The 71,103-nt window shown below is 49.2% G+C and overlaps 3 protein-coding genes and 1 pseudogene across 7 annotated transcripts; 1 reads left to right on the forward strand and 3 right to left on the reverse strand.

The window, feature by feature from the left end:
* Window positions 1–23,943: 23,943 nt before the first annotated feature.
* LOC136511579 (pyrophosphate-energized vacuolar membrane proton pump 1-like) lies at window positions 23,944–26,978 on the reverse strand (annotated as a pseudogene).
* Window positions 26,979–30,727: 3,749 nt separating this feature from the next.
* Window positions 30,728–33,233, forward strand: LOC136511580 (DNA-directed RNA polymerase V subunit 7-like). 5 transcript variants are annotated; one of them, XM_066505625.1, is made up of 3 exons: window positions 30,728–30,907; window positions 31,020–31,207; window positions 32,448–33,233. In XM_066505625.1, exon 3 carries the CDS (start codon window positions 32,458–32,460, stop codon window positions 32,983–32,985), a length of 528 nt encoding a protein of 175 aa, XP_066361722.1. In that variant the 5' UTR covers window positions 30,728–30,907; window positions 31,020–31,207; window positions 32,448–32,457; the 3' UTR covers window positions 32,986–33,233. The 5 variants fall into 5 exon arrangements, with proteins under 5 accessions (XP_066361722.1, XP_066361723.1, XP_066361724.1 ...); XM_066505626.1 differs by having other exon boundaries at window positions 31,020–31,168; XM_066505627.1 differs by having other exon boundaries at window positions 31,092–31,207.
* Window positions 33,234–33,479: 246 nt separating this feature from the next.
* On the reverse strand, window positions 33,480–35,896 carry LOC136511582 (universal stress protein PHOS32-like). The gene is made up of 4 exons (XM_066505629.1): window positions 35,634–35,896; window positions 34,108–34,217; window positions 33,901–34,019; window positions 33,480–33,817 (listed from the first exon to the last, which is right to left on the reverse strand). The coding sequence occupies exons 1-4, from the start codon at window positions 35,818–35,820 to the stop codon at window positions 33,730–33,732; spliced, it is 504 nt and encodes a 167-aa protein (XP_066361726.1). The 5' UTR covers window positions 35,821–35,896; the 3' UTR covers window positions 33,480–33,729.
* Window positions 35,897–54,540: 18,644 nt separating this feature from the next.
* Window positions 54,541–56,043, reverse strand: LOC136510511 (uncharacterized). The gene is made up of 3 exons (XM_066504931.1): window positions 55,877–56,043; window positions 55,334–55,796; window positions 54,541–54,873 (listed from the first exon to the last, which is right to left on the reverse strand). Exons 1-3 carry the CDS (start codon window positions 56,041–56,043, stop codon window positions 54,541–54,543), a joined length of 963 nt encoding a protein of 320 aa, XP_066361028.1.
* Between the last annotated feature and the right edge of the window lie 15,060 nt (window positions 56,044–71,103).

The raw sequence follows: 71,103 nt of genomic DNA on the forward strand, positions 1-71,103 counted from the left end.
TTAGATCATGTAGAACAAGCTTTGTTTACGGGTCAAGAGCTGAATCAGTGCCTAGCTTAGCCAAACAAGGCTCACAAAATTCAACTTCCTGTTGTTTTAGAACTCCAAAATTTTCCTGTCTTAAACTGCTTTACAATTTCAATGTACCCGCCTTTGGTGATTTTTAGTTTGCAAACCAGTTCGAATTAGACAAAACTTCCTTAAGCAATCTTGGAGTACTCCTGTAGCTCTACCAAGTGGTGAAGTTGGTTTGCCAAAATTCATCACGGATTAGGAGTTCTAGTGGTTCAAAAATTGAGTTCGTTGTTTTCAAGCCTAAAACCAGCCTCGCCGTGTGCTGTGTTTGCCGACTAGGCGCAGGCCGCTCACCCTGCGTGGTCGCCATACGCCGGCAACGGCATGCCCTATCAAGCCAGATGGGAGAGCACTTGGTCACCCACACTCCCACGAGCTCACTCACTCTCTCGCTCTCCCTTTCTCTCACCCGAGCTCGCCAAAGCGGAGATAAGCGCGGCTCACCGCCGTCGCGCCATTGTCGGCCGCGCTAGCAACCTACGCCGCACCGCCACTCGATTCATCTTGCCCATAGCTCTGTTGTGTCATGCACTACCTCATCGACCCACTAGCAGCCCCATTTGAGCATAGGTAAGGTGCCAATGTGCCCTCACTGTAGTCGCCATGGCCGCAGTGCACCGCCGAGCTTGAGCTCGCCGTGGCCAAGCCACCTCGCGCATGCACCGCTCTCTCTCTCTCTACTGTCCTATGGTCGCTAGGTCTAGTGGATGCTGTAGCCGTTGGATTTTAGCCAATGTTGGCCATGCCGGAGGAAGAACGCCGCATCCACCGCTGTGAGCCGGCCATGCCGCCGCCATGTGCGCCACCGTGGCCATGCTCGCTTCATCTTCTTCCTCTCTCTCTTTTAGGTGCTAGGGCATCGCCTAGGGACGGTGAAGCTCACGGGGAAGATGGATGCATGATACCATCACCCGGCTCACCGGAACGTCGTAGCGCCGCCGTCGCGCTCGCGCCGCCATGCACGTGGTCGTGCTTCACCGGCGCCTCCTAGAGCCTAAATCCTAACCCTATATCTCCGCTAGGTCACCCTCAAGTTATAGCCATGCTCGTCCAAGCTCACCGTGGCTAGAGATAGCAGGAGGGGCCACCGCGCACCGCCGCCGAGCCACCATTAACGCCGTCGACATGCCTAGCCACTGGTAGAGCTTCCACCATCTAGCTCGTTGGGTGCGGAATGAAGAGGGGAAGCTAGTGGTGAAGACCGCGTCGCTGGAGATCTCGCCGTCGACGAGTTCTTCGTCGGTCAAACGCTGCCCCTGCGCTGTGCTTCTAACGAGTGGGGACGGGTTGACTGTAGGACCCGAGTGTCAGTCGTAGTGGGGTGTACGACGCCGGGTGTTCTTAGCAGTTTAACAAAGTTCTCATCAAGATGAAGTTAACAAAATTTGAGTGAACCAAATTTTGTTAACTTCATCTTGATGAGTACTATCTGTTAAAAATATGAAACTTGGTATGTGCTATAGTTTTATACATTGTTTAAATTATCTTATTTTATTACATATTTAATCTTGTAAAATGCATAACCTAAGTTTGGAAGATGCTAAAAATGTGATTCCAATTTTGTTGATCTTGTTTTAACATGTTGTAGCTAGGAAAAATATTAAACCTATAGTAAGTATGCTTGGAATATGATTTCTCGCTTTAGCTTGATTAAATGCTAGTTTCTTATGAAATTAATTGTGGTAGATTTATATAACTTATGGGCATGAATCAATTCCCATAGTATTCTTGTGTTACGAGGAATGTAGGAAAAATAGTAAATCTGTTGCTTGACACTTTTCACCATGCTAAACATATTTAAATTGCTATAAACCATGTAAATTGCCATTTTTGTAGAGGTTGTTTTACTTGTCCAAATGACATGAAATTTTAACAGTAGTCTCTTGGAAGTATGTGTAGGCTGCTGTAATTTTTCTAGAATTTATTGAACACTGGAAGTAGCAGTTCCAATTTTCATCTAAATTAATTAATAAATTAATAAAGGCTTATATAAAATTGATTTGGGTCCAACTATCATACTTTTTAACATGTTGGTGATATATATAACCTGCTGGTATAGTTGGTTATGCCTAGTTTTGATTGGTTGTATGCACTTAGTTATTTATTGCTCTATAATTCACTTGCATCTAGTTTCTTGACTTGGTTGCTTTGTGTGAGCTTGATGCTTGTTATTTAGATGCTTAGGCTAATTAAGATAAGTTGTAAGTTGTAGGTTTTAGGCCTCTTATTGATGATAAACAACTTTATCTTAGGTTACTAGAACATAGTGAGTGTATGTTTGCTTTGCTAGAGAAGAGATATGCCCCTACTTAGTAAACAAAAATTAATCTACTAGAAAACAAAAATTAATCTACTAGAGAGGAGATATGCACCTACTGCATAAAGCAAAGTAATCCCGTCATCATCTTGTTATCTTGTTGCTAAGGATGTGTATGTATATGCATTTAGTCGTACCATACTTGCACTTCATCCCTTGTGCATTCTCTGTATTTATCTATATCTTCATGCATATAGGATCGCTGGAGGGAATAACACTTCTAGAGTTCGAGGCCGTGAGAGAGGAGGACCAGCAGGAGACCTAGCCATGGGAAGTTCTAGAAGGCAAAGAACATGCCTAGGAAGAACTACCTGAGTGCCTGGACCATAAGCCCTTAGCCTACTTGAAAGGCAAGTCCCAGAGCATTTTAAGCCTCCTATGTTTTACAAATACCAATTTGAGTTCCGTATATTTGATGCATTAAGTTGTAGGAGTTGTTTGGGAAACACTTGATGCATATAATCTCCTTGTCTAGAAATATCTACCTTGAACCCTGTATAGGTCCAGGATCGAATAAATGCTTAGCCATGCTTAGTTCAGTAGAAGTTAGGTGATTTCCTATCTCCTGCGAGCTATAGGGAATACCTGGTCACGGTTGGCTATATCTGCTATCGTGGAAAAGAACCATGTGATGATGTAATTAGAGGTCGGACAGAGTCTATGTTGTAGGTTGACTCATGTGATTCCGTCTGTGCCGCTTAAGGATCGCATCATTGTTGGTCCTCAGTCATTTTGAACACAACCTCTCACTTAGCTGGCTAGATAACTCGTTCTGACCATGAAGCCAAGTAGCTCAACTCAGGTCAGGTCTCATTCTATTTGAGTGCACACACTAGAGGTATTAAGGATGTGCGGGGAGCCAGATGTGAGTCTAAGGGTAGGCCGAGCCTGATCGTCCTGGTAGCCGGCCAGTCCCTGAGTGTGCGACGCTGATTGAACCCATGACATACAACCTGAGTTGTACCAAAGGTGACCTAAGGCTGCCTTGGCTCAGGTATGTATGGGTTTGTGTTAGGATTTCTACCCAGATGGTTGCAATCGATTCGAATCATCGTCTCTCCCAGATAGCGAGAAACTTGACGGAGCTTCCTTCTATTGTAGTGAGAACATGAAAGTGAAATGGCTATGATGATAATATAATAAAGGGATAATTGTCTGTTGGACATCCAAAGTGATGGTCGTTTGCTGGTGGACACCCTGTTTTGAGCAGTTTGCCAGAAGATACTCTAGTTTGGTGAAATTAGGCCACAGGACACCGCGGACCGGTTGCAGCCGGTTGAGGAGAGAGAAATTTTTTGTTTTGGACATCTGATGCCCCTGAGCCATAGTTGGGTCCACCTTTTTTTCTCTCCCTCTCACTAATGCATGGGCCCCACCTACCATCTTCTTCCTCCTCCTTTTCTCCTCTTCTCTTCTTCCATTACTGAGCAGCAGCCACCGCCGTCGACTAGCCCTAGCCACGTAGGCGCACGAACGAGCTAGCAAAGCTGGTGGCGTGGGAGGCGACGGTGCTGCTGGAGGTGGGTGACGACATGCACCTCCTCTGTGACAAGCTTGAGTGGCTCCACACCTTCATCCATGATGCCGACTGCCGCCGCTACCTCCGTGACGACGAGTTCGTCACCGCGTGGGTGCACCAGACCCGTGATGTCGCCTTCGAGGCTAAGGACACACTCGACGACTTCCTTTACCATGCCGGGCGGAGGCAGAGGAAGGTTGCGCTAGGTTCCAGGTGTGCTATCGATGGGTGGTGGTGGTGACCTTGCCGATGCGCTAGCTAGGTCGCGCTCCACCATGACCACTCGGGGCGTATCCGCTAGATCAGGAATCGGCTCAATGAGATCTCCGAGAACCGTGCCATCTACAACATCGAGCAAACGCTCATGCTAGCCTAGGTCGCCTCCTCCTCTGCCACCACCGTCGCCGCCTGGTATGAAGCAGTGTTTGCGGTCAATTTGAGTAGATTTCCACCTACAAATCTATCCATGCGGTGCCGCTATCCTTCTCGTTTCATTCTCCGACCAAGATTCATCTGAATTTTCAAGATGTTGTGCTAGCGAAGTGATCAATTTGACCGGATTTATTTCTGTGCAGGGATGATCTGGAGGAGGACACGGTTGGGCTGGACAAGTACAATGACATGCCAGGATCCTTCGGTCCAAGGAGCTAGCCCCGTCGGCGTGTGAGTAGCAGCACAGGGGTGGCAGCGGCAATAGCTGGCCCCACATCATGTCGTGGGCCTTCGATGACTTGCTGCACCACCTCAAGTCATGCTTCCTCTACATGGTAGCAATGCGGGAGAGCATCTAGGTGGACGCGCAGCACCTGGTGCACCTGTGGGTGGCTGAGGGGTTCATGCGGCCGCACCATGGGAGCACCATGGAGGAGGTCGGGCAGGGGTACCTCAAGGAGCTCATCTCCTACTGCATGGTGTAGCTGGTGGACAAGGACGACTTCAGTGCCATGCAGACGGTGGTGGTGCACGACCGCCTGCACGCCTTCGTGTAGGACGAGGCGCAGGAGGCCAGCTTCATCAAGAGCCACGATAGCACTAACGTGCTCGCGCCGGCCACCATGCGTCGCCTCGTCGTCCTCAACTCCACCATGGACAGGTACGTGCAGCTCCACCACAGACAGAAAAAAGAGAAAGGAAGAGTGGAAGAAGAAAGCGGCAGGGGCAAGAATGTCATTTCACCGCTGTTCTCTCTCCTCAACCGGCTGCAACTGGTCCGCAGTGTCCTGTGGTCTAATTTCACCGAACCAGAGTGTCTTTTGGTAAAATGCACCAAAGTGGGTGTCTGCCAGCAAAGGACCATCACTTTGGATGTTCGCTAGACAATTTTCCCTATAATAAATGGATGTGGTTACTATTGTTATGCTACATAATTGTATAACACATGTTTGGCACAAGATAGTTGCTAATCTAGAGTTGAATAGCTATAATTAGCTTGAAGACCGAATTATAAAATGTGTAGTTCAACTAGTGGTTTTTTATGCAAAATGTTGTCAAGCTAGCTCCACTTATAAAGCCTTGCATGATCCTTAGTATCACTTTATTCTTGGTTTATGATGGGTAGGTCTAGCTGAGTACCTTCTTGTACTCAGGGTTTATTTCTCACTTGTTGCAGATGGTACGGTGTACCATGATTATTGTAAGAACTGCTTCTCTCCAGCTGTGGACGAGGAGTGAGGCCGTGGGCACGGCCCTTCTATGTTGTCTTACCTATGAAGTTTTTGTTAGAATCATGAACTGGCATGTATTTGAACTGTGTGTGTGATGATGGTTTCAAAACTATATTGCTTCCACTATTGCAGTTGAACTTGGTGTTGTAATATTTATATTTGAACTCCGATGTATGATGAACTATTTATGAACCTTATGTAACATGTGACGTGTATGTTGAATCATGTACGATCTTAGTTGTATGTTGGCGATTATTCGAGATCCTTCATGATACTCGATGGACTACCGGGTTTATATGGGCTCAAGTACGATAATGTTATCGCTCCAGTGGTTGCCGTTGTACTTGTGCTTTTATAAATTGGTCGGTTCTGCTACAGGCACCACCATATCCTAATCGACAAGGAAGTTACTACACAAGAAAGGTGGACAAAAAATGGTTTCCTTCATTTTTTCTACTGCTAAACTTACATGTTGACAATTAGTCATCCTATGCAGAAATGCACATGCTCACGACCATGAGAGGTGGAGATGCTCCTCTTGCACTATCTCTCGACCACGAGAGGTGCAGTGGGAAGGTAAAGCACCTCATTGAGGTGCTCCTCTTCTTGCTCTCTCTCTCTCAACCATGAGAGGTGTAGATGCTAGTGGAAGCTTTGTGAGGTTTTGCCTCGTCCTTAGCTTGCACTGCCAGTCTCCAGCCTCGACTATGGAATGTACCAGTACTCAACAGGTCTTTATTATTGTACACCTAGTACTCTTTGATAGGTCTTTGTTATTGTACAACTATGGAATGTAACTAAAGTTATGAATGAAGTTGCTGTGATGATTGTTACTATGTCGTTTATATATAGTTTTGACTTAAAAATAATTAATAATTGAATGACGACGCTTGTTACTCTATTTTTTAAGTGTCATAGTATTTGCCTTGGCTACATAGACATGAGATAAAGTACCTCACTGAGATGATGCTGGGGTGGAAGTATTTGCCTTGGTTAATTTGCAAATTGGTTTGCTGTGTTTGCAAATTGTCATTATTACAGCTCCCATCGCCGTTTCATACGGTGATTCAACGTTAGTGTTAGATCGCAAAGTGCAAGGAATCAAATGGTCCATGTCGTCATCCCTACTTCATCATCCGTGACTCGCGTGGGTGGTCATGGATGTCACAGACCTTGACTGTTGCCTTCCCCGTTCGTGTTTATTAGTGGAGATGATTTGAATAACTTGTATTAAGAAATTGAAAACACGTGCAAGGGAATCTGAACCGCATCATATGAGAAGGAAGGTAACTATAATGAGTTTAGAAAGGAATCGTTCTTGTGTATCATTGTATTAAGGAGAATGAAGAGTTTATCATGCAAATCCCCGTCATCCAGATATATACATATCAATATTGATCTACATAGAATCTACCACATTGATCTGAAGAACCTATCACACTCATTGCAGATCCAACACTCCTCGCTGCAGAACATAGCCTACTCCTCCCAACCTTCCCATCCTACGTGGACGCCATAGCCTCTGCCTCCGCACTGATGTCTATCCTGGCGACACACCGGCATGGCCAAAGGAGGCAGAGGACTAGACTCACCCGGCATCGGCTGCCCAACCAAGTCCTACAACACGAACATGGCCTATTGGAGGCACCATGTACATATCTCGTTCTTCCATGTCACATTAGCTATCGGGCCTGCTTTATCACCTTTGACCTTCCTCAACTACCACCGGGCAATGTTGTCATTGCCGGCACCGCTATTAGACCTATGGAGCACAAGGGAGATAACAAATGCAACAACATAATGGCTTGCCATGGTGGAGCTCTCAAGAATGTCGAGCCACGACATGAGCGCGATACGATCTTCCATGAAGACGGCGCGCGTCCTAGCGTAGAAGCAGGCCGTCGGGTTGCTGATGCTAGCAAGCATGGCAATGAGCTTGGTGCAGTACTTGTGGTCGTAGAACCAATTCCAGCTCCCAAGGTGTATCCCACGTAGCAACACCCGCCGTAGTGGTATGCTAAGTCTCACTACGGCGTCACTGCACACCCTAAGCATCTGCAAACAGGTTGCCCGTAGGCTGCCAAGATCTTCCATGGGATTTGTTACAGCCGTAGTGACGCGGCTAGCAATCTCAATAACCACATCCGTCGAGAGCTTCTCCATGGAATAAGGACACGTGCGGCGGCTACAAAAGATGGATCCTCGGGTCGGGGAGCCACGTCACGGTAGAGTGGCGCACTGGGGAGGGGGATCGGAGCGGAGCAAGGTGAGTTCCAAAAAACCCTCTTGGGATTTTATGATCGCTCCATTCTTAAAGGTTCCACGGCGCGGGGATGTCGAACGTCTCAGGGAAGTCAATCATCATCCTCCATGTGAATCACATAAATCATGTGTAAAAATACGAAAAAAATTCAGAATGAAAGAATCTTTTATCTTACTATCTTACGATTACTAATTAGAGGCCCCAACGGTGTAAACCATGTGAACCGTGTAAATCGTGTGAACCCCCTAATTTTGCATGTAAATTACCCACCTCTGCCATTACAAAAGATAATTCAAAGCAATTGATAAGAATAAAATAGGCTAGCGGTACATCACTTCGTCTCCCCTAAGATCATGGTTAGCGCTAGAGGGGCCGAGCCGAGTGGTTGAGTCAATTTGCCCCGTCCAACTTCCAACACCATTCCATCACCATTAGTTCTGCCGAGAGAAGTGTGCTCCACTAAGATCATGCGAGACATGGCCTCACCTTAACTCCTGCTCTTGCTCAGTGCAATCGAAGGGAACTCCAATGGACACATATCTTGTCCATCCTTCTATAAAAGCAGAAACTAAGGCAGGGAAGCAAGTACATGATTCCTTTTCTCTCAAACTCGTTACACTTACCTATCTTCTCGTTCTATCTTCTTCATCTGGCGCTCCACCTCTACACCCCATCTTTCATATCTCATCCAATGGCGGATCGGGCAATGAAGCGCCCAATGGAAGAATTGTCAAAGGTTGTCCCTACTCGTCCCCGCTTTCGTGCGATGCTGCGATGGGACAGGGAGGGTAGCATGGTGGTGCCACCACCGGAGAGCCGATCCTCACTTCCAGCTATCTCCAACAATGATGACAGGGGGCAGATGATGTCCTCATGTTGGTGGAGCAGCTAGACGTGGCCACCTTCACGAGGAGAGTCAGGAGGTGGACCGGCTACGTCTCTCTGTTGCCACCGCGAAGCGGGAAATGGCCGCGGCAGAGCTTGCCGCCGCTGAGACCCTGGCGTGCCTCGCTGGTAAGGCATTCGGCATGATATGATCTTGCTCATTCACTACATGCGACGTCGTGTCTTCAGTTGTAGCGTTTTCTTGTCTCCTTTTCAGCCGTCTAGGAGCAACTGATCACCGCATAGGGCAAGGCGACGGAGATGATCTACCTTTCCCAAGTAGCCAAGGACAATGTTGGGGTCTCCTCCTGGATGGCAGCCAAGAGCAACATGCACTACCAGGACCTCCATGCGGTAGCAGGCAACGTCGTCCATGTGCTTTTGCCTCCTACGCTTACGGGGATGACCCTGGCGGACCGCCATCACACCGTGCCACCACGGGTCGTGGAGGTGGCCATGTACTGCATTCACCTAGGGGCCGCTTCGGCCATGGCCGCTGCCCAACTTCAGCTAGGTGAGGACCTAACCATGGTGGAGCCGGGGTTCCTGGGAGAGACGAGCTATCGGCAGCGCCAGAACCTGATCGACGAGTTCTCCACCATGGGCGATGGCGTCCTAGACACGATGGATGTAGAGGACATCTTTCGTAATGCTCCCCATGAGTAGTTCAATTGTAACATGCCTCTTCATTCTGAATAAAAATGTTCATAATATTTAGTAGTTATTACTTTGAGTCCATCTCTGTTTGTTGTGACTTGAACGTTCCATTTGTGCACCTTAGAGTTCATAGACCGTATAACATGTCCATCGTTAGTAGGTGCTAACATCTCCCAATCACCGCCACAGGTTGCCTTCACCGCCGCTTTCGTCAATTTCCAAGACCGCGCGTGAATCCTAAGCGTCACTCCCGCACGTATTTACAAAGTTTTATAGAAATTTGCATTCCTGCGTCTGATATAGGTGCTTACAAAGGATGCTCCCCACCGTGTCTTTGTCCTCCTTAGTGCTGCTATTCCGCATCACTGGCCCTGCTCTCCAGTGTCGAACTACGCGATTGCTCCTACTCAGCGGTGTGCAAGCCGCCAGTCACCGCCGACAAGCTAGTGCTCCACGCTGGTACGCCTCACTGACAGTTAGACAACACAAATTCACCGGTGATCAGGCTAGTACTCATCACCGCCGTCGTCGCTCGAGCTCAATGCCGCAAGATCCAAAGTCAATGGTAATGCTTTCGCACTTCCCTTATGCATTGTTCTTGGATTTTTATTCCCTTCTTCACTCATCTGAGTACGAATGAAGCTTCCATCTGCTTATTAACGAGCTCACTAACACATCCCCATAGTCGCTCCTTCTCTGATTTAGGCAATAGTGCTGCCGCTTCCATCGCCATCCCTGCTCCACCAGATCCTCATCAAGATGAAGGAGGAGGCCCCCAACAAGAGGAACAAAGTGGCCATCCTCACAGAAGATGTCTTGGTCCTCATCCTCAGTCGCCTCACCGCTCGCTCTTTGTGCAGCTGCAAGTGTTTCTGTTGCTCCTGGAATAGCCTCATCTCGGGATCCGAGTACCATAAGGAGCTGTCCCAGATTATCACCGGATTCTTCTACCACAGCTGAAAATGCAAACACAACTTCACTAGCATCAATGGTGAATACCCCTCCTTGTCCTTCTTGCCCTTCCCCATTTAGGATGTCATGATCTCATATTACTCCCGGGGCCTCATCCTCTTTTGGTACTCTAGGTTTCGCTATGTTGTCTACAATCCGTTGACTAAGAAATGGTTGCTACTGCTAGGTATCAACCATTCTTGTGGTTCAGCTCGCTTGGGGTTTGATTCGACAGTCTCCTCACACTTTCATGTGTTTGAATATGGGATCAACGATTATGACTCCTTAGGTGTCAACATCTACTCATCTAAAATTGGAGCATGGATCTTTAAAGAATCTAAATGGGGCAAGGATATTGTAATATCCACATATGAGAAATGCGTGTTTGTTAATGGTTTTATGCACATGCTGAAGTTCACCCAGATAGTTGTTGTTGATATAGAGGGAAAGACATGGAGGAAAATTCATAGGCCAACTGGTGATGCAATCTCCATCCATGAAGCTCAGGGTCAGTTGTGTTCATGTACTGCTGATACTTTGAATAGGTATGAGCTTTCAATCTGGATCCTTGAAGACTATGGTACTAATAAATAGACATTGAAGCATAAGGTGACCATGCTGGAGCTATTTGGAAAGAAGAATATTGAAATTGGTACTGAGGTTTGTGATGCGGTCTACAGAGTGATTGCAGTTCATCTAGAATGGAATTTATTTTTTCTTGTTGGGGAGGATAAATCACTGCTTGCATATGACATGAACCGCAGTAAAGTTCATGTCCTCCCTGCTCGGGCCATTAGAGAAGTACCTAGAAACTATTATGTATGAGCGGCGGACCTCACTATCTTCCTTATGTTTCCTTGTTCATGGAGTCATTAGCAGAGCAATAAAGGTGCATATGTTGTATTTTGTTGTAATTACGTTATGCCTTTGTTCAGGTAGGTAGTTATTTTGATTCTATATATAGGCCAATTTGGGCTCCGTAACTAAAGAAATGGAGTGTTGAATATTATTAATTATGTTGCTTTGTGCAGGTGGAGTCTAAGTGCTTTTGAACAATTTTTCTGCATTGGCTAGGAGGAAGAAGAGGGGTTCCATGGTGCATTGCCTACCAAATCGAAGGATGCACTAATTATATTCATTTTTTGTCTAGCAAGCAGGAGTGCCACATAGGATGAGCATAGCTACGTTGTTTTATTATGTAAGCCTGTAGAGATCAGTACCTTTAGTTTGCAATCTATGTACCGCTTGTGTTAGGACATCAGTTAAGAAAGATATTATGGTAAGCGTCCATTGTTATTATAAGAACATAGTTTATGGATGAAATGATTATATCTGTATGCTTTGTGTTTAGTAAGCTATTAAGGGCCGTTTATTGTTTTATTATCACCATCGCTGTTGGTGGTGCAAACGTCCAACACCGTCGCTATACGTATTATGTGGCAGGGATAAAAGTGTATGGCCGCCGAATCGCTTAGTAACCTGACACCGACTAAACGATCATCAAAGGCGGATCGTGGTGTAAGGCGACGATGACCGGGATCTTTATACTGGTGGATCATACGCTGAAGCGACGGTGACCATGACCTTTGTACCAGCAGATCATACACTGAAGTGACGGTGGTGTTAACCTCTACACAGGCATCTCGGCTGTCGAACCGACAGTGAACCCGCACCATTGACAATCGGGTTGAAGTACAAGGCGATGGTGCTGGTGACCACTACACAGGCTGTTGATGTGCCCACACGACGGTTTTGATAGCCTCAACACAGTTAGATCATTTGCCAATGCACGGTGTAAGTGTAAATCCACAGCCAGGTCATGCTCCAATGTGACTGAAGTAAGGACCTAATCGTGGATGGATCAAAAGTCAATCAGCGGTGTTAGTGTACACTGCAGTTGGTCCCAGATGCCGATGGTAAAGGCTATGACCATCACTGTCAACAACTTACTGCTGAGACCAAAATTGGACTGTGATGTGGGTTACGAAGCGGCTGTGAAAGGTATGAGTGTAATAGTGTTTAGCCATTTTTCTATGAGCCTTTATACGTGAACTATAGGTTTACGCCCTTGCGTTGTCACAGATTTCAAAATCTGCACCTAATTTTTGGAGACACGAAGGTGGATGGGGATTGGGTCAACAGTGGTGGTCTTGAACTCTCAATCGTAGGGGAGGGGGGAGGCAGAGGCGTGCATGGGAAGGGTGTATATCAGACCTAGGGGCCACCTATCGGCGTGAAAAAATCGCTAGAGGAAATAGATCGCACAATGCTTTTCATGCTACCGGGTTAACGAGGACTTTTCATGGTTTTTAGTTGTAGAGATTTATAATAATAACATCACTATACATACATTTGCTATTTTGATATTCTAAAAGCCACATCCTATAATAACTATACATGACAAATATCGATCCTATATTCTTATTTTGTACTCCTTCCGTTCTAAATTATAAGTTATTTTGGCTTTTCTAGATACATAATAAAAGTTACGTATCTAAATATAGTGTATCTAGATGCATAGAAAAAACTATGAACTTAGAATTTGGAATGGAATGAGTAGACTTTAGCGAAACTACAAATTCTTATTTTCTTTGAAAAAGAAAGAACATCTCTATCTCTCTTTTTCTCGCAACTTGCCCTTGCTACAGTAGAAAATGGCTTGAGGTTGTGCACATTTCCAACTTTGATCTTGGCAGTCCCCTCTCTCACATCTAGCGATCTCTTTGTCACCAAATGGTGGATATAGCCTTTTTTATAGTCGGTGTATAAGATATGCTATGAAGCTACAAGAATAAAGGGGATATTCAAAGGGGATATTCAAAGTTGTACTAATTACCAGGGAATTAAGTTGATGAGCCATACTATGAAGCTATGGGAGAGAATTATCGAGCATCGCTTGAGAGCAATAATGCGGATCTCTATGAACCAATTTGGTTTCATGCCCGGAAGGTCAACCATGGAAGCCATTTTCTTAATAAGACAAGTTATGGAATGGTATAGGGAGAAGAAGAAGGACCTACACATGGTTTTTATTGACTTGGAGAAGACTTATGATAAAATACCAAGGAATATTATGTGGTGGGCTTTGGACAAACATAAAGTCCCAACGAATACGTCGAGCTCATTAAGGACATGTACAACAATGTTGTGACTAGTGTTCGAACAAGTGATGGAGATACGGATGACTTTTCTATTAGGATAGGACTACATCAAGGGCCAGCTTTGAGCCCTTATCTGTTTGCCTTAGTGATGGATGAGGTCACAAGGAACATACAAGGGGACATCCCTTGGTGTATGCTTTTCACGGACGATGTAGTGCTAGTTGTTGAAAGCCGGATAGGAGTGAATCAGAAACTGGAGTTATGGCGGGAGACTTTGGAGTCCAAAGGTTTTAGACTCAGTAGAACTAAAACTGAGTATATGAGAGTGACTTCGGCACTACTACTCGGGAGGAGGAAGATATTAGTTTAGAAGGTCAAGTAGTGCCTAGGAAGGATACCTTTTGATATTTAGGATCAATGCTATAGAGAGACGAGGATATTGATGAAGATGTTAGCCATAGAATCAAAGCAGGGTGGATGAAGTGGCGCTAAGCATTTGGTGTCCTATGTGACAAAAGGGCACCACAGAAGCTAAAAGGCAAGTTTTATAGGACGACGATTAGACCTGCTATGTTGTATGGTGCAGAATGTTGGTCTACGAAAAGACGACATGTTCAACAGATAAGTGTCGCAGAAATGCGTATGTTGCGTTGGATTTGCGGTAATACAAGAAGGGATCGAGTTCAAAACGATGATATACGTGATAGATTAGGGGTAGCACCAATTGAAGAAAAGCTTGTCCAACACCGGTTGAGATGGTTTGGACATGTCTAACGGAGACCTCCAGAGGCACCGGTGCATAGTAGAATCCTAAGCCAGGATAGTAATGTGAAGAGAGGCAGAGGAAGACCAAAGTTAACTTAGGTAGAGGTAATAAAAGGAGACTTGAAAGGATGGAATATACCCAAAGACTTAGTCTTAGATAGGAGTGCTTGGAAAACAGCTATTCACGTGTCTGAACCTTGATTGCTTCTACTAGGTTTCAACTCTAGCCTTCCCCAACTTGTTTGGGACTTAAAGGCTTTGTTGTTATTGTTGTTGATGAAGAGAATGACCTAGAAGGAAATTCTCTTCTTCTGGTAAGTTTGCACCCTTTATTTTGAAGTAATTGTACAACGCTTTTAGTCCAAGTAGAGAATTGTATTTCTAGAATCATCTATTCCTATGTGTATTTCTTCTTGTTTTCTCGAACACTTCTTATGTAGAGTTGTACTTTCTTTTAGGAGAATTGCACTATCCTTTGGTCATTACATTTTTGCTGTCTGAGCTTTTGTTGGTCCCTGTTGAGCTTGAGCATGAATAGCTTGCCCCTTCTCCTTTTGTCCTTCAACTTTATGTGAATTCTTCTTCTATTGATGTTTGTAGCCATTGCCAATAACTGCATGATTTGACAGTTGGCACTGTGATGTACATCTGCTTCAAATTATGATAGACTCATGTAATAGTTTCTTTAATTGGTAACCATGAATAGAAGCTTATGTTTACCTTGTGTTCCTTTTGTTATGTGCCTTGGTAGTTGAACTATCAACTTAAGTAACCGATGGCCGAGTTGTTTTTTCTCTACTGCAGGCATTGCTTACTGTTCTCAAAATAATGTTTAGTAGCATTGAGCATTTGTCATTCTGATTAAATTACATGGATATCTGTCATCATCACTGCCTCATCTAGCAATATATATTTATGGTTTTCTAAAATTCGGGTTCAAGGGATGGTAATTGACTCTGCTGAGGAAATGCTCTGTCAGTCTTGTCTAAAGATACTGTTGGGTTCTTCCGATACAACTACAAATCATGTAAGATGCATTATCGAATATGATTTACTTCTTCTGTTACTTGTTAGAATAAACTACTGCTTTTCCTTGTGTGAACACAGCAAGGGAAGGTGGCGCCGAAAGGCCCCCTGCTGTGGTACTGTAGCCGCTGCAGGTGCAGGCGCCGCATGACTCACCTGCAGCAGTATAGCCATGCAGTGGCCGGCGCAGAGTCAGCCCTGTATGTTATCTAGTTACTGTTACAGCATGTGGGTTGTACTAGGACTAGATAGTTGTATAAATAGACTACCACGACAACTCAGTAAAGAGAGTTCAGATTTGCCATCTCATAGACAGGGCTTCAGCCAATGCTGGTGTCTTGTATTATGCGTGCATGCTCTATTCTCCCTTCTTCTTCTAGCTCCAGCCATAGTGTGTGGGACGGACAATGCTTGTTTGTGGTCAGCACGACTAGTGGGTGCTCGGCAACACTAGCGGGTGCTCGGCAAGACTGCTGAGTGGTTCACTCAGCTGAGCCAGTGATCCTGTGGGCCAACAAGTGGTATCGGAGCCGTACAAGCGCCGTCGCTAGACTAACCGCTGGCGATGATAGGCAGTTCGAAGTTGGGCGATAGCAGTGGCACTGTTGTGGCTGCCCAGCCACAATCGGAGGTCATTGTTCGCACGGTGCGGGAGGTCAGCGGCACCAGTTGGCCGACGCTGACTCGCACCAACTATGGAGAGTGGTCGGTGACCATGAAGGTCAAGCTCAGAGCCCAACGGCTCTGGAATGCTATTGACAAGGGCACCGAAAATGAGGAAGATGACATGTCAGCGCTGGAGGCTATCCTCGTTGCTGTATTGGCGGAGTACAGGGAGTCGTTGGGGGCGAAGAGCTCAGCTAAGGAGGCATGGGAGGCTATCACGGCGATGTATGTCGGTTCTGACCGCGCAAAGAAGGCAATGGCCCAGCTTCTGAAGCAGGAGTACACCCTCCTCAAGTTCAAGGATGGTGAAATGGTGGAGGACTTCTCCCTCTGCCTGCAGATGCTCATCAGCAAGCTGAAGAGCCATGGCATCATCATCGACGAAGAGGAGGCGGTCTCCAAGTACCTCCACTCCGTGCCGACAAAGTACATCCAGATCGCTCCCTCCATAGAGATAATGCTGGACTTGTCCACCCTCACAATTGAGGATGTGATAGGCCGTTTGCGGGTGGTGGATGAGCACCTAGAGCAGGTGACAGCAACGAAGGAGAGCGGGAAACTCTTGCTGACGGAAGAGGAGTGGGCTGCTCGGAGGAACTTCAGGAAGGTAGCCTCCTCCAGCCACAGTGGCAATGGCAAGCGTCGTGGTAAGACTTCTTCGGAGAAGAAGCAGGTTGACCCCAACGCCTGCTGGCGTTGTGGGAAGATGGGCCATTAGGCACAGGAGTGCCCAAATCGCAAGTAGGAGAAGAAGGCTTAGGCTCATCTAGCGTAAGCCGATGATGAGGATGAGGCCACTATCCTGATGGTGACGTTCTGTGCACTGCACGACGTCGAGGTCGAGGAGAGGGAAGAGGCAAAGACGGTGGAAGGACCTGGGAAGGCTCTAAAGACCGTCAACCTCGACGAACCATGCACCCAAGTTCACCTCGAACGTGTGGGTGCCGACCAAGAGCAGCGGTGGTATCTGGACTCTGGTGCTAGTAACCACATGACAGGCTCCAAGGCTTCCTTCTCCAAGCTCGATGACGATGTTACCGGTATGGTGAAGTTTGGTGACGGCTCAAGGGTGGCTATCCAAGGGCGCGACACCATCATCTTTAGGTGCCAGAATGGGGAGCACCGCGCGCTAACGGATGTATATTACATCCCGCAGCTGCGTTCAAGCATCATCAGCATTGGTCAGCTGGATGAGCGCGGTAGCAAGGTACTGATCAAGGATGGAGTCCTTAGGATCAGGGACCAGGAACAACGACTTCTTGCCAAGGTGAAGAGGTCCCTGAACCGGTTGTACCTGCTCGACCTAAAGGTAGAGCAACCAGTGTGCCTAGCGACAAGGCACTCCGAGGAACCATGTATGTGGCATACCCGGTTCGGACATCTCAGCTTCGACGTGCTTGGTCAGCTAGAGAGGATGGTTCGAGGGCTACCCTACATCAAGCACGAAGGCGAGCTGTGTGACAGCTGCCTCGCCGGAAAGCAGAGGAGGCTACCTTTCCCAAAGGCGGCCAAGTATCGCGTGAAGGACGCTCTCGAGCTTGTTCATGGCGACCTCTGCTTGCCAATCATGCCTGCTACAAACGATGGTCAGTGGTACTTCCTCTTGCTCATGGATGATTACATTCGCTACATGTGGCTGCAACTCCTGATGAGCAAGGACAAAGCAGCGACGACGATCAAGAAGTTCAAGACACGCGCGGAGGCCGAGAGCGGCAAGAAGCTCCACATGTTGAGGACTGATCGCGGCGGCGAATTCACTTCGGTGGAGTTTGCTGCGTACCGTGTGGATCAGGGTGTGGGGCAACACCACACCACGCCGTACTCGCCACAATAGAATGGCGTGGTGGAGAGACAGAACCAGACGGTGGTCAGCATGGCCCGATCCATGATGAAGGCCAAAGGCATGCCGACAGGTTCTGGGGAGAGGCGGTGACCACGGCGGTGTTCATCCTCAACTGCGCTCTGACCAAGGCCCTGACGGGCAAGACGTCGTTCGAAGCTTGGTATGGACGCAAGCCGAGCGTGTCCTTCCTCCGGACATTCGGCTGCATCGGCCATGTCAGGAAGACGAAGCCGAACCTCACCAAGCTGGAGGACAGGAGCACACCGATGATGTTCCTGGGCTACGTGGAGGGTACCAAGGCGTACCGGCTCTACGACCCATGCGGAGACAAGGTGCTTGTCTCACGCGATGTTGTGTTCGACGAGGAGGCGGCTTGGGACTGGAGCAGTCCGAGCAAGGGGGAAGCTGGCGACTTCAACAACACCTTCATCATCGAGCACTTGGTCATCCACGGTGGTGGAGATGCTGGGTAAGAGGTGTCGAGCACTCTGGGAGGAGTGCCGAGCACTCCGGCGGTAGAACCGAGCACTCTTAGGGCAGTGTCGAACACTTCGGGAGGGATGCCGAGCACTCCGGGAGGAGGGCTGAGCACTCTTGGAGGGATGCCGAGCACTCCAGGAGTGGTGCCGGGAGGTTCTGTAGTGGTGCCGACCACTCCAGGACGGGTGCCGAGCACTCCTGTGGCGGAGCCAAGACATCTTGTAGTGGTGCCGACCACTCCAAGACTAAGGCTAGACACTCTTACAGTGTGGCCGAACACTGCAGGAGTTATGACGAGTAGTCCAGAAGTAGTGCCAAGCACTCTAGCGGAACAGGGAACTCCATCGACGCCGATCGAGTTCGCCTCACCTCCAAGTGTCATCACTGAGTTCGTGGATGCCTTCCACGAAGGTGAGGAGGTGCGGTTCCGTAGGCTGGACGACATCGTCGGCGGCATAGGTCCCTCAGGTCTGGTGGGCAGGCTGCTCAACGACACAGAGCTACTACTTGTCAGTGCAGAGGAACCACCCACGTTCGCGCTAGATGAGCGCGATGGAAACTGGCGACGGGCGATGCTAGAGGAGATGAAGGCGATCAAGGAAAACAAGACATGGCAGCTCGTCGATCCACCTCCATGATGCCATCCGATCAGCCTGATGTGGGTATACAAAGTCAAGCAGGACGAGCTCGGCGCCATTGTCAAACACAAGGCACGCCTCGTCGCCCGGGGCTTTGTTCAGCGCGAGGGCATAGACTTCGAGGAGGTCTTTGCGCCAGTAGCGCGCATGGAGTCAATCCGTTTGCTACTTGCCTTGGCAGCAGCAAAGGACTGGCGTGTCCATCACTTGGACGTTAAATCGGCCTTCCTCAACGGCGAACTGGCGAAAACGGTCTTCGTCAGGCAACCCCCAGGTTTCGCTATCAAGGGAGAGGAGCACAGGGTGCTCCGACTATGCAAGGCGCTCTACGGGCTACGGCAGGCCCCCCGAGCATGGAACGCCAAGCTTGACGCCACGCTGGGCGAGCTTGGGTTTCAACGGTGCGCAACCGAGCACGCGCTCTACATGTGGCGACAGGGGAAGGAGGAGCTCATCGTCGGCGTGTATGTGGACGACTTGATTGTCACCGGCGCGCGCACGGAGGACATCAACAGCTTCAAGCGCGAGATGGCGGCTTGTTTTTGAATGAGCGATCTCGGCGCACTCTCCTACTACCTCGGCATCGAGGTGAGACAGGGGAAGAAGGAACTCACGCTCGGTCAGAGCGCGTATGCCTCCAAGCTGTTGGAGCGAAGTGGCATGGCTGAGTGCAAGTCATGCGTGACTCCAATGGAGGAGCGATTGAAGCTGACGAAGGCCCGCGGCGAAGGTGGATGCAACACTCTACCAGAGCATCGTCGGTGGTCTGCGCTACCTACTCCACATGAGGCCGGACATTGCGTTCACCGTGGGCTACGTCAGTCGCTTCATGGAGAATCCCAGAGAGGATCACTAGGCTGCGGTGAAGCGGCTACTACGCTACGTCAAAGGGACGGTGGATCTAGGGATCATCTTTCCCAAGACCGGTGGGAGTAGGCTACAGCTCACTGTGTTCAGCGATGCAGACATGGCGGGGGACATCGACGGACGACGGAGCACCTCTGGCGTGCTCGTCTTCCTCGGGTCGACCCCAATTTCATGGTTGTCGCTGAAACAGAAGGTGGTGGCGCTATCTATGTGCTAAGCAGAGTACGTAGCGGTGGCTACAACGGCGTGCTAAGTTGTGTGGCTACGCCGGCTGCTGGGCGAGCTGACCGGCGTAGAAACTCACCCACCAGCACTGATGGTGGACAACCAGCCCGCCATCGCCCTCGCGAAGAATCCGGTTCTGCACGACCGGAGCAAACACATCGACGTGAAGTTCTACTTCCTCAGGGACTGTGTCGATGGAGGGCAGATCGTCATCGAGTTCGTCAAAACTGGTCGGCAACTCACGGACATCCCCACCAAGCCGCTCAGACGTCTTCGACTCACGGAGCTGAAGGAGATGATCGGCATGGAGGAGGTACAAGAGATAGCAGTAGGTTTAGGGGAAGATTGTTATAATAAACTACTGCTTTTCTTTGTGTGAACACAGCAAGAGAAGGCGGTGCCGAAAGGCCCCCTACTGTGATACTGTAGCCGCTGCAAGTGTAGGTGCCGCACGACTCACCTGCAGCAGTGTAGCCATGCAGTGGCCGGCGCAGAGTCAGCGTTGTATGTTATTTAGTTCCTGTTACAGCATGTGGGCTGTACTAGGAATAGATAGATAGAGTTGTATAAATAGACTACCACGACAACTCAGTAAAGAGAGTTCAGATTTGCCATCTCACATACAGGGCTTCGGCCAACACTGGTGTCTTGTATTGTGCGTGCATGCTCTGTTCTCTCTTCTTCTTCTAGCTCCAGCCATAGTGTGTGGGACGAACAACGCTTGTTCGTGGTCGGCACGGCTAGTGGGTTCTCGGCAACACTAGCGGGTGCTCGGCAAGACTGCTGAGTGGTTCACTCAGCTGAGCCGGTGATCCTGTGGGCCAACATTACTTTGATGTAAAATGCGATCACTGGATAGTAAGTCTTTTTGGACTAAGAATGTTAGGCACCTATAGGATAGTGAAACTATTTTTAGAATAGGAAAATAGTGTATTTACCATATTATTGCTAGTTTTCTATCCTCATTTTGATTTGATTTTGGATGCATATGAGTAGCTTTATGATAAATTCAAACATTGAAGTTTGGATTGCTGGTATTCAATGAGATTGCATTGGTGTGAAGGTCTTCTTTTTCTTCTGTTGCAGCAAGATGTTGTTCTTCAGGTTTTCTTTGACAAGCATGTTCAAAAATTGATTCACGTAATAGCTTCGTCCTGCGCTCCAAAGGGCATTGCCAGATCAACGTCAGGTTCAGCTGGTGTTCGCACAATGGTTGAACAGCATTCTGCTATGCCTGAAACATTATTGAAAATTTGTGAGCTTTTATCCTTGTGTGCACTTCATCTTACAAACAGGATGAAGTAATCCTCTATCCAAAAGCTTCTCTTTTCCCTGTTTTCTCATTCAGTCGTGCTGTTGCTTTTCTGTGTTGCCGTTTTTTTTTTGTTTCTTTGCTAAAACAAAGCTCTCGATGTTCCAGGATATTTTTTGCAACCAATGCAATGGAGAAAGTTCTTAGTTTAACCCATCGGAGAGAGAAGGTTTTGGTTGTGGCAGCTGTCCAGTTCATTCGGACTGTAATTGGCAGAAAGGTAAGAAATTTACTTTGTTCCATGAAGTAGGTCACGTTGCAGCATTGAAGGCTCATTTTGCATTATGACAGGAATAATCAAAATTCAAAATAAAAAACTTCGTTCTTCAGTTGCACTATTAAGCTGATTGGTGCTTGACCACATTTTCCGGGGACCAGCAAGCATATTCTAATTGCCATGTTATTAAAATTTACCATATCGTCTTATGTTTGGTCTTGAGTTGACAAAATTGTCTGTGTTCTGTAGGATGACTTTCTTGTTGACCGTGTTATCAAGCTGAACTTGTTGAAGCCAGTTATTAAGGCATTTGATGAAAATGGTGATAGAGACAACATGCTACTTGTTGAAGCCAGTTATTAAGGCATTTGATGAAAATGGTGATAGAGACAACATGCTACAATCTGTGGTCCTTGAACTGTTGGAGTACATAAGAAAGGTATGTACTGGAGCTGTTTGCTTATTTGCAAATCACGATTCAGCATGCTATGTCATAATTGTCATTTGATGTTTTTTTGTGTACAGGAAAATCTTGAGCCCCTTATTGAATATGTTGCTGAGTCTTTTTGGGGCCAACTTGTGAAGTTTGAACGATTGAAGAGTATTCAGGCCTTCAAACTTAAGTACCACCTCATGTCAATAAAATCTGATGTTCCAGAAAAGGCATGTAACTCATTTGCTCCTTATTTTGCAACTTATTTGCTCCTTATTTTGCATGTATGCAACAACAACTTTTGCCGACTAGAGGTAGTATGCTAGTATGCTTGATAAATGAAACTCGAATATATCACATTGTCATTATCAATCAACCTTATGAATATTTAGCTATTTGATTGAAGGATGATTGTACTTCTGTACTTAGCTAAATGAAACCATTATATTTAATTGTGGCTTAGGGTGCCATGTACTACTTTAGAGTCAGGCAATGATCGGTTGGCCTGTGTTCTTGTTAGATTGTGGAGAGTGCAGAAACAAAGCAAAGTACTGGTGTGGTTGGCATGAGAAAGAAAGCAGACGAAAGAGGTGCTGATAAGGAACAGGAAGGTTATTTTAATAAGGACAGGTTTGTTTGTTTCATTTTCCTTGTCTGCTGCCTATTTTATGTTGGTGGGCCCAATGAAGTTTGGGATTCCATTGTTTACTTAACCAACATGAAATTCCTTTTCTTTTCCCTTTTAGTGACAGAGTAGATTCTTCTACACCAACAATGCATTCACAGGAGCAATCTATCCCTGCAAGGTATCTCAATCTTCTGCAAGTGCAGATGGATGTCCAGTTCACTTTGTATCTAACATTTATTTACTAGCTTTTGCTGGTTAGATTGATGATAATTTGTCGAGTGTCGTTTTCACTGCACTATCTGTAGTTTCTGAACTTTGAACCATACTTTGTATCTTGTATCTCACTGATATTTTGTTATTTCTTCTGGCATGAATCTGGTGGGCTTGCGGATTGTGATGTTGATGATAAATATTCGATCCACCTCCCAGAAAGCCTGTTAATGCTGATGAGGCCCAAGTGGTCGGGAACAATCCAGATGGTGGCAGACATTCATCTCACAAAAAGCTAAAGAGTGTTGCTTCAGCCTCGCCTTCTAGAAGCACGAAAAGTTCTGAAGGCAGTGGCGAAGGGGATGGAAGCCAAGGCTCTTAGAAGGAATAAAGAGTGTTGCTTCAGCCTCGCCTTCCAGATGTACAGTTAATCCCGGAGAGAAGGTTTGGAAGTTGAGTATGAACTCCTTTTTGTGCAGCATTATAGAAGGAAAGCTCATCCTCGTTTTATTGAATTAACGTAGTAAGACTAACAAGCAATAGGGACGAAAAATGCACGCCCCCTGCTCGAAATTGTTTCCTCTGGGACCATTGGCTAAGCTGTTACTCTTGTAGAAGTGGAAGGACAGGTTAGTTTGGCGTCAGTAGCATTGTAATCTCATAGAACTGTGATTTGTTGATTCGTGGATATGGCATGATGAAAAATCCAACTGAGGCATTGTTTGGCTGGATCTAATACACCTCAATCCATATGTATTGAGTTGGATCGGGGATGGAAAACTAGTCCATTTTTCATGGATTGTGGTGGATTGAATTGCAGCCTGAGGGCACAGGAATGTTAGCCACCTTCTATGGTCAGAAAGCAAACCCTACATCTCAGGGTATCTGTTTCATATACTTGCTCAATGTGGGGTGATACCGCACCAGTCTGGTGATTGACGGATGACGATTTTCAGTGTTGTTTGTGTTTCTATCTTTCGTGACCAGGTTAAGGTCATGTTTATAGAAAACTAAAATTTTCTCCAAATGTTGTAGGAATTGAAATGTTCCATGGCGAAATGTTGGAATTTCTTTAGGAACCAGTCTCAGGTTAGGCTTGTCACTTCTCTAGCAGGCAGTAGGTCAGCATGTTCGCTTCGCAGCATACCGAGCATATTCAAGGGTAAGATAAGAGGGCCAGACATGAATAAGCCTCCAACTCTGGTGATCTGGCATCACTGGAACTAGGCACCGATCGACACCATTACTTGTTACATTGTTGCAAGCTAACATACACGACGATTATTCTTACTGACTGATGATCACCGCAAGTTCAAGAGGCGGCAAGCTACATACACGACGATTATCGATTATTCTTACTGACTGATCACCGCAAGTTCAAGAGGCGGCAAGCTACATACACGACGATTATTCTTACTGACTGATGACCGCAAGTTCAAGAGGCGGCTCGCCGCGACAGCCGGCGCCTTTGCCATGGAACGGCAGCAGCATGCTAGCATGCATTGATCATCAAATGATCAGAGGTGGTCGAAGATGATGCCACCGTGCGCGGCGAAGAAGGGCGCGAAGACGAGCGACTCCACGGCCATGAGCTTGATGAGGATGTTGAGGGACGGGCCGGAGGTGTCCTTTAGCGGGTCTCTGATGGTGTCTCCGATCACCGCCGCCTTGTGCGCCTCCGATCCCTGGGGCCCCAGCGACCTCGCCTCCTCCGACATGCCGGCCTGCAGTAGAGACAATGATTGCTTGGTCACTCCAATGGAGCACAATGCCAGCCGCATCATAAATTCATAACAGGTCAACTTGCATTGAGATGAGAGGGGTATAAGATATTCATTCTAGCTATGACCTCGATGTACTTCTTGGCGTTGTCCCATGCACCCCCGCTGTTGGAGGCAGAGATGGCGACTGGACGCCGGAGACGAGTGCACCGGCGAGGAGCCCCGCGAGCGTCTCGACCCCGAAGAGCGTGCCGGCGACGAGCGGGCTGAGCATGACGAGCGCGCCGGGCGCCATCATCTTCTTGAGCGAGGCGTTGGTGGAGATCCTGACGCAGGTGGCGTAGTCCGGCACGGCGAGGCCCTCGGCACGGCGAGGCCCGGGATCGTATCGAACTAGCGGCGCACCTCCTCCACCATCCGCAGCGCGGCGCTGCCGACGCTCCGCATCGTCATGGCCGAGAACCAGTAGGGGAGCATGGCGCCGACGAGGAGCCCCACGAACACGCGCGGGCTCAGCACGTCCACCTCCGTGATCCCGGCCCGGCTGACATACGCGCCGAAGAGGGCCAGCGACACCAGCGCCGCGGAGACGATGGCGGCCGTGGTGTTGCCCGCGGCGTCGAGCGCGTCCGTCCGCTCCCGGACCCGTCGCGGCATGCCGGCCATCTCCGCGATGCCCCCCGCGTTGTCGCTGATGGGCCCGTAGACGTCGATGGCCAGCCCCTTGGCGATGGTGCTCAGCATCCCCAGCGCCTCCAGCGCGATGCCGTACATGGCCGCCAGCCGGAAGCTGGCGTAGATCGCCGCCGCGATGGCCAGGATGGGCACGATCACCGACTTGTACCCCACCGCCAGCCCGAAGATGACGTTCGTCGCCGCGCCCGTCCTGCACGACCGCGCCACCGCCTGCACCGGCCCGTACGCGTTGCTCGTGAAGTACTCGGTGACGTAGCCGATCACCAGCCCCGCCCACAGACCGGCCGACACGCAGATGAACAGGTGCCTGTGCATACATTTTCATGCAGGATTTCATCAGATAGATAGCAGCAAATCTCAAATCAAATAGACTCAACACACAAAACATACAAACGTACCAGTTCTTGACGTGCTTGTCGTTGCCGAAGTCGAAGAGGGTGAAGCTGGGCGGCAGGGCGAGGAAGGTGACGGTGGCGACGCCGGCGGTCATGAGCACGGTGGAGATGAGGATCTGCCGCTTGAGCGCCGGCCCGACCTCGTCGGACTCTTTCACCTCGGTGACGTCGGTGGCGACGACGGTGGTGATCGCGCACACGAGCAGGCCGACGGCGCTGATGAGCAGCGGGTACATCATCGCCGTGAGGTCGTGCTCCGCCCCGAAGGAGCAGATGGAGGCCACGAAGAGCGCGGCGCAGGACGACTCCGCGTACGACCCGAACAGGTCCGACCCCATCCCGGCGATGTCGCCGACGTTGTCCCCCACGTTGTCGGCGATCACCTGCAATTCATCACACATGCGGCACGGCATCACGTACATTGTGGGCGACCATCATGCTGCTCACACATACTACGTGTACGAAAAGCATGTGCAAACACACCGACCCTCATTTGTAACTGACGTCATATATATCTCTAGCAGAAAAAAAAGGAAACACGAGTAGTCGGTGCATGCAACTAACGGTGATCGATTTTGCTTTGAGATACGTGTAGGACATGATGAAGCAAAGCAAAGCAAGCAGCCACCAGCCAGCAGGACGTTGCATGCGTACCGCGGGGTTGCGAGGGTCGTCCTCGGGGATGTTGCGCTCGACCTTGCCGACGTCAGCGGCCTTGGTGTAGATGCCGCCGCCGACGCGGCCGAACAGGGCGACGGAACCCGTGATGGACTCGTAGAGCCCGCGCCAGTCGTCGCCGTAGTAGAGGCCGAAGAGGTTGACGGTGGTGTAGAGCACGAGCAGCGCGCTGGATGCGAGGAGGAAGCCCATGGCGGTGCCCGACCGGAACACGGCGGCGAAGGCGCGCCCCACGCCGTGGCGGGCCTCCAGCGCCGTGCGCGCGTTCGCGAACGTGGCCACGCGCATGCCCAGGTAACCCGACAGCACGGACGTCGCGGCGCCCAGCAGGAACGCCACCGCGCTGAACGCCGCGTTCACCAGCGCCGGCCGGCACTCCCGCTGAACCGCTCCGCCGACCCCAGGAACAAGAAGATCACCGCCGCGAACGCCGCCGTGAACGCGGCCAGGTACTTGTACTCGGTGAGCAGGAACGACGTGGCGCCGATGGAGATGGCGCGCTGGATCTCGGCGCACCGGGCCTCCACGAGCAGGTAGTCCATGCCGTCCTCCTCCCCTTCCTCTTCCTCCCCCCGCACGTCGCGGCCCTGCTTACTGCCTTCGCCGCCGCCGCCGCTGCCCTCGTCGGCGTGCGAAGGCACGGGGACTCTGGCCACCACGTACCACTGCAGCATCGCGAAGGCGATGCCAATCAACGCCGCCACCGGGATGAGCGCTTCAACCGCCGCGGTGCCGAGGATAGCCATGGCTGCACACGCCCTCAAGCTCACCAAAGCCTTTTTGCTCTTTGAGCTCCGATGTAGGGAGTGTTCTTGGGATGATGTTGTGGAGAGTGGTGATGACCCAACAGGGGGTTTAAAAAGAAGGGAAACGGCTGTATAACAACTTACGGCCGCACACCTTGGTTTCAACGTGTATCACAAATATCAGTCCTCTGATGAGACATTCTGAAGATGAGCAACTACTGAGCATGATAATATCCTACATTCTGAAGGGCTTAAATGAAATAACCAGTCATGCTTCGGCCCCGATCGTTTGTCTGAAACTTGGCTAAAACCGATTGAAAAACACTGTTCCGGCTGAATTGTTGTGAGAGAAAAACACTGTTACAACTGAAAAAAGAAGCTGAACAAACTGAATATGGGGTAAGCCGAATAGGGCCGACTGCGTAGTGTGACCACCGAGTGGCAATGGCAACCTTTCAAGGCGACTGTTTGTTGTAGATACAGTAACAGTAGTGACTGTACGGTGTATGCTTCGTGCTGTCCTCACAATTTTGTTGCTTATGCAGCAATTTTTGTCACTGCCTCGTGCTTTCTGGAGAAAAGTAGCCTAACGTGTCTGTAAGATGATACCGGGCCTAGATTTCTCTACGGTGATATACAAGTCCGAACCTATCTCTATATATGGTTCATGAAGGAGTTAAGGTATGTTCATGTCAAGTTACTGCAACCACATATATACATGGTAGATGCATGAACAATAACTGTCTCATGTATAACACTTGTAGGATGAAGCCATAGTTTAAAGGGTGAGCATCCGAAGAAACACATCGGATGCGACAAAAGTCTCGTCTACTCTCTTCTTAGTGTTTCTCTCCTAGACAGGTCATTATAGCTATCCTTATGCATGCATTCACATCTTCTTTGGGTCAGAGAAGTTCCGTGGACTGCCTTCTTTCTAGCCATCCCTTTCGAATAATAGAGAGTTCTACGCGACATGTGGTCTAGCTACTGTCCGCTTAAACGGTCATGTAGCCTGTTTACACATCGTTAAACACTACATAGTGATACGTCACACTTCCGTTTAACCAGCTGTTTATCTCATTTAAACGTCCATTTTGCCAGTTTGAGTGTCCATTTAGGCTGACTAATGACTAGACGTAAATTACCAACTATTTACAGCTTAGCGTTTAAGATAACACTGGGTCTGGCTAACGAATCACTATATAATCATTCTTGTAACTTCTATTGATAGGATCGCATTGCAAATTCGTAGCTCAGTTGGTTGGGTTTCTTGTGGTAGGACATATCCACTTGGGTTCATAGAAGTAAAATCTGTATGTGTGCAATCACATTTTCTTCGGGTCATAGAAGTTTCATAGACCACCTTGTTTCTAGCCATCCGTTTCAAATACTAGAGAGTTCTTCGTGACAGTATTCTAGTTTATTCAGGGACTCACATGTTGCCACATCCTATTATGACATTTTCACCTTTTTAGTTGGTCACATAAAGTTGGAGTGATATATACCTTGGAGGACCATGGAATGCCTATTCTTGTACGGTCATACTTCTTTTTTTTGAAACTTGTACAATCATACTTCTAGAACACTTTTATGGGTTCTCTGTAGAGTTCTTTTTCACCATTTCCAAACAATTGAAAATATGGAACTTTTAGCCTCTTTATATCTATGACTCTTTCAGCCACTCCGGTGTCTCCTACTCTATACTTAGTCTCCCAAAGCATATCCAGAGAGCAACAAAAGCAAATAGAATTTGTTTCACCTAAATAGTATTTTGTTTGAATTTGGAGGACCACAAAACACATTTGAGTTAGTAATAGAAATTAATGGTACGTATGCATGTGAATGCTGCCTTTTTTAAATTGTTGGAGGGTTAGCTCACCTAGAATCCCTTATAATTTACGATAAATTTTGAACGCTTATATACCTTATATTGCAAGACGAAGAGAACAATTTATAAGTTTGGAAACCTTTGAAATAAAATAACCTTGTCATATGTATTGAGATATGCCAAGTCATGCCAACGATTCAAATTTGTTAAAAAAACTAAAAACTAAAAGTTTTCTTTTTTTTTCGAAAATTAAGTAAGAGTAGAATTTGAGCTCCTACTTGAATTCAACATAAGTCTATTTTTTCTTAAGTAACAAATGGTGCATCTCATGCAAACTTTTATGCATGATGAAGCGTTTAGGCATGATTTGGATTTCTCCTGTATTGATTGACTGTGTGACCAAACGAATTCCAACCATAGTTCGAATTTCCTTGAAAATTACCTTGGAAACACTTTTAAATAAAAGGAAAAGGTTTTCCCAGCTTCCCTGGTCACCGAGACGAATCTAGCCCGTGTCCCCTTTTCACATTTTCTTCCGCTGGCCCTTCCTTCTCCTTCTAGTCCGGTCCGACCCAAATGGCCCTTCCTTTTCATGGCCCGAACCGCTTCGCCTATGGGCCTTGGCCCGCAGGAGCACCAGCGGAAGCTGACACCCCTCCTCTTCTCTTTCTCCTCCAGCTGGACCCCGCCCCAGGCCCCGCTAATCAGCCACCCAAGCACCCACGCGGCACTTCCACAAGGTGGATAGCGAGTCCTCTAAAGTCGACCGAAACGACTTCCCTCTCCAGTCGAACATCTGAACCATCCAATATGCATCCAACCGTGAGACCAGCAAACACTGCAAACAAAGCAGGCCTGTAAGGCTGTAACCGGCCCATATGAGCCCAATTGCTCCTGCGGTAATTTTTCTGGCGCGAATCCACCTCGCTGGTTTGGCGCCGGCCTCACGTTTTTGGCGCGAGCGGTGAAGGTCGTGCGGCGGCGGCGATCGATGAAGGTCGTGCGCTGGGCTCAGGTTTCTGCTTGTGCTCTCCATCAGCAAACTGGTGGCAAAATCTCTACACTAGTGTCATGTCATCTATTGCTCTCCATCGGCAAACTGCTTGTTCTAATTTGATTATTTTTTTGTCCTCTCTTACTGGATTGTGCTTGGATTGATCATTGAAGGAAGACTGATATGGAAGCTCTAAATCCTACATGGTCATCAATAGCTTCTCTGAACTCTTGATGGTAATATTTCAAAGTAAAATAATACACTTCTTCTCTGAATCATACTTGCCCATTATGTTGAATTATTGTTTTTTCTATTTTTCAGGGAGCAAATGACAGATGTTGTTATTGGTGAATTCTAGTAGTACAGATACAGATTATATCCCATCTGCAATCAGGAGTATGGCTCAACAGCCTCCTTGGCCATCATGTTCAGATAGTTTTGGTTTTCTAGTTCTGTGCAATAAGCCATACGAAACTAGTCTTTTATAGTCCACCGACGACCATGGGGCGACAGAGCCTGCAGCCACGAAGCCGGAGCTTCGCGGTGGTACAGATGTGAGCACCGGCGAGGCGAGGAATGCTGTCGCCATAACCAGCCACGGGCCGGCAGCGTCTGCGGCGACGGTGCCGTATTGACTGCGATGGCGGGGGCGGGGAAGGGGAGCGCTGGCGAGGTAGGAGTCTGCTGACGTGCCACGCCGCCGGATCAGAGAGGAGAGGGGAGGGGAGCGCCGGCGAGGTAGGGAGCTCGGAGCGTCGCGGTGGCGGATGGCTGGGAAGAGGAACGCCGACCCGGCCATCGGCGGCGGCGACAGAGTCGACCAGGGATACGTGCGTCGTGATGTTGGGCCGGCCCAGCAAGCCAAGTGCAGCGGCGCATATTTCTGGCTCCACTGTCGGATAGAAGTGAACGGCTATATGCACAGCGACTGCAGAAGTGCAGAGACAAGTCGCTTCGGTCGACTTCAGAGCATCTTGTTCGTCTCACTCTCTCTCTCTCTCTGCGACGACTGGGTGGACGACTGCCGCCGCCGCTGCCGCCGTCGCCGCCCTACGCCAGGTGCCGAGGCCTTCGTCGGTGTCTTCGCCGGCGACGGGCACTCACCAGGTATTCCCATCCCTTCTCTTCACTTCCTGCTATGCGAAAGCCAGCGCCAAACCCTAACTATGTGGCTATTCAATGCCTACTAACTTCGAACATTTCGCAAAAATAATATCAGATTTGTCCCTTTTCTGGATCCGCCTCTGCTCTGCGACACTGAATGATCTGTTGTTGGGTTGGCGTCATACAGGCAGGTCCAGTGAGTAATTGAGACTAGCACGAGGGTCTGCGTTGGTCTATCTGAAATTATTACTTTGGGTTCATCAGGTAGTAATGGAAAGGAAAATTTCGTACACAAGAAATCAGGTCTAGCTTCATTCTGCTTGTGCATCTACAATTAGAAACTAGAAATGATAATGTACCCATGCTGTTTTCCGTATTAATTTGTTCGGTTGTTTCATTGCTTCCGTAGGTTGCTGCTGCCATAACTGTCTAGGAAGTAGGAACGATTCGTCTCATGTATTGCGCTAGGATAGCTCAATTATAGTACCCTAGTAGAATTCAACTGTTTGTACTCCAGGTATTGCTGCAATGGGCATGTCCTCAGAGCTGGTTGATGGGGCCTTTAGGTGTCAGGGCAACCATCTCGTATCCATAGTCTTCCCTGCTGGCTGCTGCCACCGCATTCGGCATACTTTGTTATGTGCTCACAACTCTGTAGCACTACATGTCTGAAATGCCGAAAGTGTAAAATATGAACCTTACATTATTATAACCCCAATTAAAAGAAACTAACTGTACATGTCTTATTTTATTTTGAAGTCATCTTTGTGCGAACTTCTCTGGGACACAGTATAGGGTGGGCTGTGAGGAAACAATTGTAAGTAGATAATTGCTGTTAGATTATATGATGGCTAGGTTCCAGCATTGTTTTGATTCCAGTAGTTTCTGTAAGCTGTTAATAGGTGGAGTCCTCTACGTAAGCCTATAGAGGAGAATTGTTTCAGACTATAAGCCTAGGTTCCAGCATTGTTTTGATTCTAGTAGTTTCTGTAAGCTTTTAGTAAGAGAAGTCCTCCATATTAGAAAAGAGAACTGTATTATCAGACTAAAAGCTATACTTTCCCTATCTCTGCCATTAAATTCTTGTGATGATGATGGAGGATGATCCTCTATATAAGCCTAGAAAAGAGAACTGTATCAGACTAAAAGCTATCCTTTCCCTATCTTTGCCATTAAATTCTTGTGATGATGTGGAAGCATCCTCACAGTACATGTGCGGCTGTGCCAGCATCCTCGAACCTTTTGATATTTCCTATAATCCATAACAGAAGCCATGCTACATAACTATGTCTTCTACGAAAATTTTGATATTTCCTATAACCCCAAGCAAATTTTAGTTAGCGTTGCCTCCCAACATAGTTTTGTTTTATATCATTCTAATCTACTGCATGACAATGCTGCATTCACAATTGTATGTCTTCTATGAAAGAATATTTTACCCCAATTTTACCTGAAATGATCTAATACTGCATTCACAATTGCATGTCCTTTGTTCCAGCTGAGTTTTACCAAGCCCCTAAAAGGTCTTGTATCTTTTTGGCAGGTACTCAGCCATGGTTTTTCTTGAGGCAGAGATGTCATGGAATGTGTTGATCTCACCTAGCCAGCTGGACCGCAAGGGCCTCCTGCTCCGCAAGGCTATCATCGTGCGTCTTCTGGAGGATGTCACAAACAGGAGGGCCTCCAAAGAGCATGGCTACTACGTTGCCGTTAGTCAGCTGAAGGCAATATCTGAAGGGAAAGTGCGTGAGCTAACTGGAGATGTTCTATTCCCAGTTTCATTTACCTGCATCACGCAGAAGCCTATGAAGGGTGAGGTCATGGTTGGCCACGTGGACAGGATCCTCAAGCATGGTGTGTTCCTGAAATCTGGACCTGTGGAGAGCATCTTCCTGGCTGAGAAGTCGATGAGCGACTACAAGTACATAGGTGGGGAGAATGCGATGTTCATGAATGACCACTCGAAGCTGGAGAAGGACACTGCTGTGCGCTTCAAGGTCCTGGGGTTCCGCTGGATGGAGGCTGACCGCCAGTTCCAGCTCCTTGCTACGATCGCTGGTGACTTCCTCGGGCCACTGTGAACTGCTTCCACAGATTAAATGGGTTCCAATGTACATTGCTCGTTCGATGGTGGATGGATGGGTGGATCTGATGTGTAGAATTAAACTTTGCTACCAGTAGTTTGCTCTGTAGCGCCCGAGACATGGTAGGTCTTCTAGATGCTGATGCTGTTGGCATTTGGCTCTGGTTTGAATGTATCAGTGTACTGTGATGAACAAGCGTTGTACATGGATGTTCCCTTTCTATGCTTGCTTGGAAGCTCATGCTACATGGTGCTCCCTGATCTGGTCAGTGGTTGAATTTGCATCTGTAGTGCTGCTTGACTTGCATTGCATATTGATACACCCATAGTTACATGTACCCATAACATCTGTCATCATATACTCACCGCCGGAAAGCTTCTTCCTCTGAGCATGTTCATCTATCGTCTGAAATATACAGTCCTTCGATTTTCATAGTCAAAATTGAAAGGGATTTTTTAAGTACCAGCATAGACATCACATAGAACAGCAGAAGAATAATAGGATCCACTTCTTCAAACCCTCAAAGATATAAACATCACTCGTACAGCAACAAAAGCATAGTACATCTACTCTGGTAAACAGTCCTATTACATAACCATGTCCTTCATAAGGTAGTTTGTCTATTATTACAATAGAACTGCCTGGTTCAATATGTTTCAGATAGCTAGAAACTAGTTCATGTTCTTCATCAGGCCAACCATCTTTAGTATAACTACACATTCAGGCATTTCGGTGATGAGATCAACCTTCTGTGCTTGATGACTTGACAACGGTGACAGGGCAAGTTGCGTTGTTCACGACATAATCGCTGACGCTTCCCAAGAGCACCCTGCAGGAAGATATCAGAAGATCAGCACTGCTATTTGCAAAGACAGTATGCCCAATTGCCCAGAAGTCACAAGATGGTACAACCTCTTGAGCTTGCCAAGGCCCCTGCTTCCTATAACCAAGCAGCTCAACGGGGTGTCATGGATAACTTGACAGAGCTTCTCACGCGGATCTCCCCACAGGACTTTCACAACCACCATAATCTGTTTGTCAAAAGAAACTCAAAACCTCAATAAAGCAACACTGAGAAGGAAATAGCAGATAACACAATCAAAGGCTTGCCGTGCTCACCTCCTTCTGGGTAGCTGTAGTGTTCAGGAGGTCCAAGGTTTCTATGTCGGGTTTTGCTCCATATTTCTTCGCGATAATAGGGTCAGAGAATTCCGAGAGGGGAATCAACGCTATTATATTTAACAAAAAAGAAAGTGCAGTGAGGTTATTGAGCATTCAGACCATCACAAAATAACGACATTGATGATGTTAAATCATGTTAGGTTGAAAGTAACATCAACATTGAAAATATTTTGCCCTACATTGATGCTATGAAATGGCAAAAGCACAGATAGTAAGCTGAACCATATGGATTACTGGAATTGATCACTCAATCTTAAAGCGGCAGAATAGGATGAATGGAACAGATAAAAATAAAATCTGAATTTCACTTTATGTATCCGAAATCCGAAATATATACTGTCTGTGTAAGAATACCAGGTCCTGTTCCTTACTCTAGCATCATCATCTCTAATGAAATTTTGATGTCACAGGCTAGCCAGGTTAATACTTAGAGAAGATGAAAGTGAACGGCCCCTGAGTAGTTTGCGATGTTTACTAGCAGCAAATTTACCGACTAGCAGGCTAAAAATCAGTTGAAAGCAGTGGCCTCTTTATGAAGAAAATGGAAAACAGCTTTGACCTCTGAGCTGAACAAAAGCTTATAGTCAAAGTGACTGCATCAAGGCAGCATATGGTAGTTAGCAAGTCTTCCATATAGGAAATGGTACTAAACTAGCAGTAGCGTCGACTGACGGCCGGCCATTAGAAAATCAAGTAAACTGATGATGAAGTCGACACAGATTTAATTTGAGGCATGATTAGTAGCAGGCACACACCTCACACCAATTTCCCCTGTGTCATTCTATTTCAACCCCCAAATCTTTAGGTTAAAGGTAGGCCGTGATCCAGCTTTAGGAAAGCATGGTAAACCGAATAAAGGAAATGAATCAGTCCAGACTAGAATATAGCAAAGATACTGCCAGCTTCTAACAACACACATAAGATCAACGACTGTTACTCCGAATCCCAAATCTAGAAGATTAGATGAGCTCCCTACTTTCTCCAAACACAGGAGAGGAGCACCAGTAGGACAAGGTCATTTCTTTTCTGAAAATTGTTGCCGACAAGAGTAAGCTCTGCAACCTTTTTTTTCCCAGCAGAAACAGGAACTCCCAACATCGGCAAGCAGGTTGTCTCTTAAAAAAAACATCCGCAAGCAGGTAAGGCAAGAAGGCCAAGAATCACAACCACCGCGCGCAGATTGACGGGCAAAATCAGGCGTTATAGTCAATCAGTCGCCTCGTACATGGCACGCACGGTATGGATCATGGAGCAGCAAGTAATCCGAGGCTTCGCGGATCTTTAATGGCCGCGAAATCGTCGTAGTGCTTGCGTTTGTGGGGGTGGGGGGGGGGGGGGGGGGGGGGGGGGGGGGGGGGGACTGAACGGCTAGGTAGCAGTAGCACTAGCACCTAGGAATTGCAATTGCAAGCACCAAGCAAAGGGTAGTAGGAGGAGGTAGAGATTGGAGAAAGGGTGCGTACGGGAGCCTGTGGATTCCCAGAGGATGGCCTCACTCTGCTCGTAGTCGGGCTCCTTGATGACGTGCAGCAGCAGCAGGTGGTCGCCGGCGCGCAGCAGGTTGGCCGCCGCCCACCGCAGCGCCGCCCGGCTCCCCTCCGAGAAGTCCGTCGCCAGCCCCACCCACCTCTCGCCCTCCGCGCCGGCCATCTCCTCCTCAATAACCTCTCCTCCTCTTACAGGTTCTTGACCTCGTGGAGTCGTGGCGGTGGTGGCGGCGTCGTGGGGTCACTGTAGCTCGTGCTGTTCGCTTCGTGAACGGTTTATTTGATTTATTAGGAAAGAAAAATACTATTTATAAATTAAACCGTGGCCTCCGATCTATATATATATATATATATATATATATATATATATATATATATATATATATATATATATATGTGTGTGCAGTCTTTTCGGTTGGTTAATTCGTATAGTTGTTGGTTTGTGAAGAAGTACCGCTAGCTGGTCTATGTGAGAGAAAAATACTATTCTGGTTGAAAATTTACGATCGTTTATGACAAGCCACAGTCAAACGAACATGCTAATAATTCATTCGAGCTTATTGGTCAGTATCAATCATATTTTTTAAGTTATAAAATAATATTTTTTCCTTACAACAAATTCTATAAATCAGTCGTACCCACGATAGATCCTGCCGAACAACCCTGGTCCCCGCATGCTGCAACTTTGCTTCCTTCACCTCTGGATTCTACGGTTTCTGTCTGGTGTGTTTCTCGCTCCTTTCCTCGCCTCGTCTCTTCTGGTGACCTTGTTTTTCTTTTAATACGTACTTTTTAGTTTGTTTTTAATTAAAATAGTATTTTTTTCACATCAAATTAATCAAAATAATATTTTTAATTTGTTTTTTCAACAAAATGAGCTGGCCATAAAAGGCGAGAGGCATTACGCTACGCTACAGAACACGTCGTCTGAAAACGACGGCTGCTGCTCAAATTTGTCAAAGGTCATCTGCCTGCATAATGATATGATCAGGCTGGTCGGCCAATTGGAAAGGCAGACACCAAGCAACTTGCTCCATATGTAGCACATTTTTTTTCTTTGTTAGTGCTCGTTTAGTTTCTAAAAAGTTTTTCAAAAAATGCTACAGTAGCCATCACATCGAATCTTACGATACGTGTATAGAACATTAAATGTAGATAAAAAAAAAACTAATTACACAGTTTGGTTGGAAATCGCGAGACGAACGTTTTGAGTCTAAGAGCAAGGCTAATAATACAGCCGGCTTACTGGCTGTAAGGTTCCTTGCAGCCTTCTCTCAACCCACTCATATAGTAGTTGGCTCTTTACAGTTAATACATGGTCCACTTGTCTCTCTCACAGACTTTCTTGGTTCTTGTGCCCAAGTTGGCTGTAAGCTTACAGCCCGCTTCTCCTCTCTCTCATCCCCTCTCTCCTCCACCTCAGCATTTAGTCGGCTTACAGCCTACTATTATACTTACTCTAATTAGTCTATGATTGAACACTAATTACTAAATAAAAAAAAATACTACAATAACTAAATTCCTAAATTTCACGAACTAAACATAGCTTTACAGAAAATTCAACTGCTACGTCTACGAAGACAGAAGGAAACGTGAGATGTTTGCAGCACCACGGCACTACAGATTCCACAGCCCTTGATCCATCTGGAACGAACGAGCGATGGACCAACAGCTAGCATTAGATTCCTCATCCAATGATCACTACATTCGCCCTGTTCGCTTGTTGGTTTCAGCCAGCCCAAACCAGCCAGCCAACAATGTTTTTCTCTCACAATAAACCAGCACCAGCCAGTCCAAACCAGCTCAGAAACTAACCAGCGAACAGGCCGATTGACCTCACTTGCTGAAAGATTTAACTTTTTACCATTACAATAAATGTCACATCCTCAAATAGCATTTTAACGGATACCAATACATTTTTACCAGCACAGAGAGAAAATAGCTACAAATTTATCACTTTTGCTTGCGTGACACACCAGCTCCTCATGCCAGCGTGGATTCGAGTCAGCAGGACATGTGAAATGTCCTTCCTGCCATTTTCCTCTCCACCCACGCAACTAGCATTTTCGCCCCGTGCTCTTGGCGGCCGTGGCAACTCACGCGTCCAACGTTGGCCACGCTGGTAGCCCCAGGCACCTGCAGCTCAGCACCTCATGCCTGACGGCGGCGGTGCTCCGGCCAGACGGTGCGTGCGCTTGCACCGTGCCTCGGCAGCTCGCGCCCTAGCGATGCCCACGCTCGCAGCACAGAACGCGGCAGCTCGTGCCCGGCGGCGGCGGCGCTCCGGCCAGGCGGCGGTGCCCACGCCCTGGCCCGACGACGGCGACGACACCCGCACCTGGCACGACGCCTGCAACAACCAGCTCTCTGGGCGGGTGCCCGACGCCATGCGCGCCACGTTCGGCCTTGCCTCCTTCGCCGACAACGCTAGCCTTCGGAGGTCGGCGAGGTCTACGAGAGTGCGACCAAGCGCCAGAGCGCATACTCGTGCGCGTAGAAGGAGCCACGAGTGACGCGCACGCCGCCAACGGGCCCAGGGTGCGTGGCCACGCAGCACGCGAGCGCGCGCACTACAGGGACGTTAGAGGTCCCGTCGGCGCCGTAAATCAACCTGCTGTCGGCGGACACGGCCCGGCCGTCCACGGCGGCCAACCCGCACACGGCGCACGCGTCGGCGGCCGCCGACACGCGCAGCAGCAGCCGCGTCACCACGGCGACGCCCGTTCGCGCATAGCTCCATGGCCAGCTCCGTCACCCTCCTGATGCCGACCACTGGCGAGGGCGAGGGCGAGGACGACGGCACATCGAGCTCCAGCTCGATGGCCTCGTGCGTGGCATCGGCTTCCCCGACCAACACACGGTTCCAGCCTAGAGGGCACGCGTGCAGCCACTCCAGCATCACCGCGCCGATCGCCTCCGTTACGGAATCCAACAACCGGCGTCTGCGTGCGCGCGGTGCGGGAGCTCCTCGTCGTTCGTCAGCTTCATCGTCCACGGCTTCATCGTTAGCGTCCAGCTCGATGCAGACCTCGACGGCCTCATCGTGGCAGCTGCTGTCCGAGGCCACCGACGACAACCACGCAGCCACCGGAGGAGGAGAGGGAGGAGCTCCTCGCCCAGATCCACGTCGTCGGAGGTGTGCTTGAGGGAGAGGGAGGGAGGATTGCCGTCGGGAAGGGAGGTGTAGCGTGCCGTCGGGAGGGGAGGACCGTAGAGCTTCCTGTTGCTCGAGCGCGAGCGTTGACAAGGGAGGGAGGGAGAGAGAGAGAGTGGATGGAGGGGAGAGGGCGCACCACAGGGAGGGTAGCATCGCCGAGCTACGAGAGAGAGGGAGAGTCGAGGGAGAGAGGTGCGCCGTGCGACGAGGGAGAGAGGGAGCCACGCCGTGCGATGAGAAGGAGAGAGCAGGGGCAGGAGAGACATTTCACGCTCGTATGCTGACTTGTATCCCTACTGGCACGAGGGCTGGCATGCCACGTGAGCAAAAGTGGTATTTTTGTATCTGTTTTCCGTCTTTGCTGGTGAAAATGTAGCGGCAGCCGTTGAGATGCTATCTGAGGAGGTGCCGATCTTTATAATGGTAAAAAGTTAAATCTCCCTCACTTGCTTGCCACAGCTAGTCAGATGGTGCTAAAATATGTTGCCTGCGCTTTTCTTCACCTTCTGGATGGCTGTCTAGGACCCAATGCAAAACTAGGTTGGAGGCTATCAACCTGTTTGTTGGGTGGCTAACTCCCAATCAGACAGACTCTAGGAAGCTAACTTCTAGCTATTTGTTGCCTATAAATAGCCTAAAATCAGACACAACTAAGCCACTTTGAAGGCCTTGGCTGGCTCTAGGAAAATGAGGGCCCCGTTGAAAGCTCTAGTTTGGTTTTGATGAATTGATAAAACCCTTAGTGCTAACCTAATTTATCAAAGTGATTATGAGATAGGTAGCACTATTCTAAATGGTGAAGCAAATGAAGATCATGATGGCCACAAGCAAGATCAAGATGGGATAGTAATAAGGATCAAAGCAAGATTAGTGGCACAAGGTTACACTCAAGTTGAAGGTCTTGACTTTGGAGAAACATATGCCCCGGTTGCAAGATTGGAAGCAATTAGGATCTTGTTAGCCTATGCTTGTGCCCACAACATCAAGTTGTACCAAATGGATGTGAAGAGTGTATTTCTCAATGGGTACATCAATGAGCTTGTGTATGTTGAGCAACCTCCGGTTTTGAAGATGAAAAGAAACACAACCATGTTTACAAGTTGAGAAAAGCTTTGTATGGATTGAAACAAGTACCTAGAGTATGGTATGAGAGATTAAGAGATTTCCTACTCTCTAAGGGATTCAAGATGGGAAAGGTTGACACCACTCTCTTCACCAAGAAGCTTGGAAATGACTTGTTTGTAATGCAAATCTATATTGATGATATCATATTTGGGTCAATAAATCAAGATTTTTGTGAGGAGTTTGGCAAGATGATGGCAAGTGAGTTTGAGATGTCTATGATTGGTGAGCTTAGTTACTTCCTTGGTCTTCAAATCAAGCAAATGAAGAATAGCACATTTGTGAGTCAAGACAAGTATATCAAGGACATGCTCAAGAAGTTTGGAATGGATGATGCCAAAGCTATTAGTACACCAATGGGGACAAGTGGAAACTTGGATAGTGATGCTAGTGGCAACATGGTGGATCAAAAGATGTATCGGTCTATGATTGGAAGCCTACTCTATGTGACCGCATCAAGGCCGGATGTGATGTTTAGTGTATGTATGTGTGCTAGATTTCAAGCCTCACTAAGAGAAAGTCATTCGAAGGCAACAAAAAGAATATTGAGGTGCTTGAAGCATACACAAAATGTTGGTTTGTGGTATCCCAAAGGAGCAAGATTTGAGTTGATTGGATATTCGGACTCTGATTATGCGGGATGCAAAGTTGAGAGAAAGAGCACATCGGGCACATGTCAACTATTGGAAAGATCACTTGTGTCTTAGTCATCAAAGAAGCAAAATAGTGTGGTACTTTCAACCGCCGAAGCGGAGTACATTTCGGCCGGTAGTTGTTGTGCTCAATTACTTTGGATGAAGGCTACTTTGAGTGACTTTGGGATCAAATTCAAGCAAGTGCCATTGCTATGTGACAATGAGAGTGTCATAAAGCTCACCAACAACCTGGTTCAACATTCAAAAACAAAGCACATTGATGTTCACCATCATTTCATAAGAGATCACCAACAAAAAGGGGACATTTGCATTGAGAGTGTGGGCACCGAAGATCAACTTGCCGATATCTTCACCAAGCCACTTGATGAAAAGAGGTTTTGCAAGCTAAGGAATGAATTGAACATATTGGATTTCTCAAATATATGTTGATGCACCCCCCATTATATGACATGTCTCTCCTTCGAGCAATTCAAGGTAAAAATTGATTGGCATGTCATACATCCTTGCTAAGGACATGTTTAGTGCATCTAGACATCTTTTCTCATTCATGAAAATCAAATGAATTTGATGCTTGTATGGTACCACTATTGCTTGTATGCTTGAAATGATCTAGTGGTAGCATGACATGTTTGTGGGCTTGTAAACCTAGTGTTTGATCTAGAAAATGAGTTGTAAGTGTTTAACTCAACATGGTACAAGATAACCCTTATTTGGAGGTGTGAAGAAGCTTGTCCTTGGATCAAACCAAGTTAATATCTTTTGCAAGTAATCTAGATTGAACCAAATTAGGAAAATAATCCTCACTTCACATGGTTTCACCCCAACCTATCTATAATTTGAGCTCGCCTTTTGTGCTAATTATTGACAAAGGGGGAGAGAAATTCACAAAGATAGTAAGATAGGGGAAGCAAACACATGAAATAATATTGTAAGGGGATCAATCAATCAAAATTGCACACAAGTAGGAGAGAAATTTACAAAGATAGTAAGATAGGGGAAGCAAACAAATGAAATGACATTGTAAGGGGATCAATCAATCAAAATTGCACACAAGTAGGGGGAGCAAGCTCATAAACTTGTATGTTGCATTTTAAATGTGCATTTCATATATTTGCTTGCATAGCACAAGTCTTAAATTTCAATATCCACGCTTGTGTGGTGTATGCTAGTTATAGGGTTGAATGATGAAATGAAAAACTAGCATGCATAGGTTAAGTAACTAGACTCATGCTCATATTATGAAAACTAGACCCTTACTTCTAATGTTGATCTCACGGGATATTCTAGTTTTTTTGTATGTCTAGTTACTAATGGTGCTAAGGATGATATATTGGTGCACTCCGATTGGTATCATGCTTCAAAGGTCCATCTCTTATATCTTAGCATCATTTGGTAGAAATTATCTCCTATATTTCCTATCTAAGCATATGTGCAAGCTACAATCCAAACCCTTAGCACATATGTAGGAGGAGCAATTGCTACCATTTGGAGTTCATAAAACTTGTCCATATTCTTTTACACATGGTAAATATGCTTGGGCAAGCAACATGGATTCAATTAAATTTTAATTCATATCTTTGTGTAAGGGTTGTCATCAATTACCAAAAAGGGGGAGATTGAAAGCTCTAGTTTAGTTTTGATGAATTGATGAAACCCTTAGTGCTAACCTAATTTATCAAAGTGATTGAGATAGGTAGCACTATTCCAAGTGGTGAAGCAAATGAAGATCATGACATGATGATGGTGATGCCATGGTAATAATCAAGTGCTTGGACTTGAAAAGAAGAAAGAGAAAAACAAAAGGCTCAAGGCAAAGGTATAAGTGGTAGGAGCCATTTTATTTTGGTGATCGAGACACTTAGCGAGTGTGATCACATTTAGGATCGATAGTCGTACTATTAAGAGGGGTGAAACTCATATTGAAATGTGGTTATCAAAGTGCCACTAGATGCTCTAACTCATTGCATATGCATTTAGGATCTAGTGGAGTGCTAACACCCTTGAAAACATTTGTGAAAATATGCTAACACATGTAAACAAGGTGATACACTTTTGTGGTTGGTACATTTGAGCAAGGGTTAGGAACTTCACCGGCGCTCTATATAGAAAAGACGGAGGTCACTGTAAGTGACCGGACGCCGGTCTCCGTAGGACCGGCGCGTTTGGTCAGTGAGAGTGTGAAGACGCTGGCGTCGGTCTTTGACCAGACGCTGGGTCACTTAGTTACCGGACGCTGACGGGGTGCGTCTGGTCCTGCTGACATGGTAGCACACAGAGGAGACGTCGAGTGACCGAACACTGGGTGTGTCTGGTCAGGCATGACCGGACACATTCGATCGTGTTTTTTTGCTTTTGGATGCTTACCGGAAACGACCAGACGCTGAGATCCTGTGTCCGATCACTTCAAAGCAGCGCATCCGGTCACAACTTAAACGTACTGATGACCGTTGAGATCGGGTGATCAACATTTGAAGTAGGGGACATGTGGCACACATCGCACGACCGGACGCTGGGGTCCAGCGTCCGATCGATCTGACCTGCGCGTCCGGTCATCCTGTTTTTTAGTGGACTAAGGAGCCAACGACTCTATTTCGTGGGGGCTTCTATTTAAGCTCCATGGCCGGCTCAAGATCATGTTCTTGGCCATTTGCATTGACATCTAGAGGCAAAGCCCTCCCACTCATCTCCATCATTGATCCATCATCATTGTGAGATTAGGAGAAAATCCAAGTGCATTGCTTGAGTGATTGCATCTAGAGGCACTTGGTATTTGTGTTTTGCTGCAGGGTTCACTTGTTTCTCTCGGTGGTTGCCGCCACCTAGACGGCTTGGAGTAGCAAGGATCATTGAGCGGAGGTTGGTGATTATCTCCAGCTCTGATCGTGGTGATTGTGAGGGGTCTTGTGCCTTCCCCGATGGAGCGCCGAAAGGTAACTCTAGCGGATTGCTCATGTTATTTAGTTACCTCACTTGTGAGTAGGTTCTTGCGGTTGAAAGCATCTAGGCCCCAAGTTGGGTTTCGGTGATTAATGACAATACGAGATTACTGTGACTAACGTGTGTTTTGCAGATGCAATTAAGTGAGGTCATGGTAATGGCAATTGATTGGGCAATCATGGTTGTTGTGCCCCTACGATGGAAATCATTTTGGTTTTTAAAGGATGGATGACAAGGTTAAGGATGGACTAGTTCTAAGTATCGTTTGGTGTTGAAGAGACACTTAGAGTAGTTTATGACTTTGTTTTTCCTTTGGCCATACTATTAAGGGGGGTATGGATGGGTAGCTTGACCTAGGTGAGTCTAGTGGGTTAGGTGTGGTGCACACTTGTCTAATCTAGCACTAGGTAGCTCCTAAATAGCCCTTTGATCAATTAGAGCAAACTTCATTCACATATGATTGCGAGTTGTAAGTGAATGGAGGATCAAATGTTGACCAGACGCTGGTTTCGGTGTGACCGGACATTGGCATAGAGTTCGGTCAGTTCATTTGATAAAGGTGAAGCCATCTGGATGCGACCGGACGTTGAGAGGTGAGTGACCGTACACTGGGTGCCAGAGTCCGGTCAACTCCAGTAAGTTCCCAGAGAGGGAGAATCCTGATCGGACGCGTCCGGTCAGTGCTGACCGGACACTGGTTAGGTTCCAGCTACTATCCGGACACTGAGCAGCAAAGTGACCGGACGCTGGGTGCCAGAGTCCGGTTAACATCAGTAATGTTCTAAAGGGCAGTTTTCGTGACCGAACGCGTTCGGTCAGTGCTGACCGAACACTGGTCAGTGTCTGGTCACAACTTAAACTGCTCAGTGGTGGGTGAACTGACCGGAGCGTCCGGTCACCCCGTAGAGGCACATAATGCTTCGTTTTGAACAAGGGTGTATAAATACTTCCTCTATTCATGTGAGGGATTACTTTTGCTCATTCCAACAGTTGAGAAAGACCCTTGAGAGTGCCAAGAAGTGCAAGGTCCTAGTGAGGTGATTGTGATTTGAGAATCCAAGCAAGAGTAGCAAAGTGTGCATCCACCCTTCTCATTAGGCTTGTCGTGGTCAAGTGAGAGTTTGTGCTTGTTACTCTTGGTGATCGCCATCACCTAGATGACTTGATGGTGATTGAGAGCTTAGTGATCATCCGACGGAGCTTGTGGATGACCCAACTCAAGTTGTGAGCGGTTGTGGGTGATTCACCGTGATGGAGTGTCAAAGAATCAACCCATAGAGAGCACTTGATCCTTACACGGATCAAGGGGGAGCTACACCCTTGCACGAGTGCTCCAATGAGGACTAGTGGGGAGTGGCGACTCTCCAATACCTCGGCAAAATATCGCCGTGTTCCTCCTTCTCTCCTTGTTTTAAGCATTTACATTTGAGCAATTCAATTCTTGTCTTTACATACTTAGAATTGACATGCTAGAGTAGGATTGGAACTTAGGGTGCTAAACTTTTGTGCGGTAGAATATTAGAAACACTTTTTAGGCACAAGGGGTGAAGTGGGCTAAGTGTAGGATTTAATTATTGCAAAGAATTTTAGAATTAGCCCAATTCACCCTCTCTTGGGCATCTTGATCCTTTCAATTGGTATCGGAGCCTCATGCTCACGTATTTAGGCTTACCCACCTAGGGAAAGATGTCTCACGGGGATGGACCTCCTCCTGTCTTTAAGGGGGATGATTTTTCTTATTGGAAAATCTGCATGGAGGCGTACTTAGAAGCTCTAGATGTTGGAATACTTAGAGCCGCCTCACAAGGATTACCAAAACCTCGGGATCCCACGCACCTTCAAGGCGATGAAGTGAACTATGAGAAATGGAATGTAAAGGCTCGAAACACCATCTTTAGAGGCCTTTGCAAATATATGTTTAACCGGGTGAGGAACCATAAGGACACCCATGCACTATGGTCGGACATTTGTGCGCTCCATGAGGGAACTAAGAGCGAGCGTGAGGAATGCTATCATCTTGTAATGAAAAAGCTTAATTCTTTTGAGATGCTTCCTAAAGAGAGTGCTAATGAAATGTACTCACGCTTGAATGTTCTTGTAGTGGAAGTCAATGGGCTTGGACTCACTCAAATGCAACCATCCGATGTTGTAAGAAAAATCTTGAGTGTCCTCCCCATTGATAAATATGGGCATATTGTGATCGTGCTTCATCAAGGTGATCTTTCCACCGCTACACCAACATAAATCTTGGGAAAGATCAATGCTCATGAGATGTATATGCACATCACACCACAAGATGACTCATCCTCTACCAAGAAGAAAGACAAAGACTTAGCATTCAAGGCTAGCCAAAAGAAGGGCAAGGCAAGAATTGAGTATGAGAGCTCAAATGATGATGAAGTTGATGATGCAAGTCTTGCTCTCATGGTGATAAGAACCGCCAAGATGCTAAAGAAGCTCAACAAGAGTGGCATCAAGTTCGATGGCAAGAAAAAGAAGTTCTTCACTAGCACTAGAAGGAAGCCAATCTCAGAGATGGATTGCTACAATTATGGAGAACTTGGTCATCTAGCTCATCAATGCACCAAGCCCAAGAAAGACAAGTACAAGAACAAGTACAAGGGCAAGAAAGATGACTCAAGTAATGAAGAAGAAGATGAGAAGAAGAAAAACAAGCCACACAAGAAGAAGGATGGCAAGAAGAAGGACTTCCACAAGAAAAAGAAGAATGGCAAGGCATACATCATCGGTGATTGGCTCACGGACATTGATTCATCAAGTTGCTCATCCAATGATGATAGTGATAATGAGAAGGTGGCTGCCATTGTGATTGACTCTTCATCATCTTCACCGACACCATCGCCATCATCCTCTACATACCTATGCCTTATGGCCAAGGGTGAACAAAAGGTATCAAATGATGATGATAGTAGTGGTGATGATCATGCTAATAATGATGATAGTGATAGTGATAGTGATGATGATGAATTTGAATCACCTTCATAGGATGATCTTGTTAAATTGTTAAATCAATACACTAAGATCATTAGAAAGACTAGAGCTAAGAATGAAAAGCTTGAAATTAAGAATGACTCTCTTTTAGCTAAATGTGACATAGCGGAAAAGGCTAGTGTTGAGCTTAGAGAAGCAAATGATGCTATGTCATCCAAACTCAAGGAGCTCAAATCTTCTAAGAAAGAGCTTAAAGAAAAACATGATAAACTTGAGAGGATACATAATGAGCTCATCACTAGCCACAATATGCTAAAATAAGAATATACAACTCTCAAGACGGTTCGGCCTCTGCATCAACTAAGCCTTGGCTCTCTACACTGTTGACATACAGCGACCGGCACGTCATCCGCCATGCCCTGCATCAAGCTATCACTGGAGCTCCCACGTCGCACAGGATCGGGCATGACCGGCGCGTCGCTCTAGTGCATCAAGGACAAGACCGCTTCACTGACCATGCCGCCACAGCGACAAGCTATAGGGCTCGGACATGTCGCCTCTGTTCACATGACACCACGTAGCAACCCCATGTAATGCCCCTACGCCTCCCTTCAACTATAAAAGAGGGTGACTGGGGCCGCTTAGAAGGGGGGAGGACATACAAGACAGACAAACACGAACACACACGTTCACTTCCTCACCGCAAGAGATCAACATCTCAAGCAACCCACACCGCTCCATGCAGAGACCTGGGACTAGCTCCCTCTCTTGTCCTACTTGTAAACCCCTACTACAAGCACCTCGGTGCAAGGAATACAAGATCGATCTCTCAGACTAGACGTAGGGCACCTATTTCCTGAACCAGTATAAACCTTGTGTCTCTTTGCATCACCATCCGGGACTAGGGGCATGCAGTTCATTTTCACTAGTTGGTTGAGGGCCCGTCAGTCCAAAACACCGATAGTTGGCGCGCTAGGTAGGGGATCTACTGCGTGTCAGCCTTGTCATCCCAACAAGTCTCGGATGGTAGATCCCGCGTGTCCACTGCGTATCGACACGGTGATTTGGTTCGGGTGCCTAGAGTTCATGTCTCTAGGACATGAGTACGATATGGTACTCCTCTCACCCAGAGCCCCACCGACCGACAATGGCACCACGCACCGGTAGCCCAGGCACGACGTGAGCGGGACCACCCCGCGCAAGCTCAGGGCGACGCATCATGCTCCGCTGGCATCCCATGCCCGACTACTGGCACAGAGTCCCTAGTTGGGGACCTGTCTAGCTTAAGCCTGGGCAAGGGAAAAACGCCGGTGGCGCGCAGCGATGTCCCATCATCAAGCTCTGCCCCGCCACCTCCTGAGGAGTCGACTTCGATGGAGCGAAGCCCGGTGATGGCACCATCCCCGTACCCCTTTGGGTTGAGAAATGCCGCTGCCGCCTATGCTTCCGCCTACGCTTCCGCTCACGCGGAGCCCTCAGGACACCACCAACGCTTCGCCCTCGACCTCGACGCCACGACCTTGATCCACACCCACGCTGACTCCTCGGAGGAGGACGAGGCGTGGGCCGGAGCGGACTTCTTTAGGCTCCGCGACCCTAGAGCCATGCGCTGCTTCCTGGCCACGAGCGACTACTGCTTCGGCTACTCCGACTCTAATGACGAAGTTACTTACGACCCCACTCGTGAGGGCTTCCACATCGAGCTCGGGATGCTGAGCACGGGCGATGAGGATGAAGGGGCAGGTTCTCGCTCCCCGCCTCCCGAGGGGGCAGGCAGCGCCGCACCTCCACGCATTGAGCCCCGAGCAGCGTGGAACGAAGACCTTGCCCCCAAGGAACTTCGATGTCTGGACCTGGAGCAGCTCCGTGAGCTTCAGGCCAAAGTCGAGCAAGACCGACTCCTTCTGCAGCAGCTCTGAGACACTCTTGAGCAAGAGCAGCGGGGTCGCGGTGATGGCAGAGAAGCCCGACGGAGGGCTCGTGACATCAACCGCCGCATCAACAACGACGAAGGGGGCGAGCAACCCCCTAGCTTCAACCGCGCTAGCCAAAACGTCGCGGCGGTGGCAATGCTGCTCCGAACGATGCCCGAGCCCTCTACCACGGAGGGGCGATGGGCTCACGGCGAGCTCCGAGACCTCCTTGAGACTGCCGCGGTGCAGCAGGCCAAAAGTTTCGCCTCTCGATGGCGAGGAGGCGCCTCGGAGCTTCCCATGGCACCGCCTTGGTAGGATAGGGAGGCCTCGGTTCGTCCCGAGCCCGCTTGGGCACCGACGGCCAACAGGGTCCCCTCGGTGCACGACCGCCTCGGCGACCGACGCGAGGCGCAAGGCAACCATGATGTGGTCAGAAGGTGACGGCACCACGACAACGAGGGGCCTGCCCGAGGCTACCACCCGCACCGAGGTGTCTGCTACAACAGTGGGGAGGACCGTAGTCCTTCTCCTGGGCCACCTGGCCCTCGAGTCTTCAGCAGAGCTATCCACGGCGCTCATTTCCCGGCCCGGTTTTGGCAACCGGCCAACCTCACAAAGTACAGCGGCGAGACCAACCTTGAACTTTGGCTGGCCGATTACCGCCTGGCTTGTCAGCTAGGCGGCGCGGATGATGACCTGCTCATCATCCGCAATCTCCCGTTGTTCCTATCAGACTTGGCGCGAGCCTGGCTCGAACACCTTCCTCCCTCGCAGATCCACAACTGGCGCGACTTGGTAAGGGTCTTCGTCGGGAATTTTTAGGGCACATATGTGCGCCCTGGGAACTCCTAGGACCTCAAAAGTTGTCGCTAGGGGCCGGACGAGTCTCTCCAAGACTTCATCCGATGCTTCTCCAAGCAATGCATCGAGTTGCTAAGCGTCGGCGACTCAAAAATTGTCCAAGCTTTCCTCTCTGGCACCACCTGCCGTGACCTGGTCCGAGAGTTAGGCCGGAATGTGCCGACCTCGGCTGCCGCGCTCCTCGACATCGTCACCAACTTTGCCTCGGGTGAAGAGGTTGTCGGGGCCATCTTCTCCGACAACAACACCAAGGGGAAGCGGAGGGACGAGGCCCCCGAGGCCTCAGCTCCCCGCCTCCCCAAGAAAAAGAAAAATGGTCACCAGGGGAAGCAGGAGGTCCTCGAGGCCGGTCTAGTCATGGTCGCAGATCACAAGAATCCTCGAGGCCCTAGGCTCTTCGACGATATGCTTAAGAAACCTTGCCCGTACCACTAGGGCCCAGTGAAGCACACCCTCGAAGAGTGCACCATGCTCCAGTGTTACTACGCCAAGCTCGGGCTCCCCAGCGACGACGCCAAGATGTGGGATGCCGGCGATAGGGACAACGACAAGGACGACGGGTTCCCTGAGGTGCACAACGCCTTCATGATCTTCGGTGGGCCTTTAGCGTGCCTCACAGCGCGCCAGCGAAAGAGGGAACATCGGGAGGTCTTCTCGGTTAAGGTGGCCACTCCCTAATACCTTGACTAGTCTCGGGAGGCGATCACCTTTGATCGGGATGACCACCCCGATTATGTCCCAAACCCCGGGCAGTACCCACTTGTCATCGACCTCGTCATCGGCAACACCCGGCTCACCAAGGTGTTGATGGACGGAGGCAGCGGCCTCAACATCCTCTATGCCAACACCTTGGAGCTCCTAGAGCTCGACCGGTCGCAGCTCCGGGGTGATGCCACGCTTTTCCACGACATCGTGCCGGGGAAACGCACGTGACCCCTCGGATGCATCAACCTGCCCGTCTGCTTCGGCACTCCCTCCAACTACCGCAAGGAGGTCCTCACCTTCGAGGTGGTTGGGTTCAAGGGAATGTACCACGCCATCCTGGGGCGTATTCCGATTACCATCAAATCAAGATGAAAGAGTCCGACCAGCTTGCGACTTCTTTCATCACACCATTCAGCATGTACTGCTATGTGACTATGCCATTCGGCCTCAGAAACACAGGGGACACATACCACGGTGCATGACCCAGGTCTTTGGTGAGCACATCGGGCGAACCATCGAGGCCTACGTGGATGACATCGTGGTCAAGTCCAGGAAGGCCAGTGATCTTGTTGGCGACTTGGAAATAGCCTTCAAATGCCTCAGGGAGAAGGGCATCAAGCTCAACCCCAAGAAGTGTGTCTTCGGGGTCCCCCGAGGCATGCTCTTGGGGTTCATAGTCTCGGAATGCGGCATCGAGGCCAACCCGGAGAAAGTCTCGGCCATGACCAACATGGGACCAATTTGAGACCTCAAGGGAGTGTAGAGGGTCATGGTATGCCTCGCGGCCCTGAGCCGCTTCATCTCGCGCCTTGGCGAAAAAGGCTTGCCTCTGTACCGCCTCTTGAGAAAATCCGAACGCTTTTCTTGGACCCCGAGGCCGAAGAAGCCCTCGCCAAGCTTAAGGCATTGCTCACCAATCGACCCGTCCTGGTACCCCCGGCCAAGGGTGAGGCCCTCTTACTCTATGTTGCCACAATGACCCAAGTGGCCAGCGCAACCGTGGTAGTCGAGAGGCAGGAAGAGGGGCATGCTCTACCCATCTAATGACCTGTTTACTTCATTAGTGAAGTGCTCTCCAAAACCAAGACACGCTACCCCCCACATCCAGAAACTGATCTACGCCATAGTTTTGGCTCGACGCAAGCTACGTCACTACTTCGAGTCCCACCCGGTGACCGTGGTGTCGTCTTTCCCTCTGGGAGAGATAATCCATAACCGAGAGGCCTCGGGTAGGATAGCCAAGTGGGCCGTCGAACTCATGGGGGAAGCCCTGTCTTTCACGCCTCAAAAAGCAATTGAATCCTAGGTCTTGGCCGATTTTGTGGCTGAGTCGACCGACACCCAACTGCCACCTGCTCAAGTCCAAGCGAAATGCTAGACCATGTACTTCGATGGGTCCTTGATGAAGACTGGGGCAGGTGCGGGTCTGCTCTTCATCTCACCCCTCAGAGTGCACATGCGCTACATAATTCGGCTCCACTTTGCCACCTCCAACAACGCAGTCGAGTACGAAGCCCTCGTCAACGGCTTGCAGATCGCCATCGAACTTGGAGTACGGTGCCTCGACGTACGGGGCAATTCATAGTTCGTCGTCGATCAAGTGATGAAGGAGTCAAACTACCATGACCCCAAAATGGAGGCGTACTGCAAGCTGGTATGATGCCTTGAAGACAAGTTCGATGGTCTCGAACTCAACCACATCGCGCGGAAATTTAACAAAGCTGCGGACAAACTGGCAAAGATGGCGTCGACACGGGCCCCGGTCCCCCCGAACGTCTTCTCTAGAGACCTCCACAAGCCTTCCATCGACTATGCCTCGGCGATAGAAGAGGGCCCACCGGTCGAGCCCACCGTAGGGCCCGAGGTCCCATGTGTCACCAAGACCCCTTCGGCCAAACCCGAGGTCATGGAAGTCAACATGGAGCCTCCCGAGGCCAACCAGGGCACGGACTGGCAGGTCCCGTTCCTAGATTGCCTTGTTCGAGGAGAGCTTCCCGTAGACAGGACCAAAGCCCGACGGCTTGTTCGGCGAGCCAAGACTTACGTCCTCAGCAACGGCGAGATGTACAGGCGAAGCCCATCTGGCGTCCTCCAATGATGCATCACCACCGAGGCAGGCCAAGCCCTACTTTGGGACTTGCACGTGGGAGCCTGTGGGCACCATGTAGCTCCTCAGACGCTCGTCGAAAACGCCTTCCGCCAAGGGTTCTACTGGCCAACGGTAGTTGCGGACGCCACCAAGCTCGTACGCTCCTGCGAGGGATGCCAGTACTATGCACAACAGACGCATCTATCGGCCCAAGCCCTCCAAACCATCCCCATCACGTGGCTGTTTGTCGTGTGGGGGCTCAACATGGTTGGGCCTCTACAGAGGGCCCCCGGGGGCTACACCCATCTGCTGGTAGCAATCGATAAGTTCTTCAAGTGGATCGAGGCTCGTCCGATCAATCGAATCAAATCCGAGCAAGCGGTGCTGTTCTTCACTGATATCATCCACAGGTTCGGGGTTCTGAACACCATCATCACTGACAACGGGATGCAATTCACTGGCCACAAGTTCCTGACGTTCTGCGACGACCACCACATTCGTGTGGCCTGGTCGGCCATAGGACACCCTAGGACAAATGGCCAAGTAGAGCGTGCCAACGGCATGATCCTACAAGGCCTCAAGCCGAGAATATACAACCGGTTGAGGAAATTTGGCAAGAAATGGCTTGTCGAACTCCCGTCGGTCATCTGGAGCCTAAGGAACACTCCAAGCCAAGCCATGGGATTCACACCGTTCTTCCTGGTCAATGGAGCTGAGGCCATCCTCTCCACTGACTTGGAGTACGGTTCCCCGAGGCTACAGGCCTACAACGAGCAAAGCAACCGCATTGCCCATGAAGACGCCCTCGACTACACTCGGCCAAGTACCAGCAAGCCCTACGACGCTATCAAGCCCGGCGCATTCGAAGCCGAGACCTGAAGGTGGGCGATCTGGTGCTAAGACTGAGGCAGAGCAATAAGGGCCACCACAAGCTGACCCCACCGTGGGAAGGACCATACATCGTCGCCCAAGTGCTAAAGCCTAGGACCTACAAGCTAGCCAACGAGAAGGGTGAAATCCTCACCAACACTTGGAACATAGAACAACTACGTCGCTTTTACCCTTAAATTTTCAAGCATTGAATACATTGTTTCTCGAAATACAATAAAGAAGCGTTCTTTAGTTGTTCTAATTTTTCGAGAAACCCCCCGAGCCCATCGTGGGCCTCAGTGTTATGATAACACCATAAGGGAGACTCGGCTCTGCCTCAGCAGAGGTGCCCACTGTGGGGCTCGAACGAGACAGGGCTCTGCCTCTGCAGAACCGAGCCTCCCTCGGGGGCTAGAAGGGGGGAGTCCCCCCTAAGTCCCACGCATCATTTTTAGTCGTTTTTCAAAAAACTTTCTACGCCAAACTCTCTAGCGTGCTCTAACAAATTGATTGTAAAAAACCTAAGGACTGAAAGACTATCTCAAGGCCAAAAGGCCGGCTGAGTCCTGAGACGACCTACGCCTCTGGGCTACGGCACTCCCTCACCACCTTTTGTCCGAGGGGCAGCTTAGGCTCCGAGGAAGTTTTTTGCAAGAGATATGTTCAGAGACGAGACAGAGGGCAGAGGCTCAGAAACACAATAAAAATGATTAAGAAGCACAGATGCATAAGTACTTTAGAAAAGGCCTCGATGGCCACAAGCGTTACAGTACAATAATAATCCTAATTTATTTACATGGCCCCTTTGGCCTAGGTCAAGGCTCAGGGTCTCCAGCGTCGGCAGATGGCGTGGGAGGAACCACCTCCTCTTCAAACAGCTTGGCTAGCACCGTGCCGGGGCCCTCAGCCACCTCCATCAGCTTCGTGACCTCCTCATCGGCATCCTCATCATCCTCAGCCAAGACATAGCCGTCGCTGACAGCCTCGAGGTCGACGCCGGCATAGTGCCAGGAGACGACGACCAGGGCACGCTTGACGCCCATGTGCAGCGCCCCTCAGAGTCGCTCGCGCACTTGGCCACTCAACGTGATCAAGCGGCTCCTAAGGGAGCTACCCAACTCGACCCCCTCAACCTCTAGGGCCTCGCAGACGGTACGGGCGGTGCTCTACAGCGCGTTTCGCTCCCTGATCTCGGCCTGGAGAACCGCCTACACTGCAACAGAGGCCTCAGCTGTTCAGGAGACCTCCTTCTCCAACCCTACGCCAAAACAAGCAGGATGGGGTTAAGCGCAAAAGAAAATAAGCCAAACAGGGGCAAAGCCCTATGGGACTCACCCTTGGCTTTCTCTTTCCAACGCTGGACCTCGACCCGAGAGGCCTCAACTTTCTCCTTCCAGCAATGGACCTCGACCTGAGAGGCCTCGGCCGCCTTAGAAGCCTCTTTCTCCAGCTCTGCATCACACCAGGGAGTTAGGGGTCGAACACAAGAAAAACAAATAAAACAAGGGGAACAGGACTCACCCTCGACCTTTCCCTTCCAGACCAAAGCCTCAACCTGGGAGGCCTCGGCCACTTTGAGGGCCTCTGCCAGGGTGCCTTTCGTTAGCAGGTGTGCACCCTACTCCGCCCCCAACTGCCCAGCGATGGCCTTGGCAGAGGCCGTCGCTTCTTTAGCCTGGGACCTAAAGGTGTCCCACTCACTGACCACCCGGGTCAGCTCCTCCTCCAGCTCCTTGATCCGCGCCGCCAAAGGGGCGGCCAACTCCTGAGCCATGGCCGCCTTGGCCTTCATATCAACACAACAAAGGTGAAGGTCCTCCACCTCCGTGCTCCGTGCTGATAGAATCTCGTTGGCACTGGCGAGCAGGTCCTTCTGCTGTCGAAGCTGATCCCAGACGTCCCTCTCCCGCCGGAGGAACAACGACTTCCCAAGGGACCGGGCCTCGAGCTCCTAGATAGGCAGAACAGGGGTCATGCACTGTGAGAAAACTCAGAAAAAGATGACACAGCGCTGGGAAAGAAGGCGTGCACCTAGGCAACCCCGGGCAGATCGTCAGCCATGATGGACAGCACTGTTCACAGCGACCACTCCACCAGCTGGTGGTATTGCTCAAAAGTGCTCCAGTGCCCCCCTCGGCCGTGTCCTCAAGGGCGAACAGAGGCTCCCCCTTAGGGTCGTCCTGGCTCTACCACAAGACGCGCGGGTGATCCCACCTGCGAGGCTTGGGTTGTACCCGGACGAGGGCCGAACTTCCCTTGCCAAAGGTCAGAGCTGGCTGCTCCACAGGACTGGCCACTTCGGCATCCGCCACCTCCTTCCCCTAGGAAGTATCATCGAAGGAGATCGAATGGACCTCCACTTCCCGGGCGCTCTCCTGCGATGGTGGCGGGCCTTGGACCAGGGGCGGTACTGAGGCTGGCCCCGCCTCCGTCTTCGCTTCCTGGGCCACCGGCTCTGCCGCGCCCATGCCGGCCTCTACCACCTCGGCCTCGGTGGTCCCGGGGGCTTCGGCCTCCGCCACCTCGGCCTCGGTGGTCCTAGATGCTTTGGCCTTCGTTGCCTCAGCCTTAAAAGTCTTAGGGGCCTCGGCCTCGGCCTCGGCCTCGGTGGCCTCAGCGACTGAGGGCGCCTTGGCCCCATCTGACTCGTGGGCCTCGGCCTCATGGGGCATAGGCGCTTCCTCCCCCGCTTGCATTGTGGCCGCCTCGGCATCCTCTCCTTGGGCGATCGGCTCCTTCGGGTTGGCCCTCGCCGACGCCGTGCCACGTTGTATGGCGGCTTGCGCCTCTACCACCCATTGGGCGGTGGAGCTAGTGCTCACCTTGAGCGCCTTACGTGGCGCTAGGGCGGGCACTTCCACCTGACGTTTCCAGCTGAGGGTAAAGCACTCACAAGATTAGCATATGACCAAGGGATGAGCGGGAGAGGCTGCAGACATTGACAAAGCACTTACCTCGAGTGGGGACATAACCGCTTCTGCACTGCGTCCTTCGTCCTCCGCAACGGCGGCAGCGGCGGTAGAGGCACGGCCTCTGTGTCCACCGATGTCGGCTGGCCCTCGCCGGACTCCGACGCCCCCTTGACCCTCTGCGGTGGTGGTCGCGTCGCCTCCGCCGCCATCTGCTCCACCTCCGCTGTCGAGCCCACTGGGCTAATGGTGCGCTTCCCTAACGCCTGTGCCTCGAGCGTGTCGGCCTCGGCCCCGGGGCGGGCGATCGCCGGCCCCGAGGCGTCCTCTCCTCCTCCTCCTGGAAACGCCGAGCTGCTTGCCGACACCCCCGAGCGCCATCCCCCTGACATTAGGGAGATGGTCCAGGGTGCCCCGCCCCACCTCGCTCTTGTCGCCATCGCTCAAAGAGTCCGTTGATAGTGACGGCGACGGAGACGCCTCCACCGGGAGACCGTCCCGCCTCTGCTGCCGGCGGCGTTTCTCCAGCTCTTTGCGCTCATGGATCTTCCTCTTGCGCTTTGCCTCCTCGGCATCCTTCCGCTTCTTCTGCGCCTTGGCGTGCGCCCAGTTCACCGCCCACCACTCTGCGTCCTCAGGAATGGGCGGCGGGGAGGCTCGCACATCCCTCATCCCCTGCAGGAACGGCGAACACAAATAAGGGAACAGGAAAATGCAAAGGCCAAGGAAGCCTCGGGGGCAGCGGCAGCGCGGGACTCACCAGAGAGATGTACCCCCGCATCGGGCGCATCAGGAATAGGGTCAGACCACTGATCCTCAGCCGCCCCTCCACCGTCTCTCTCACTCGACGTAGAATCTCCTCATCGAAGAGGGCGACGGTGGACATCCGGATGCCATCGACCAGCTCATCCGGTGTGATCTCGAACAGGCGCCACCGCTGAGCCATCAGTGGCAGCACCCTCCGGTGGTGGAAGGCCGCCACGACCACAGCCGCCATAAGGCCACGGTCGCGCAGCCACTCTAATGCCTCTAGGAGCGGCTGCAGCTTGGGCTGATCAACCACCGCGACGCCATACCTCCACTTCTCCAGCTGGCTCTCCACGACCCACCCGGTATAGGGAGGAAGTCCACCGTCGTCATTGCGGAGGTAGAACCAGCTATTGTACCAACAATGGTTAGACGATGCAAGCTAGGCCAGGATGTAGAGGAGCTGCCGGTCTTGGCGCACTTGGAGAGTGCAGCCGCCGGCCCTCATCGCCTTCCGCATGCCCTTCGTGCCCATCGGCTTGGTGGTGAGCCCCGCTCGAAAGAGGTGGAGCCACAGCTCCCAGTGGGGGGCAATGCCCAAGTACCCCTCGCAGACGGTGACGAAGATGGCCACCTACGCGATGGAGTTGGGGTTGAAGTTGTGGAGCTCCACGCCGTAGTAGTGTGGGAGCGCCCACATGAACTGGTCCGCCGGTAGGCTAAGACCGCGCTCATGGAAGGCCACGAAGCTCACAACATAGCCATCGCGCGACCTCGGCTCCAGCTTGCCCCCTGGAGCGATCCACTCCAGTCTGTTGGGGTCGGTAATTGGGTGGAGGAGGCTGTCGTCGACGAGCAACTGCAGTGTCTCCACGGACATGTCGGACGGACCCCAAGGATATGCCTGTAGGACAACGGCGCCGCTGGCCATGGGTGTGGTGGAGGAGGCGACTACGGTGGTAAGGCTCTCTCTCTCTCTCTTCCTCGCCCTTCTCCTTTCTTCTCCCCGGAGCTCTCTGCTCTCAGCAATGGCTCGAAGGCAGTAAAGGCAAATGCAGGCAAGGTAAGGAGGAGGGGGATGAGGCTCGTCACATATTTATGAAGGAAGGGACGGAATGGATGGGTGATGAAATCGGGGAAGTTTCCCTCAGAAATGGCGCAGTTAATCCCGATCCGATTAAACCACCCACGCGCCCACCTTTTCCTTATTAATCGCGCACACAGTAATGTCCCATCCACTGACATCGCGTCACATCCGACCATAGCAATGGCAGGTGTCGTTCTGTCTCCCTGAGAAACCGCCTCAAAAGGCGCACCTGCTGTTGTCAGCCGATGGGAGGGGAATATCCCCCACCCGATTCCTTTTAGACGAAGGAACTAGGCACTGAGCCCGTTACGATCCAGGGGTTCGAAGGCTAGGCCCCTGAGGGTTTCAACAGCCGCCCTAGGACAACAGAGTCAAGGACAACTATGGGTGAGCCCGTACATGGCTGAGGCCTGAGCAAGCGATTGCTTAGGATGCCCTAAGTCATGTCCGAGACCAGCAGGGAGGTCTCTGAATGGGATCCCACCGTAGGGAGGCGCCGAGCATCTAGGGCCCATCGAACGGCCTTGGGACCCACTAGAGAAGCCCTCTGGTACTTTTGGAGTGCGTCTCTGGACCACCAGCCGACCCCTATCGAATGGGGCATGTGCCTCCACTTGGACTTACCCGATAACAGCTCACCGGAGGCGTCACTGCTCGCACCCACCGAGGGTAGCCTAGCAAACTCCACCCCTCCTTCTGAATGAAAAGGATGCATGAGAGCCGCACAAAAATGACAAGGAAACTCTTGATCGCCCTCTTGCTCCGCATAGAGGCTTGGTGGCTCTTCCTACAACCAAGTCGAGACCCAGCGACCCAAACTCGCCCTCATGGGCTCGGCAAACGCAATAAAACCCCTCGCACAACATGAGAAAAGCCCCTAGAGGAATAAATCCACTCCTCCAGGGCCACGGGGGCTACACCCGGTGGGTGTGCTCGCGCGCACCCACCGAGGCCTCAAGTACGAAACACCATCCCGCCAGGAGCTACCACGAGCCAAGTCTCGTCAAAACCTTAGGGAGAGCGCTCACACGCTCCCTGAGGCTCGGGGGCTACTGTCGAGTACCATAAAAAGGGGTCCCCTAAGCAAAAACCAAAAAAATCGCTTAGACCCTGTCAAAATCAAAGCCAAGAGACAACTACTGGCTAACCCCCACCTTGTCTGAGGCTACCGATTCTCCGCCTCGCTCGAGGCCTCGCACGAAAGGCCTCGGACGGGGTACCGATTCTCCACCTCGCTCGAGGCCTCGCATGAAAGGCCTCGGATGGGGTACCAATTCTCTGTCTCGCTCGAGGCCTCGCACATAAGGCCTCAGACGAGGTGCCGATTCTTTGCCTCGCTTGAGGCCAGCTCGGCAACAACCCCGTTGCCTCTGCCTCGACCGACTTCCCTGACAGAACGTCATGTCCAACTAATGCGACCAACCACTTCCATGACGTCAGTCGAACGACGGCTCGACACAGCAGAACGACTGATGAAATGGGAGTCGCATCAACACCATGCCATCCGGGACGGGACGGGGCAGGGGTTACCGGCTGCTGTGCTCGGTACTGTGCCCACGACTAATGCCCGCACTGCACTGTGCTACCTAACCCTTGCTCTCAGAACAACGCAGGCATGGGGAGTCAAGTCTAGGTCACTGTAGCCTTAGAATCAGTGTACAGGACCAACTGCTCCCTCCGAGCCTCGGCAATCCACTTTAGGGTCTCAGCAGCCTCGGGATTCACGCCCGCCGAGCCCCCACGATGGTTCGGCCTCTACACCGACTGAGCCTCGGCTCTCTACGCTATTGACATACAGCGACTAGCACATCGTCCGCCATGCCCTGCGTCAAGCTATCACTGGAGCTCCCACGTCGCACAGGATCGGGCGTGACCGGTGCGTCGCTCCAGTGCATCAAGGATAAGACCGCTTCGCTGACCATGCCGCCACAGCGACAAGCTACAAGGCTCGGATATGCCGCCTCTATTCACACGACACCACATAGCAACCCCATGTAATGCCCCTATGCCTCCCTTCAACTATAAAAGGGGGTGATCGGGGCCGCTTAGAAGGGGGAGGACATATGAGACAGACGAACACGAACACACACGTTCACTTCCTCACCACAAGAGATCAACATCTCAAGCAACCCACACCGCTCCATGCAGAGACCTAGGACTAGCTCCCTCTCTCGTCCTACTTGTAAACCCCTACTACAAGCACCTTGGTGCAAGGAATACAAGATTGATCTCTCAGACTGGACGTAGGGCACCTATTACCTGAACGAGTATAAACCTTGTGTCTCTTTGCATCACCATCCGGGACTAGGGGCACGCAGTACATTTTCACTAGTTGGTTGTGGGCCCGTCGGTCCAAAACACTGATAGAAGGATAGAAGTGGCATTGGGTATTTGGCAAACCAAGAGAAGAAGGCTCAAGCTCAACAACAACAACAAAAGTCAAAGCCAAAGAAGTGTTTTGAGTGTGGACAAGAATGCCACTTTGCCCTTGAGTGTCAAACTCCACCACCACAACCCTTGCCCAAGCATGCTAGACCCTTTGCTTTCAATGCTCATTATATGCTTAGGAAGGACTCTAATGGAAAAATGAAAGTCATGTTCTTAGGACCTCCCAACAAGAATAGGCCTAAGAAAATTTGGGTTGCAAAGTCACTTGTTGAGAAAGTCAGGGGCCCTCAACAAGTTTGGGTTCCTAAAGCTTGACCTCTTATGTGTAGGTGAACTACAAGACCGGTGGAAGTCATTGGGTAATTGATAGTGGTTACACACAACATATGACCAGTGATCCTCGTATGTTCACCTCACTAGATGAAGAAGTAGATGGACAAGAAAGAATCACATTTGGAGATAATTCAAAGGGAAAAGTTAAAGGATTGGGCAAAGTGGCAATATCAAATGATCATTCAATATCAAATGTGCTATATGTTGCTTCATTGAGCTTCAACTTGCTATCCGTTGGACAATTGTGTGATCTTGGCTTTCAATGCCTATTTACCGAGAAGTGGTTGTATCCAAGAAAGATGATGATCAAGTGATATTCAAGGGATTTAGATACAACAACCTCTATCTAGTGGACTTCACCTCCAAAGATGCTAACTTGAAGACATGTATATTCACCAAAACAACACTTGGGTGGCTATGGCAAAGAAGACTTGCTCATGTTGGGATGAGCTCACTCAAGAAGCTAATGAAGAATGATTTGGTGAGAGGGTTGAAGGATGTGAAGTTTGAGAAGGACAAGCTTTGTAGTGCATGTCAAGCCAGCAAGCAAGTTGCAAATACTCATCCTACAAAAGCTTTCATGTCAAGCACAAGAGTGCTAGAGCTCCTTCACATGGACTTATTTGGACCAACAACATACAAGAGTTTGGGAGGAAATCTTTATTGTCTTGTGATTGTTGATGACTACTCAAGATACACATGGGTGTTCTTCCTTCGTGACAAATCCAAAGTTGCATTATGCTTCAAGAAGTTTGCCAAGAGAGCAAAAAATGAGTTTGAAGTGAAGCTCAAGAAGATTAGAGTGATAATGGAAAAGAATTTGACAACACAAACATTGAAGCCTATTGTGATGAAGTTGGGATCAAGCATGAGGTCTCCGCAACATATACTCCTCAACAAAATGGTGTAGTTGAGAGAAAGAACCGAACATTAATCACACTAGCAAGAACAATGCTTGATGAGTACAACACACCCAAAGCTCTATGGGCGGAAGCTATCAACACCGCATGTTATGCATCCAACCGCCTATTCCTTCAAAAGTTTCTTGGCAAGACACCTTATGAGTTGCTCAATGGGAAGAAGCCGGACGTCTCTTTCTTTAGGGTGTTTCATTGCAAATGCTACATCTACAAGAAGCGGCAACACCTAGGGAAGTTTCAAAGATGTTGTGATATTAGTTTTCTTGTTGGTTACTCATCAAAGTCCAAAACATATAGAGTATTTAATTATGCCACCGACTTGGTTGAAAAAACATATGATGTGAAATTTGATGAATCTAACGGCTCCCAAGGAGCACATGAGAATCTTGATGATGTAGGTGATGAACCATTGAGGGAGGTCATGAAGAATATTTTGGTTGGAGACTCAAGCCTCAAGATGATAAAGATGATGTACAAGTGATTAATCCACCTTCTTCATCAAATGTGCCACAAGATGGTGATAAAGACGAGAGAGTAGAAAATGAAGACACTCATGTTTTCCATGAGCAAATGGTGACACAAGCACATGATGTTGATGCTCCACAACCTCCCCCTCAAGTGGTTCATAGAAGAAATTCACCTCTACTATAAGCTCATCCACAAGATCTCATCATAGGGAGTCCATCAAAGGGTGTAATGACTCGATCTCAAAAACTTGCTTCATTTATTGAACATCACTCTTTTGTCTCTTACTTTGAGCCTACTAAGGTAGAAGAAGCTCTTCAAGATCTGGATTGGATAAATGCCATGCATGAAGAGTTGAACAACTTCACCCACAATAAAGTTTGGATTCTTGAAGAGCAACCACAAGGTGCGAGAGTCATTGAAACAAAGTGGGTGTTCCGCAACAAACAAGATGATCAAGGCGTTGTTATGAGGAACAAGGCAAGACTAGTTGCAAAGGGGTTCTCTCAAGTTGAAGGGTTGGATTTTAGAGAGACCTTTGCACTGGTTGCAAGACGAGAAGCCATTCGTATCCTCCTTGCATATGCATCACATCATGAAATGAAACTATATCAAATGGATGCAAAAAGTGCATTTTTAAATGGCTTTATAAATGAACTAGTCTATGTTGATCAACCTACCAGGTTTGTAGACCCTAGATATCCTAATCATGTTTATAGGTTGTCCAAGGCGTTATATGGGCTTAAGCAAGCCCCAAGAGCTTGGTATGAGCATCTTCGGGACTTCCTCATTGAGAAGGGCTTCACCATTGGGAAGGTCGACACTGCACTATTCACCAAGAAGCTTGATGGAGAGATCTTCATTTGTCAAGTATATGTTGATAATATCATCTTTGGATCATCAAATGAAGATTCTTGCAAAGAGTTTGGTGAATTGATGTCGAAGGAGTTCAAGATGTCTATGATTGGAGAGCTTACATTCTTTCTTGGTTTTCAAGTCAAGCAAATGAGAGAAGGGATTTTCATCTCTCAAGAAAAGTACATCAAGGATCTTCTCAAGAGGTTCAATATGGATGAATGTAAGCCAATTAAGACACCAATGCCATCTAATGGACATCTCGACCTAGAAGAGGGAGGTAAATCGGTTGATCAAACTCTCTACCGCTCTATGATTGGTAGCTTGTTTTATTTAACCGCATCTAGGCCCAACATCATGTTTAGTGTGTGTATGTGTGCTAGATTTCAAGCTAATCCTAAGGAAGCTCACTTAAGTGCCATTAAAAGAATCCTTAGGTATTTTAAGCACACACCAAGCATTGGTCTTTGGTATCCCAAAGGAGCTAGATTTGAATTAATTGGCTATTCCGATTCGTATTATACCGGTTGCAAAGTTGATAGAAAAAGCACATCTAGAGGGTGCCATTTGCTTGGTAGATCACTTGTGTCTTGGTCCTCCAAGAAGTAAAATAGTGTGGCTTTGTCCACCACCGAAGCGGAATACATTGCCGTGGGTGCTTGTTGTGCACAAATACTTTACATGAAGCAAACTTTGCTTGACTATGGTGTAGTTCTAGAAAAAGTACCTCTTTTGTGTGACAATGAGAGTGCGGTAAAACTTGCTAATAATCCGGTTCAACACTCTTGCACCAAGCACATAGATATCCGCCATCACTTTCTTAGAGATCATGTTGCTAAGAATGATATTTTACTAGAAGGTGTAAGAACCGAAGATCAATTGGCGGATATCTTCACTAAACCACTAGATGAGATGACTTTTTGTCGATTGCGAAATGAGCTCAATGTGCTTGATTTTAGCAACTTCACTAGAAAATGAGCTTGTGTTGTCTCTTGCATTGCATTGTAATATACAACATGTTTACTTTGTGGTAATGCACTTAGGGCTTGTCTAACATGGTTAAGATAACCGCCGTAAAGCGTGTGAAGAAGCTTAACCTTGGATCAAACTTGACAAGCAACTAGATTTACTTTCAAGTATTGCATTGCATATGCATGAATGTTGTTTTGTCTTTTCTCTTCAATCACTCTTTTATTGCCTATTTTCTTAAAAAGAATTATAGCCTAAGGCAAAATATTTTGAAAATTTGAGGGTTTGAACGAGGTCACTCATATCAATCCCAATTGGTGTTTATTTGGGTCTTATTGAAGTTGAGACTTGATTAGGAATAGGCAGCATGAAGGAACTTTGAAGATTTGCTGGAAAAGAGTGACCGGATGCTGCACCGAACTCTGATGTCCAGTGTCCGGTAAGTTCACAGGAGGTGAACCGTTGCTGCGAAGGAGTACCGGACTCTGATGTCCAGTGTCCGGTCAAATGGCGTTCCTACATCTGGTCGAGCAAAGACGAAGTAGATAGGTTGGACCGGACTCTAGCTGCGTCCAGTCAGTAGTGATCGGACGCGTCCGGTCGTGACTTTAGGGGATTTGGACCTCTCTAGAGTCGCTCAGACTCTGGGTGGCAGCGTCCGGTCATTGCCACCGGACCGTCCAATCAGTAGAAGTCGTGCGGGATTCCAACTCTTATCCGTTTCCTTTTCTATTCCATCTGGGAGCCACCATAAAATCGGGCCATGCCATGACCTAATCTCCATCCCACGACCTCGCCACACCGACATCGCCTGCGCTCCCATGCCCTAGCCATGCTGCATTGCCCTAGCCGCCACTTCTAGCGCCGCCATGTTGCTCCGCCGCGCCTGCACTGCACCTCCCGCACCCGCGCTACTCCCTCGCCACCACGTCTGTGTCGTCTGCCCACCGTCTCACCGCCACGCCCTGCTCGCACTGTGCCCACGACGGATCCCACACCACCATGCCTAGCCACAGCGCCGCCACCGTGCTAGCAATTACGCACCCAAACCCTAGCGTTGCCATACCTCGCCACTACCCCAATAGTGCTGCCAATCCACTGTGCATTGCCAACCCTAGCCTCGCATTGTTGATCTGGTGGTTCCCTGATTCGTTCCTCTTCTCATCGATTCATCGGTTCATTAGGTAGCAAGCCCTCGCTTCTAATTTTGTATCTAATGCTTGCTTCTTAGGGTTTCGTATCTCTAGATGTATATTGAAATTATTCATATATCTGATCCATTCTAACGTGCAGTGAGTCGGTGTTGTTGAGGATACTTTGATAGTTGTCAGTAAACTCGGAGCCAAGCTCGTGAGTACGGATTGAGGCCAAGCCTCAGAAGTGACAGTTGGCAGTTGTTTCTTGTCTATGGCAGCAGTTCGCTTTAGATGGCTTGTGTCAAGAATGCTGGAGGTGGTCCCGGTGATGAGGATCCAAGAACCCCACCTTGCTTGCCTACTGATGTGAAAGGCAAGGCAAAGAAGCTAGCGATGAAGGAGTGTAAGTATCCAGATGCTGACATAGAGAGAAGCAGCAGTTGCAGCCGCCACAGAGCGTGCAGAGAGAGGAGGTGCTAGGAGTGGAGTCTAGATCGCAGATCAGCTTTCACCAGCATAGAGGGCACGTATTGAGCAGGTTGACCGTCATCATGGTAGTCCAGCTAGGACTGTCATGCTTGAGGGACGACATGTTGCCTCAGGGGGAGCCATAGCAGTAGACAGAGCAGGCTCAGGAGGGAGAGCTAGTAGAGGAGACTGAGCAGGCACCACAGCTTTGCCGCTCTAGTCGTACCTATACCCAGGTGACACCTAGGCTAGAGACACAGCAGAGGGGTTCTTGTCCGCCTCCTAGACCATAGGGTCCGCCTCCAGTGACTCATCTAGATTTGAGGGCCGCCATGGCCAAGCAAGTCTAGCAGCTCAGGTTCGTTTAGTTTGAGGATTGGTTCCCGCCTAGGCAGGATGAGCGTGCTTCTACACACCACTGTAGGAGGATTTTTTATAATGCATATCTTAACAGTGGGGTAGCTTTCAGATCTCACAGAGTCTGTTCTGTTGAGGCCATTGTTGCAGCAGCAGGAGAGCATGTCCGTCCTCACCTATCCAACCTACCAGGGTTGACAGACCTACTTGGATGGACTGGCAGATATGTACCATCATGGATCCATGAGTTCTATGCTACACTATGGATTGACCCACAACATAGATTTATTCTCTTTGCATTCAGAGGCAGAGACTATAGGCTGATGAGCTTCAGGGTCAGAGAGATTCTCAGGCTTTAGGAGCAACCCATCCGGCTACATGAGGTGTGCTATGGTCAGACAGAGCCTCCTAGACACCCTCACGGCGGTATTGTACCTCCTATAGATCTGGTCCGCCAATGCTTCAGAGAGCCATTCAGCGAGGGGTCAAGTAGGACACCCAGAGACCTCACTCCTATAGCTAGATTGCTCAATGCTATCATGAGGAGGACGCTGCTTCCAAGGATGGGATATTGTGAGGGCTTGACTCGCATATAGTTGTGGCTCCTGAACTCTCTGATGCAGCAGACTATGTTTGATATTTGGGATCTTATTCTATCAAAGATGGAGGACACTCCTGCAGAGGGATTCAGAGGTCACCGACAGCTATCATATGCTCATTGGATTACTTTCTTGATTCATAGGGTAGTTACAGTGAGGCCTCCAAAGATGTTGGTAGAGTATTCTGGTGCTACTACCGAGTTTCCTACATATAACTTGACTCAGATGCTCTGCCATAGTGCAGTGAGGACACCCAGCCAGCCGAGCCATCACCCAGAGGTGCCAGAGTCTGTAGCCCAGTAGGATGAGACAATCAGGGGCATTGCAGCTATAGAGAAGGAGCAGCTTGATGCTCAGTAGGACGATATGGTCGAGAGCGACCCTAGTGACAACACATATGAGGATTACTAGGATATCCCTCAGATGCCCCCTCGATGACATGACCATGAGGCCGGTAGCTCCAGTTTAGCTCCACCTGCACTGCAGATAGACCCCTGCTCTACTTGCTATACTTGAGCAGATAAGGCAGGATTAGGCTCGCTAGGCCCAGGAGACAGTAGCTACTCTAGCATAGGTATAGGCTAGACATGACGAGTTCCAGCGTTAGCAGTAGGCTATTTAGTAGCAGTTACTTGGGTTTATGCAGCATGTTGTTACTACCATTGGGGCTCCACCGCCATAGCCTTCACCCTAGATAGGCCAGCCAGCCACCACTTCTATGACTCTAGCTTTATAGCCCAGTGGGCTTCAGAGTCAGGGACAACCAGCGACATAGTTTCCTTCACCTATAGAGCAGGTGTCCTAGTGGTTTGCCTCGCTAGTGCCAGCCCCATAGTTCACACCTCTACAGACGGGCTTCACACCAGCTCAGACTTCCTCGCTACTTGTGCTAGATACCTCAGTCTCTAGGAGCCTTGGTGCTACCTTCAGTGAGTTGATAGGGTAGCCTACTCCACCATATCTACATGTCCCTAGTCCTTCCACAGTTGCTCATATTACTAGGACTACAGAGACGCTCCCTTCTTCAGTTGCATCATCAGAGCTGCCTGCTTTAGTGATACCTGTAGAGTCATAGGCCGCACCAGTTCCTGATCTAACCCAGACCACTTCAGCGTCGCTTCTAGCTACAGAGTCGCTTCCAGCTACAGAGGGTCAGACTGCTAAGAGCTCAGGATCATATGATGATGGCACATAGTTCTAGATCGCTCATCGCACCTCAGCGCCTGACTCGTCCGCTGTAGCCCCGCCGACCAACCCTTAGGTTTTGGTGCTTGACGCCAAAGGGGGAGAGGGATCGAGTATGGTAGACTTAGGGGGAGCGATATATTTAGGGGGAGCTTATCTATTAGCTTATCTATTACATTTGGAGTTTTATGTGTGATACTTATTATGCATTCATGTTTACTTTTATGCATTGAACTACATAAGTGTGATCATAATCATGATATCTACGTGGTGTGATATTTATGTGATATGTGACATGTGTGCTCTCTACTTGGATCTTTATATATGTCATGTCACTTGGTTATGCTCATTTGCTTTTGCTTCCGTGTTTTACTGCGATGCAAATGAGCTTTATTACTTGTACTCATGCTTATTTCATATTTATTGAGTACATCATGATGGCTTGGGTCATATAAGCTTGCCTAACTCTTTTGTTCTTATTGTCAAAAGCTTATATGAACCAAGCATGTTGAAAACCTCATCTCTTTTACATACTCGAGGTTGTATTGTCATCAATCACCAAAAAGGGGGAGATTGAAAGCATCTAGGCCCCTAGTTGGGTTTCGATGATTAATGACAATACGAGATTATTATGACTAATGTGTGTTTTGCAGATACAATTAAGTTAGATCATGTCAATGGCAATTGATTGGGTAATCATGGTTGTCATGGCCCTATGATGGAAATTGTTTCGGTTTTCAAAGGATGGACGGCAATGTTAAGGATGGACTAGTTCTAAGTGTTGTTTGGTGTTGAAGAGACACTTAGAGTAGTTTAGGACTTTGTTTTTCCTTTGGCTGTACTATTAAGGGGGGTATGGATGGGTAGCTTGACCTAGGTGAGTCTAGTGGGTTGGTGTGGTGCACACTTGTCTAATCTAGCACTAGGTAGCTCCTAAATAGCCCTTAGATCAATTGGAGCAAACTTCATTCACATATGATTGTGATTTAAAAGTGAATGGAGGGTCAAATATTGACCGGATGCTGGTTCTGGTGTGACCGAACGCTGGCACAGAGTCCGGTCGATTCATTTGATCAAGGTGAAGTCATCTGAATGTGACCGGATGCTGAGAGGTTAGTGACCAGACGCTGGGCGCTAGAGTCCGGTCAACTCTAGTAAGGTCCTAGAGAGGGAGAATCCTGATTGGACACGTCCGATCAGTGCTGACCAAACGCTGGTCAGATTCTGGCTACTAACCAGATGCTGAGCAGCAAAGTGACCGGACGTTGGTGCTAGAGTCCGATCAACATCAGTAAGGTTCTAGAGGATAGTTTTCCTAACTAGACGTGTCTGGTCAGTGCTGACCGGACACTGGTCAGTGTTCGGTCACAACTTAAACTCCTCAGTGGCGGGTGAACTGATCGGAGCATCCAGTCACCTTGACCGGAGCGTCCGGTCACCCCGCAGAGGCACATAACGGTTTGTTTTGAACAAGGGTGAAAGCATCTAGGCCCCAAGTTGGGTTTCGGTGATTAATGACAATACATGATTACTATGACTAACGTGTGTTTTGCAGAGGCAATTAAGTTAGGTCATGGTAATGGAGATCGATTGGGCTATCATGGTGGTCATGCCCCTATGATGGAAATCGTTTTGGTTTTTAAAGGATGAACGACAAGGTTAAGGATGGACTAGTTCTAAGTGTCGATTGGAGTTGAAGAGACACTTAGAGTAGTTTAGGACTTTGTTTTTCCTTTGGCCATACTATTAAGGGGGGTATGGACGGGTAGCTTGACCTAGGTGAGTCTAGTGGGTTAGGTGTGGTGCACACTTGCTAATCCTAACACTAGGTAGCTCCTAAAAAGCCCTTAGATCCATTGGAGCAAACTTCATTCATGTACGTTTGAAAGTTGGAAGTGAATGGAGGGTCAAATACTGACCGGACGCTGGCTTCGGTGTGACCGGACGCTGGCGTAGAGTCCGGTCAATTCATTTGATCAAGGTGAAGTCGTCTGGAAGTGACCGGACGCTGAGAGGTCAAGTGACCAGACGCTGAGGGCCAGCGTCCGGTCAACTCCAGTAAGGTTCTAGAGAGGGAAAATCACTACCGGACGCGTCCGGTCACACTTTAAACACTTGAGTTTGGGATGAACTGACCGGCGCATCCCCACGGGGGCAAATTTCCCCCGTCCCCATCCCCGTCCCCGTGAAGGCTCATGGGGAGCACTTCTTCCCCATCCCCATCCCCGCTCAGGGATTTAATCCTCGTGGGGATCCCCATCCCCATAGAAAAAGACCTGGTACCAGAAGTCTAGAACGCTGGGGACGGCGCCGGGTGGCATGGCGTGGCGGGCTCAAAAGGGGTGCGTTCGTCCTCGTCGAAGTGATGGCCAATGCGGGATGGGTTGGTGAGGAAGGAAGGCATCACGGCTGCCGCCGCAGCGGCGGTAGGAGAAGCGACCAGTACACGTGGACATGCGACCGTGGCTGTGACGAGGGACGCGAAGGCGACGGTGCGGTCCGTGGGGCGCGGGGTAATGCGGCAAACGAGACGAACCTAGTCAGTTCATATCGGAAGGAGGAGGGACGAGGGAGCGGAGGAGCAACGGTGGGCTAGGGTTTGGTGGGAACTTACACGCAGGGGGCGGAGGGGAGCAAGAGCTCAGAACCTCGGAGGGGATGGAGCCACCGTGGAAGTCCTTGAGCGTCATCGTCGTGACCGCCTTCTTCTTTGACATGGCCGCGGCCAGCGCTATGGCTGAGGAGCTGGCCGGTGCTCGCATCCTCTACTTCCAAAGGACTCGAGGAAGGGCCTAGGGGGATGGGGGAGGGGAGGGGATTGGGAATTTGGGAACAAAGGGAAAGGATAAGATTAGGGTTACAAATTGCCTTATATATGTACACAGAAATTGGGTCTTCTCAGATGGGCCTTAAACATTTTGGGTCCCCACGGGGAATGGGGATGGGGGCATGTATACCATCCCTGCCCCCGTCATACCCAATGGGGATGATTTTCCCCCATTTAATTCCCCATGGGGAGAAGATTTGTACCATCCCTGTCCCCTAATGGGTGAATTCCCCGCGGGGAATCGGGGAACAGGGCCTCGTTGACATCTTTATGTGTGGGGGTACTTTTGCTCATTCCAATAACTAAGAAACACCTTTGAGAGTGCCAAGAAGAGCAAGGTCCTAGTGAGGTGATTGAGATTTGAGAATCCCAAAGAGAGCCCTCATTAGTGAGATCAAGAGTAGCAAAGTGTTCATCCACCCTTCTCATTAGGCTTGTCATGGTCAAGTGAGAGTTCATGCTTGTTACTCTGGGTGATCGCCATCACCTAGATGCTTGGTGGTGATTGGGAGCATGGTGATCATCTGGCGGTGCTTGTGGATGACCTAACTCAAGTTGTGAGCGGATGTGGGTGATTCACCACGACGGAGTGTCGAAGAATCAACCCATAGAGAGCACTTGATCCTTGCGCGAATCAAGGGGGAGCTACACCCTTGCACGGGTGCTCCAACGAGGACTAGTGGGGAGTGGTGACTCTCCGATACCTTAGCAAAACATCACCGCATTCCTCCTTCTCTCTTTACTTTGAGCATTTACTTTGAGCAATTCAATACTTGTCTTTACAATCATTGAATTGTCATGCTAGAGTAGGATTGGAACTTAGGTTGTAAGACTTTTTGTGCTATAGAAAATTAAAAACACTTTCTAGGCACAAGGGGTTAATTGGGCTAACAGTAGGATTTAATTATTGCAAAGAAATTTAGAATTAGCCCAATT

The sequence above is a fragment of the Miscanthus floridulus genome, chromosome 16, assembly GCF_019320115.1.
Source record: "Miscanthus floridulus cultivar M001 chromosome 16, ASM1932011v1, whole genome shotgun sequence".
Classification (NCBI taxonomy): Eukaryota; Viridiplantae; Streptophyta; class Magnoliopsida; order Poales; family Poaceae; genus Miscanthus; species Miscanthus floridulus.

What these genes read in the sequence shown, in the direction of transcription:
- LOC136511580 (XM_066505625.1), top strand. Translation starts at nt 32,458, where the DNA reads ATGGTTTTTCTTGAGGCAGAGATGTCATGGAATGTGTTGATCTCACCT.
- LOC136511582 (XM_066505629.1), bottom strand. Translation starts at nt 35,820, where the DNA reads ATGGCCGGCGCGGAGGGCGAGAGGTGGGTGGGGCTGGCGACGGACTTC. An exon ending in CTGGGAATCCACAGGCTCCC is followed by an intron (nt 34,218 to 35,633) that starts GTACGCACCCTT and finishes TAAATATAATAG; the next exon opens with CGTTGATTCCCCTCTCGGAA. An exon ending in GGCCTTGGCAAGCTCAAGAG is followed by an intron (nt 33,818 to 33,900) that starts GTTGTACCATCT and finishes ATCTTCCTGCAG; the next exon opens with GGTGCTCTTGGGAAGCGTCA.
- LOC136510511 (XM_066504931.1), bottom strand. Translation starts at nt 56,043, where the DNA reads ATGGCGGCGGAGGCGACGCGACCACCACCGCAGAGGGTCAAGGGGGCG. An exon ending in CGGTTATGTCCCCACTCGAG is followed by an intron (nt 55,797 to 55,876) that starts GTAAGTGCTTTG and finishes CTTTACCCTCAG; the next exon opens with CTGGAAACGTCAGGTGGAAG. An exon ending in CGGAGGCGGGGCCAGCCTCA is followed by an intron (nt 54,874 to 55,333) that starts GTACCGCCCCTG and finishes CTGCCTATCTAG; the next exon opens with GAGCTCGAGGCCCGGTCCCT.